The sequence below is a fragment of the Haliotis cracherodii genome, unplaced genomic scaffold, assembly GCF_022045235.1.
Source record: "Haliotis cracherodii isolate W230 unplaced genomic scaffold, xgHalCrac1.p SCAF_4, whole genome shotgun sequence".
NCBI lineage: Eukaryota > Metazoa > Mollusca > Gastropoda > Lepetellida > Haliotidae > Haliotis > Haliotis cracherodii.
Genome location: NW_027266297.1, coordinates 56,768,524 through 56,829,471, shown reverse-complemented (window position 1 = coordinate 56,829,471; position 60,948 = coordinate 56,768,524). Strand labels below are relative to the sequence as shown.

The window sequence follows — 60,948 nt, the reverse complement described above, 5'->3', positions numbered from 1 at the left end:
TTAAGAACAGAAGACACACCACCATATATTGGCGTTGCTGCAGGAAGGACTGTCCGACGAGTCAACACTGCACACAACATCTTCACCACCTATCGTGACGTCCACAACCACCCAGGAGACAACCAAGATGTTGTCGTTCAAGAGTTCCTGGCAAATCTGAAAGACAGAGTTCGGACAGAGAGCAGACCTGTTCCTACCATCTACCAAGAAGAGCTGAGTGGTAAGTGTCAACTATTAGTGTAGTCCAGTTATTCTTATCACTCCATATAACAATTGTGAAAGTATTGACTGTTAGGCATAGTATGCTAATTTGATAATATGTTGTTTTTTTCAGGACTGTGTTCGATTGAAGATGACGAAGTTATTCGCACAGTCCCAACGTACTACAGTGTCCAAGTGGGATGAGTTCCTTCTACACCAAGTCACCAAGCTGCTGATTTTCACCACCACTACGAGAACCTACGACGCCTGTCCACTGCAGACACCTACTTCAGTGACGGCACCTTCAACATTGGTCCCGAAATATTCTATCAGCTCTACACAATCCATGCCAAGGTCGACAACAAGATGCTGCCTCTCGTCTACGATCTTCTCTCTGATTGTGAAGCAGATGGCCACTGATCACAACATTCCACTGACACCCGTAACCGTGTTCACAGACTTTGAATTGGCCGCCCAGAATGCTGCTCGAGATGTGTTCAACTGTGAAATGAAGGGGTGCATGTTCCACTTCCGCCAGGCTATCTGGAGAAACGCCCATAAATGTGGACTACAGATACTATTCAAGAGAGACCCGAGAACCAAGCTCTTCGTTCTACGAGCCTCTACTCTACCATTCCGATATTGTGACATAGATGACGTTTGGCTGAATGCATTAGAAGATGCTGATCTTGAAGATGCAAGAATCCTTAAGTTTGCGGATTATGTGACAGAACAGTGGGTGGAGGCTGACAGGAGAGATGTGTGGAACCGTTATGGGGCCCTGGGTTCCGGGACAACCAATCACTTAGAAGGCTGGCACTCCAAGCTGAAGAAATCGGGCCCAAGTCATCCAAACATCTTCAACTTTATTGACATTATCAAGAATGAATAATCATGTTCAGAGACATTATTGATGCAAATTCATGGCGGATGAAGACTGACACCAAAGAGAAGGAAATATCTCCAAATTGAGGACAACATCCTGATAGAGAATGACAACTTGTTGACGGCAGACTGACACCAATTGAATATGCTGACGCCGTGGCTGAATATGTTGGATTGTGAAATGAATATTTCTGCTGTAAAGTGAATTTGAATGTATATTTATTTATGCAATACGTAATCTATCAATATGAAATTTTATGAAATATATGCTTCTGTAAAGTGAATGTACAGTTGCATGTATATGAAATTTTATGAATCTGACAGACAGTAATTTTCTCTTTTTAGACATGCAACAGACTATAGATAATCCCCCTATTGTTACCCACTTAACCACGGCTGACTACACCTGTACCCTACAACAATAGGTGAGGGCACAGTGATCATGAGGTGTTCCCGGAAACGTGTGTGATGAAGTAACCTCCTTTTGTGTTTACAGTCCAAACTTCTTCCAAGCGCTGGACACCTCCGTCCCAGGGAGATTCGCTGTGAGGAGCTGGTTTGTTTACTTACATCAAACTACATTATGTCGTAGGTTAAATTTGCCTCTAATCTGTTTTATATTAATCATGATTTATGTCACTAACAACGTACCATTCTTGCAAGTTATGTGTTTAGATCACATGTGCCCGGTACATCCTAGGCACTGCCACATTTACAGGTTTGAGCGTTGAATGAATGCTGAATTATGATGTATCTGAAAGTTTTTCAGTGGATGTATCTGAACATGCAATAGGTCTATTTTCAAGTGTAAATTAAATTATAGATAATTACAATTAGATATTAATTGTTTGTTTTCTATATTGAAAGAGACATACTATGGGAAACATGCATTAGAATTGCCTGATGTACAATATAGTTGCTGTTTCCAAACCTACATATTGTATTATGATTTACTGTTGATAATTACTGGTTTAAATAACACATGGTTTATGTGAGACATACCAGCCAGGCCACGATTGTTTTGCTACTGCGACAATTATTCTAGACGCTTACGGGTAGCCATTTCTAGAAGGCTGGCTATATAAGGGCGAGCCGAGGGTGATTCGAGGTCTTTCTTCCCCTTTCTTGCGTCTTGGCTAAATGCTACTGTTGGCATACCTGTCCCGAAAACACCGCCTGCTTCCAACACTGTTTTCAAACTATTTCAATCACCTTTTCTTAATATACTTTAGTTCTCATACAAAAAGGGGTATTTATGTGCTCTACAGGAGTGAAGGTAATAACGAAACCGCATCACTGATCACATGTAAGTATTGTCATTCAAATCCATTTTTATTATACAATGTAAAAGATGTTCCTTCTAAGTTATAAGACAGACACTTACCTAATGTTATGTGCAGCCCATAGACACAGAGCAGGGCAACGAGTCTGACCCCTTCCATGGCGGCGAGTCTGTGCACCAGGAAACTTATAACTTTTTCGCGTGACGAGCCATGTAATACAGAGAGTTGAAAGACCCTATCTGAATGACTATTGTGGCTACCATTCACTGTGCATTGGGCGTGTTTGTGTTATTCGCCTGACATGGGCAAGCCACTGTAGGGATGGTGTAAATCCTGCTGGGGTCCATGCAGATAGCAAAGGTACTACAAGATTCAACGGTGATCTACATTCAGTTGCTGGCGATCTATAGCATTTTGTATAGTGTATTGTTACTTATATAGAGGTTATCACGCGAGTTTGTTTGGGGATGGTAAATATCCTGCATCTTGCGTTGTATTTAGCGAGCCTTGGCGAGCTAAATACAAAGTGTTTATTGCTAATACAGGATATCTACCATCCCGAAACACACAAGCATCTCCTCTAATTGTGATTTTTCCTAGAATATTTTTCCTTAATATTGTTTATGTCACAGGTTCAGTGCTGTGTCAGTCGGACAGTGACAGTAGCCAATATAGTCCCATCTGAAATCTGCTTTTTATGTAACAGGATATTGTATATATACTTTTAAGGAATATAGTTTTAGCTTTTTTCATTTCAAGTAGTTGTATATATCTTCATTAGTTGTAGTACAAAATGTATATGCTTGGGTTAAGAGTCCAAGTGGTTGGTCCAATTTTATTGAAGGGTGGTTAGGTTAGTCTATTCCTGGCCCTTTGTCACCAACTCTCTAGCTTGTCAATACAATAGCTTTCAGCTTTCTAGCTGATTAACATTATCTAACTACAGCTTTCCTCCCTAACATTTGCACACTTTTTATTCACTCTGCTTATAACTCTGCACAGACATGACATGGACTACATATAGTTCAGGAATGCCATAATCCTATTGGATGTGGGTTTAAAGACACACCCCGGTGTCACCCACAGGGGGGATTGATTAATTGAAGTGATTGATAATGGAATAAATGTCACCTCAACAAAAACAACCGCAACTTGTCATTTTTCCTAATGAACCACCCTTGCTACAATGGAGCCCCCAGTGAGGAACTGACATTTCCATACAGGACACCCACATCTGTTTGTGATATTTATGGACATTCGTGGATATTGTGAGTTGCGCATTCCTTGACACTACAATTTTCTCCCCAGTTTATATACTTGTGCAGTAAGCAGTGACCTTGAACTTTGAACTTTCACCTTGTTGTGAATTTTATGACTGTATTTACAGTTTCCGATTCGTGATTGACTATTCTTGCTCAAGAAACTGTAACAGACTTTATGGAAGCTTCCTTCATTGACATGTGATACTAACAGTTGCTGCTGATTGTCTTCCATTCTGTGATATTGCTACTCCATTATTTTTGTAATTGTAAATACGCATTCCTATTTTCATCCCTGTATATTGATATTTGTAACTTAGAATATGTAATACTCGAGTTATTCACTAGTTCATTGTGCCGGCCAATAAACCGTCCTATATTGGTGTTACCTAGTAAGTCATTACCATGTAACCGTAGTTAATTACCTGTTGTTACTTAGTTAGTATTACAATAAAGTTGTACTGTGTAAACTTAGTATATTTATATACATTTAATTGTTGTTTACTATACAAGTATTTTGTTGTACCTTTTTTCACTTTGTCTACACATCCACCATATGGTGTTTATCTTAGCCATGGCTTCTTAGTTGTTGTCAATTACTTAGTCTGCTATTTTGTTATTCTCTGTTATCAATTTTCTGGTAAGCTTCTTTGATTGTTTGAATGAAATAAACATGCAGTTGCTAAATTAGTTTCAAAATAACATGAATAAACAGGTAATTACTTAACTAAATTATAATACAGCTTATTTAGTGTAAACCTATACTACTTTCATTATGCTATAGTTTAGTCATTTAGTTTTCATTTCTTGACTGAGTGACGGACAGTATTGTTCACCTTAGTAATTAACACATAGCAAATCACACATGCACTTCCCTCACTTCCGCTTTCTACAGGTTTTATCATGAATGGTTTGTTTTCTTGAAATACAATTGTGGTTGTCAATGCAATTGGGTTGTTTGTCCCGCTCACCTATGTGATCGGCCTTAAATGAATTCTACAGATTACACATAGTTTACTTTCAGGATCTATTGTGTTTCGTTAAGGCGGCTGTTCTGAACTTCGTGATTGCTGTAACAAATAAACGCGCGTGTACTTCAAATATTTACCATCACTTTGGGGTTATTGATTTGTTGGTACCTTGGCACAATAATTTTTTTCCACCACCTTGTGGCTCCCTTGTTTTGATCATATAGTGATTTCAGTTTGATCACATTAACTGATCTACTCGATTAAATCACGTATTGATCCACGTCCGTCGGTATCACTTGTTGTGGTACATACATGTTTCAATCACTTGATAGTCTGATTATTTTGATCAGGTTTTGATCAAGTTCTGACCTCATTACTTCGACCACGTGTCGTGACCCTGGTCACATGGATATATCAAATTGATGATATTACACATACCTCACTGACTGTCAGTCATTCATATTTGCCACGTGCAATCAAATATTGCTTTGACTTTTATTAGCAATACGCCCTACTTTTCAAATGCTTATATTCCATTTGTATTTTTTTCTCCTTAGTTTATTTCAAGTTACTGGTTTTTCATATATTTCAGGTATCTCTTTTCTTTATTCTCTTCCAGGACTTTCGTTTACAGTTACCCGACCTAACACTATGGAGTTAAGCCAAGAGGAAATGGAAAGTATGCTAGTAGCATTTAAGAAGATGGGTTTCCAGCCTAAAGTGGACTCGCCTAAAGACCTTAAAGCGTGGATACAAGGTATCTCACAGAAGAAGCATCCTATCAAACAGGAAGAGGAACGTGAAGGTCAAGCATCAGCATCACGCCGAGATGTTACATACCAACATTTTCCTAAACTTTCCTTTTTCAGTGGCGAACCAGGAAAGGACACAGACTATGATCACTGGATCTATGAAGTGGAATGCCTTATTGGAACCAAGACCCATAGCCATGACGTCATCCTTCAAGCTATTAGGAAGTCGCTTAAAGGAGAAGCAGCCATCATATATATGAAGCTAGGGCCCCATGCGGGTTTTGGAATTCTACTACATAAGTTGAAAAGTGCTTGTGGAACTCTGCGTCGAAGTTCTACTCTAATGTCAGGATTTTACAGTGCCTGTCAAGGAGAAGATGAGGATGTTGCTACCTGGAGCTGCCGTTTGGATCACCTTATGTTTCAGTTAGCTAAACAGAAATCCCCTTCACAGGCTAAACAGGACGACATGCTGCGTACTCGCCTATGGGATGGACTCAATCCATCATTGAAGACTCTGGCTGGCTACAAGTACGACTCCATCTATAGTTTTGATGATCTGCGCTTGTGCCTCAGGGAAATGGAATTTGATCTGAAGCGAGGCAAGGCTGACACCTCCAAGACCAAAGGCAAAGACAGCTTCTGTTAACATGGCAACACCATCTGAGCAAAAGGAATCCAAGAGTGAACTAACAGAGTTGAAGGCTATGGTTAAGGAGCTACACACAGGAATGACTGAGTTACAGCAACAGCAGCAGCAACTCTCAGCTCATGTTTTTCAGGAGCAAGCTCAATTTTCAGGATTTTTATGGCCTAAGCGTGGACACAGAGGAAGAGGTCAGTATGATAGAGGAAGAGGATCCACAGGTAACTGGACTCCAGTTGCTACAAGAAGCGGTAACAGCCAGAATCAGTCTGATCAGTTTGGTCCTCCACCTCCAACCTATCAACAGAATTCCCCCATTCCACCAGCATCAACAGCTCCTACAGCCTCCAGATTTCAGCCAAGTTCAGAATCAGAGATGCCTACCTGCTGGAGATGTGGCTACCAAGGACATCTTTCTTATGGATGCAGAGTTCGTATGGATCATATGCGACGTCCTTTAAACTGGCCCAGGCCTATGGGGAGGGGCCACCCTTAGGTTCCTATCTGCGCCCCAGAAATGAGATTCCAGATGGTTTAGATGGAAGCTCCACTGAAGTAACTATCTGGATTGAAGACACACCTGTACAGACTTTGTTAGACACAGGAGCTACCGCTTCTGTGATGTTACAATCATTCTACGAAGGTTATTTAAGCCACATTCCACTCAGTCCACTTGATAATATACTCAGCATAGAATGTGCAGGAGGAGAGCAATTACTATACATGGGATATGTACAGGTTGGAATTACGACTACAGGCAGCGGCAATGACAGCAAAGGAGCCTTATCATGTATAGTACTTGTTGTCCCGGACGAGTGCCGGTTCCTTTTGGGAACCAACGTACTTTCAAGACTCCTTGACAACTGCCGAGATACTGTTGGTGTTCAGTTACTTCAGCGAGGAAGATTGAAAAATCTTCAACAACGCCTTACCATCCAATGGGCAACGGGGTGTGTGAACGCTTTAACCGAACGTTGTGCAACATGCTAGGAACCTTGGATCCAGACAGTAAGCGAGATTGGAAGACACATGTTGGTCCACTTGTGCATGCTTATAATTGCACTCAGCATGAATCTATGGGCCAGTCTCCTTTCTTCTTGATGTTTGGTCGGCACCCAAGGCTTCCTGTTGCCATAGCATTCGGGCTTGACATTGAGCCAAGCAAGCCCAAATCTGTTTTAAAGTATACAAAATCTTTACAGGATAGGTAAAAGCAGGCGTATGACCTTGCAGCAGAGATGGCAACCAAAGCTCAGGAAAGGCAGAAGACCAAAAACGACCAGAAGGCAAGAGCGGCAGTACTGGAGACTGGTGACAGAGTCCTTGTGAAGATTGTTGCCTATGATGGTCGTCACAAGCTTGCTGACAGGTAGGAGAATGATGTCTATGCAGTGTTGGACAAGCCAAATCCATCTGTCCCAGTCTACATTGTCGGAAAAGAATCCGGAGAAGGGAAGAGAAGGACTCTACATAGAAATCTTCTTCTTCCAATTGGGACCATATCCAACCAGGCACCATCATTACCGACACCAGCCCTTCCAGCCAGGCCAATTCCAGCTCCAAGAAGAAAGCCAGCCACTCGAGCACAGACCATAAAGACACCTGAGCCAGAAGAAACTGATGACAGTGAAGACGAATCAGTTATGATCCCGATCCACACATCCAGGTCCTCAGCATCAACTGTCAGAGCAGTTGATCGGCCAGCTGAGGGAGAAGAGAGAGCAGAGGAGATAGAAGAAGTGGATATTACGGATGCAGAGGATACTGATGAGACTGCTCAGGATCATGAGCAGGAAGATACCCCTACACCAGACCCCGGCTCAGGAGAAGAAACATCCCCAGAAAGAGACATTCCTGATGTTCCGGAACCTACCCCGAGACAAGACCTAGAAGATGACTCATCTGAAAATATTCCATCTGCACCATCGCCCCGAAGATCGACCCGGGAGAGACATAAACCCAAATGGATGAGAAGTGAAGAGTATGTTTTGTCCGCACAGGCAAAGCCAGAATGAATGGCAAGAGCAAGCTATCTCAGTTCCCTAATAGCTGAGGGTATTCTCGACAATGCTCAGGACAAGGCCCAGGACGCACTTCTCAATATCATTGCCGGAAAATGATGAGGACATCATTTCTCTGGGGGAGGAAATATGTAACAGGATATTGTATATATACTTTTAAGGAATATAGTTTTAGCTTTTTTCATTTCAAGTAGTTGTAAATATCTTCATTAGTTGTAGTACAAAGTGTATATGCTTGGGTTAAGAGTCCAAGCGGTTGGTCCAATTTTATTGAAGGGTGGACAGGTTAGTCTATTCCTGGCCCTTTGTCACCAACTCTCTAGCTTGTCAATACAATAGCTTTCAGCTTCCTAACATTATCTAACTACAGCTTTCCTCCCTACAATTTGCACACTTTTTATTCACTCTGCTTATAACTCTGCACAGACATGACATGGACTACATATAGTTCAGGAATGCCATAATCCTATATGATGTGGGTTTATAGACACACCCCGGTGTCACCCACAGGGGGGATTGATTAATTGAAGTGATTGACAATGGAATAAATGTCACCTCAACAAAAGCAACCGCAGCTTGTCATTTTTCCTAATGAACCACCCTTGCTACACTTATACCGTGGCGAAGCAACATATACGCAAAACAACAATTGTTTTTACTTCACTTTCACGGCAATCAGGGGGAAAGGGAAGCTACTCTAACCCTAGTCTATGAGACGTCACGGCCACGTTCAGACGTTGTTGACAGTCGGCCTGTCCTGTCATAACGTTAAGAAGTGCAGTCAGATTTACACACAGCGACAAATCGAAACAAGGTGATAAATCAATCATATTTCGGCCAATTCCAACTATTTTAATTTGTGGAAAAGGTGTCAAGCCGCAGAGGTCTTTAAGCACAAATGGCTACTGGTCCCGCTTGGCTAGGCCTAGTGCCCTCGCTAAATTGTTTAGAAATATATGTCTCCAAAATTGCCAATACTTATAAAACGCCTCAGCTACGTCACAGTTAGACACTGATTTTCAGTATATTAAACTGTAAATTATAATGATAGCAGTTACATGTATCTCTGTCATTTATCCAGATTCTGACTCGATCGCCGAATGACAAGGATTGACGCTATGTTTGTTTATAAAAACTGAAAGTAGCCCCTACTTGACCTTTGATATTTGCATCTCTATTGGCATATGACCCCAACGGATACTGTTTTTATCCGTTGGCTTTATCCTGCCGAGAAACCTACCCATTACTTGATAACGAGATATCCTTGTTGTGGTTGTATGCTAGTTTTATATATTGATATGTGATCTTATAGTTATTTAACTGTCCATCGATGCCATGTTTATATTTACTCTGAATATATGTATTATAAATGTATATATTCTCGTCACGATATGGCTGAAACATTGCCGACGTGAGGATAAATATTAATTCACTCGCTCACCTGTCATGACAAGGCGTTTCAATGTTTTTAAAGTCCGAATACGATCCAACATACAAGTGCTCGTATTTAGATAAAGACACAGTCGGTATATCTGACCATAAACATTTGATGGTGTTCTGCGCCTTTTGTTCCCCCGATTTAGCAACCCAATCTATTTCCTTGACATGAAACAATATGGACCTACTAGTAATCATAAGACAACGCCGTTTACCTCTAAACCTCAGTCAGGTTGGTTTGTATATTACACTGCAAACAATTATTAGCCCAACCGCCAGCATATCTGTATGTAGCGTGCAGCCCAGGCTCACGGTCCTCCATCAAGAATGTGCGCTGTGCTTGAGCCTAACGTTACTCTGTACTAATGAGAACAAGTGAGGCCGACTTCCAAAATATATCAAATGGTTTATGGATATAATTAGTATTCAGACTATTAACTATTCATGTACTCATTTGAGATTAATGTGATGCAAATAGCTATAGTATTCAGACTGTTAACTGTTGCATCATCTATTGGACAACATGCTGGTAAACGGCCTGCAAAGATACATAAAAGTGAGAAAATAATTAAAATCTATAATCGAATAATGTAAATGTAGCGTACTAGTACATTTGCTATATGTCCCCTTTGAGCTTTAGGCATGCACGTGTAAATGGTCGGATTTACCAAAACGTGTAACGTTAGATTAAATTTTGTGCGACCAAACTGTCTCCACAGAGAAATCGACGGTTAAAACTTGTGACATACTGTACCAAGTAATTGGCACAAGTTAAGACAACTTAGAAATCGGGTAATATCCATGGTAAGAAAAACGAAATGTGAAAATGCAAGTAAAAAACGCAACAATAAATAGTTGATGGGGAAGTTAAACATGGCATCTTGTGATTTGACTTCTTCCTTCCCGCCAATAATTAGTAATTTTAATCAGCAGGAAAATATAGTTGCCGTTTCCAAACCTACATATTGTATTATGATATACTGTTGATATTTACTGGTTTAAATAAAACATTGTTCATGTGAGACATACCAGCCAGAGCACGACTGTTTTTGTCACTGCGACAATTATTCTAGACGCTTGCGGGTAGCCATTTCTAGAAGGCTGGCTATATATTTTCCGCCTACAAGACATTCGGATGTGACAAAGACAAGACATTCGAGATTGTACTGATTTTTGTAATAGGGCTCCTGCCACATGTTTTGAACCATTGTATTCCCTTTTATGATTGTAAACCTGATCCTGTGTTTCAAGACCATGTGTCCACTGTTCTTTGATCTATTGAGCTTAGTTACTACTTTCACAGCAAAAGCAGCAGTTTAATAAAACTTTCTTTACAACGCCACGTGTAGCAAAAGCAAAATGACAGAAAACGAGTCAACTTGAAATGTGTGCACATACAATTGCTTGGTGAATTTTTCAAGTACTAAGATTGTGGATGTGGACATACATAGGATAACTTTTGATTTAAACTTACAAAAACAAACGAAACGTTACCAAACCAAACGTTGGACACTTTGAGACCTAACGCCGAATAGTGGTTGACAATCAATCGCCCAAACATTACCAAAAACAATTTCTGAGTAGTGCACGTGCTATCGTAAGAAGATCAGTGAAACCTATCTGCACTAGCAGTATGTCAACGTACAAAGACACGGGTATAACAGGAACGATGTACTGTTCACTCACACCCAAACGATTGGACAGTGACAAGTAACATAAGATATATGCCGTTGCCGTTGGTAAGTGAATCAGCCGTTGCTATGATACATCAAGGAGCAACGCGTTACCATGCTGCAAGGAGTTTTGGCTGTAGCCGAATGACAGTCACCAGGTTGATGGTCAAGTCATCATGTCAGTCACAGGTTTGGGGTGGCATAATTTCCAAAGTAAAGGCGGCGTCATTAGCCATGTCAATGTGGCACCATTAGCCATGTCAAGGCGGCGTCATTAGCCATGTCAATGTGGCATCATTAGTCATGACAAGGTGACATCATTAACCAGGTCAAAACAGATCTGAAGGGTTTGGGAGGAGACTGGACAGTGCTACTTTGATTAATCTCTCTACCCTGCTGTGCTACCGTTCTTGCAACAGAATCCCCAGAATCACTGTTATTGCAATATAACACAAGGCCCCATCAGACTTATCACCTAGGTGTGGGGTCACCTTGACCGACATAATAGAGCAAGACCAGACCCCCCTTCTAACAATGATCTGTTAGTTGACAGTCCTCCAAGATTAATGCTGTCGAATCCCATCGAATCGTCGAATCGAGGGCGAGCATTGACATTCCATGTGGTAATGTTCAAGTCTTGAGTTGATCAATTATTGAGCAACTCACACCCCTCCTCCAAACATGACGCAATACCTTCGTGTTTGTTGTGATTCGTGGCATAACTTGTAAAGGTGATGATAATTCATGAATTTTGACAATACAATTGCAAGTATCTTCTTCGACACTGTCTCTGGTTATAACATGTTTAATATTGCAAGTCACTGCGTACATCTATTTCAGTGGGCTCAGCATATTTTCTGCGTTGAGTTTACATTGTCTATTCACTCAATAGACAAGGGGGCGGTCGGGTAGCCTAGTGGTTAAAGCGTTCGCTCGTCACGCCGAAGACCCGGGTTCGATTCCCGACATGGTTACATTGTGTGAAGCCCATTGCAGTGGTCCCTGCCGTGATATTGCCGGAATACTGATTAAAACGGCGTAAAACCATACTCGTTCACTCACTCATAACAGACCGAGATGTCGTTTCTTGTTAATATTAGCTAAAACATACCAAGGAGAGACACACCTCTTACACTATAGTTATCGGTCATGCTTTTGTATGTAATATTGTGGATAATGAAAGACACCTAAACACATTACATTGTGTATGTACTTATTCGGTATGTTTAAAATTCCGCAAATAACAACAAAACTCGCTTTCTACGTTTATTGTTTATTACGAAATTCTTTATTTGAAACATTATTGCATTCTCCTATGTAAATATACCAGAATATGGCAATGCTACAAGCCATTTCAAAGAATGGGAAATGTGAGTGATGATATGAGAAAAGACAATGAGAAAGTGATAGAAAAGCATGGTCAGTCGACGGTAAAACATATTTACAAGAACAAATGTTCTTCTTTTAAAAAAATACTGGTATGTATGGTCCAAATAGCTTATAAATGTCTTAATTTATTAAATACACAATTTTTGATTTCTTCAATAAATTTATTTTCGCGTGCACGGTTCTTGCAAAAACTGTCAAAGCGAGAGCACCGTGCCGAGGAGTGTTTGTTTTAACATATTTTATAACAAATGTGAATGGTTACTTGTTTATCTTAACGGGTTTAACCTAAAATTACATAAATATGAGTGAACTCAAAAATTGTTCCTGTTTTATTTTTAGAAAGTTAAAACTTTAACCATTTCTTTTCAATACTGATGTTGATTTTAAAATTAACGTATATTTAGACCACAAATAAGTTTACTTAAACACATTACATATTACACAGCTCGTTTGTTTGTTGCACTCAGCAATATTCCAGCTATATGAAGGTGGAGGCCTGTATATAATCGAGTCTGGCCTAGATATCAGTGATTGATATTATGAGCAACAATCGACGCCGTCGGGATGTGATGACACGCCACCCAGCCTGACCACCGATCCATTAAGTCGGACCTTAAGACAAAGAAACGTTTGAGGGGACTTCTTCAAATCCAGAATCCCAACAGGCATATATTACGAACTACAAGACATACACGTATACATTTGCAATAAAATATATGTTTAGTTTGTAATTTTAAGAAACCTAACGTTCTTTATTATTTTCGAAAGAGCACAAAACAAGGTAGTTCAATCTATCTGAATGATCAAACAAATATTGTTAAGGAATGTCGCGAGAGTGGTGACTAACAAGGATTTCAAGGTACATATTTACAGTTAAATTACAGATACTAATCATTACAATGACACACCTGAGGGAAAATAGATAAAAAAAAACCAACATAATCTAGCGCGAGTCTCAAGGTAAATGACAAAAGGAACACGTATCATTGCAAAAAGTACATAATCAGACAATTTCATACTTCATATACTAAGGATCACTGCTGCCAAAAAACATTACTTCGACACAGTTAAGGTCTCTTCCCATAACATCTCAGAATATAATCTTACTGTTTACGTTATAAGTGTTACTTTTTACGTCATTGTCACATAACATTACAGCGTTGGATAAAAACGACAAAAAGGACACGTATAAACAACAAACAATACATATTCATCAAATCAAAAGACAATGCATGACCAGTATGACCATTAGTATGACGAGTATGGCCATTAGACATATAACATAATATGGTAACAAAATGTAACTTCATGTATAGCAATCAGTGGGGCAAGGTTAAATAACGACTGTGACATTATGTGAACAAGAATTGCTTTCCTTCAAACATTTTGCATCGCACGTCAGGCATTTGTGGCCCATGTTGAACACTAGTACCATACAATCAAATACCATACCATTCTGCGTACTCTGATCCTTGCTTTACTTTACTCACGATAACTGCCAAACCACTTATTAAAAGCACAAGAGTGAAGACACAATCAGAATACATTACGCTTTGCTACTCTGACATGTGATAATGCAATCAATAAAAGGAAGTTATTATTGTTATTTTTCAGGATTCGTTGGCATGGAACGTCCGTTTATCACATTGATCTTGGAATGGACATACAATGCGAAATATGTAATCTGACACTGATAATTTTACATTTTGACATCTTTACAAGCAAAATACCAAGCAACAACAATAAGGTACATAATTGTGAATCTTTTTTTCCTGGTTTCAAGAAAAGTTGTTGGGAAATTATTTAGCAAATATCTATTGCCTCATTTCGGTGTTCTTTGCACGTCCAATCAATACGACGTGGTGTAACAATAATGTTCAAAGCACTGTTAAAACCACCTTACTCACTTCTAAGAAAACCATGCTTGAAACCGGATCAATATATTTTGTGGAAGAGGTAGTGACGGAACCATATCATTTCATTTCATGATGCATTTTACATTTTGTTTTTTAAGTGAAAATTACCCAGACTCATATTTGTCATAAAGGCATTGACAATTCTGCTGACTTATTTATGTATATCTGAAGTGAGTCAACATTACAACCATATGCTTGTACTCTCGACTGCGGTCCAATGGAAATTTAGCTTGAGAGATGTGCCAAACTTTGATTTCTAGTTTTTTCTACAAGAGAATAGCGTATTCATTTATGCAGTTATAGAACGATACGTGTCATATTTTGTGATTGCACAGACAAGTGATTCTTAGATTAGATTATTTGCATATTCTTAGTTTTGAATGACATCATAAGTTGACATCTTATCTCCCTCTCTTGTGAGGTCATTCAGTTCAACATAGTCTTGACCATCAACATCCGACACATGCGCGTGTGCAGGAATCTCCCCAGTGTCTCCTGTAACAGTCTTATTTCTCCCGTCTTTAGGATCTGCGCAAGCTGATGATCGCCACGTCAGTCTGAAACAGGAAAGTATAGTGGACAATCCCATAATAACTCAAATGCTTGAATTATTCAGAAATGAATGATTTTAATACCAGCACTCGTATCGAACATATAACGTTTATAAAATGCGTGTAGTTACCTTCCAGTTCCAAGCAGTCCAGCAATAAGTAACAACATCACAGCCACTCCTACTGCTCCCCCGATGACACCACTTGTTACAGGTGACACTGGATTAAATGCCATGACACACATTAATCGAAACATTATGTCGTGCTGCACATAAGATATTTTGCGTCATCCATACGTCAGCTTTACGTATATATATTGCGCCATGAAAACTGTGTTAGTGCGTATATGTTTAACATCAAACTTTGATTAACTTAATAAGGGGCCGCATAAGCACAAAAAAGGTTTAATGGTATTCGAACCTCTGACATCCACATCACATCGGTCACCGGTAAAGCCGTCCAGACATTTTCCTGGACAGTGCCCATCGCCAACATTACACGTGACGTCACAGTAGCCGCAACGAGAACAGTCAGGCCCAAAGGTTCCGGGTTTGCATTCTGAAGGTTAGCCATTCAGGTCTTAAGTGTGAACTAAAGAATGATCTAGTTACGACAAGGTGACTATTTGATACAGAGTGATTTGTTATCCACAGAAACCTGAACGCCCTTTCCCAAAGTGTTGTGCATTCATAATCCTGCACTTGCACTGCTACAGCTTTAAACCTTGTTATACAACTATTATCAAACACTCAGTTAGTGCAATATGCCGCTAGTATCCTCTGGTACAGGTTCCGAACATGTGATCACAGGCAACAGATGAATTGTCACCCTGAGGAGAATCACATGCCTTAGGACAAAACTTCCCGCTCGTACAAGTTAGACAAAAAACCGGCGAAAATTGATTAAATCTTACTAACCATGCAGTCAGTATCAAGCCATGTTCCTACTTTTTATGCAGGAACCAGATGATGATGTTTTACAGTGACTCAGCCTACTGAACAATGAGCATTTATTTCTCCTCTTTTTCCCCATTGGTAATTTGTAGCCATTCCCTAGTTCAATAATACTTATATGTTTTGGATGTGGAAAATTACTATGATGTGAGGTGAAGAACAATGCATGGCATCATCATCATCAATTATTACATCACATCGTGTAAAGACTCTTTCCAAAGGCTTGACTCAATGGATTTCTCTATGTAAACAAAAGTGACAACAAACTTTCCATATCCATGATAAATAGTTGCCCAAAGCAGAGTCGATTGTACAATTCCGACCATATCATGAGCATGTGTTTATATATCACTATCAAATAGTGATGATACGAGGTGTTCACCGAAAGGGTGAGCGTATCCAGCCCATCGGTGGCACCCGTCACCAACACATCCAAAGGCAAGTCAATTGTTCGCCTGAAAAACACGGGAACATATTACAAGGACATCCCTTTTTGACATTGTAAAAAAACATGGTCTCATACAAGCACAATAATCGCTTGTCGTCACAATCCAGGGAGTTGCATCTGACATTACTTTTGTTACCTGTGCATCAAATTTGGAAATGTCCTCCACATGTCTACCACAAAGCTGCAAGGTCCACTAAGGCCTTAAATGGTGTAGCATTGATCAAACAACTTCTGAACAAGAGACCGTCGTATGACACTCTTGGAAGTCTTGGTAGAAAGAGCATGCTCTATTGCAGCTCCAAAGTTAAAATGTCAAACTGTAAACACTAAAGGCTGGAGCTGCGGGGATATCACTCGATACAAAAGTTATCCAATTATCGTGACACTAATTGACAATAACACCGATAAAGTGCCTGCGTTCAAAATAAAAACAAATAATGCCTATTTAAAATAACTCAATGTTTTATTTACCTTTAAAAGATAAACCTTCTGTGTTTTGAGTATTAACTAGATGTTTTCAAAAGTACATTCAAGACTTATCGTGTGGTAGTCATGTTCAAGCTTATACCAGCATAGCTAACAAAACACCCAATGACATATATTGTCCTTCCGTGTGCAGCCATAGTGTGTCCAAATTGTCTTCACCCCTAACTTCCTTGCTCACTGACATAATATCATTCCATGCACAAACCCTGATTCACACTAACTGTCAACTCCACTACACTTACACTCATCTCTAGTGAAAAAAAACATCATTCCATGTACAATTATAAGTTTGGCATACAGTTATTATCACAATATTATTACGTTTACAGTATCACAGTCACTAGAAAATATCCGTATGGAGTTATTCAAAGAGTCACCTTTAAAAACAATGTAACATATAAATATATTCACACTTTTGTACACGCTAATGATACTTCACAGATTTAACACTGTTCATTACCAGTACAGCCAGATTCACAACACGAGTCACATGATCCGGCCTCAAAATCACAAAGCACGTTTCCTGCACACGGAACGTCTGTATCGTATTTCCGTTGCAACATTTGCAACATTGGACCTCACACGGACCTGCACCGCTACGAGGCTTCGGGGATGATGGCGAGAGAGTTCCTGAAGGTAACCGCCATACAGCAAAGCTACCAGAAGAAGGCTACCATGTGAACTTTGCTACCGTTTTTAAACTCTATGGCCAGAGGGGCACACAAGAAGGTGTTGAACCAAAATATAAAATATGTGTGTCACCTGTTGTACAGTCAGTGTCTTTCCATCCGGGATTGCAGCCGTTTTCACACTTGCCGGTTACGTGATCACATGTTGATGTCTCACTGCAGTGTCTGGCAGAGCACAAGTAAGCACAGCCGTCTCCGTAGGTATGCAAGCATTCTAAAGCAAGTTTATGAATACATAAGTACCAGGCATCCCATTGAACAACTATAAACTAATAGAAGACATGTATAACCCCTCTGGTTTGATGCATGATTTTGTGGTTGATCCATGTATACCTGGAGGTTTTTCAAGCATGCTTGGCCAGGCATTATTTTTTTTGTAAGTACATAATATATATATTATCTTACATTATATATATATATGGTCTTACTCTGTGTACAGTCTGTTCCATTCCACCCTGTCATACAACCCCCAACACATTCCCCTGTCACGTGGTCACAGCTAGAGTTGTCGTCCTCACAGTTCCTATTGTAGCATTTCTGATTACAGTTTGGTCCATACTTGCCAAGGGTACACTCTGCAAACATGAAGTTAAACATAGTTAAACGAATGAACTATATGATTAATTACCATACCCTTGTTCCTCTTATTGTTATTTGGAGGTGTTCAAAACACAGATTACATTTTGAAGTAAAAACATAGGTTCCTTGGGGATAATTAAACTATAGACACACACGCACGCACGCACACACACGCACGCACACACACACACACACTCATTCGTTGAATTAATTCAAAACGTATAGCACGTGTGACAATAACAGTTGCTGTATCTTACTCTGTGCACAGTCTTCTCCCTGCCACCCTGATAGACAGACTGAACCACATTGGCCTGTTTTCCTGGGACAGGAGCCTGTCCCTCCATCACACATCCGGGCACTGCAGTTACCAACACAGCTAGATCCGTACTCTTTGTCCTGGATGCATTCTGCAAGTAAAATGAACCTTAATCTGCCTGGATTTACATACGACTGCATTCACACAATGTCATTCCTTGACTGGAAAAGTGTGAACCCAAACCTATTGTTCGTTCAGCACACTTTCGGCAGTGTATTGCAAATGATTGGCATGGATTGATACTGGAATATAATGTATTAACGCTATGTCTGTTCAATGCCTGGACATGCCAAGAAGTAAAAACTAACTCAGTCTGTTAAACACTATGGACTTGGTTTTCCCAAACTAAAATTGGTATCTTACCTATTGAACAGTCAGTTTCCTTCCATCCGGGTTTGCAGCCGCTTTCACACTTCCCGGTCACGTGATCGCATGTCGATGTCTCTCTGCATTGTCTGTCCGAGCACAGGTTGGCACAGTCGTCTCCGTAGGTAAGTAGGCATTCTGGAACGTGTTTATGAATACATTAGTACCAGGCATGAAATACGTAGGAACTATGAGCTTGTCAAAGATAGTTATACCCTTATTAGTGCATTGAGAAAGTCAACCTTCACCTACGGTTAGGTGCATCAATTTGTGTCAGAAATACCTAGAGACATCCAGCATGCGAGGCCAAGTATTAATTTGTTGTAAGTACATAATGCTCTTACTCTGTGTACAGTCTTTTCCATTCCACCCTGTCATACAACCTTCAGCACACTCCCCTGTCACGTGGTCACAGCTAGAGTTGTCGTTCTTGCAATTCCTTTCAGAGCATTTCTGACTACACTTTGGTCCAAAATCGCCTGGGATACACTCTGAAAACATGAAGGCTTTTAACATAGTCGCAAATAAGCTATAGGCCCTCGATTGTTATTTTTTGTTAGGTTGGGGTATCTATTACACAGATTAATATACGATGCTGAAGGTTGATTCTTGATGAAATATATCAGCACAAAATAAATAGGAACCTGTGTCACACTTGTCTTGCTGCCAGCCCGGGAGACAGTCTCCACTCGGACAGATGCCGCTCACGTAGTCGCACACATCACCGTCACAGTGGCAGTAGTTGGCACAGTCAGAGCCGAAAGTACCAGGACCACAAACTATTGATGAGGGAACAGGAATGTTATATGAATTTAACCTGCTATGAAAACATTCACGTTACACATGTAATCGCATCTACTCAGATTAAAGTATACAACACAAAGAGAATGTAATTCAACTGTAGAGATGGGAATGTGGTGTGTATAATTTGGAGAAAGAGCTTTAGTCATGAGCACTGTCGCTTCATAAAATAACATAGCTGAGCCTTGCAAAACTTGTTTCATGAGGTTTTTCTTTTGGGATGGCCATTTTATGCTCAAACACTTTTACAGAAGCATAAAGAAGTAAATATTATTTACGTAAAAACAATGCTTGAGAATGCACAGCGACATACTTTGTTCACATTCAACCCTTGCCACCTCATCCATTATATTCCTGATATTTTAATCCTTTTAACATATTCAGGCTCACGCTGCGCGCTCGGTTCCACAAATTGATTTAACACCGTGTATCGTACTTGCTGTTCAATCAAAACACGAGACCTCAATATACATGATAAATATAATTCTTACAGTTACCCGAACTTCACACAAATCTAGTATGGGTATTGTTAACATGGAAAATTTTGTTGATTTCAGTAATGGTGTACAGGGCCAGGTAGACCCCTTCCCCTCAACACATGTAAAACAGCAGACAATATAGAGCATTTTGATATTTATTTGAACATGTGAAAAATTATAACTTGGAGATGGATGAGTTATATATGATATCAAACATGATTCCTACCATAAACCTGCACTTCGCAGAAATCCATAATAGGTACTTTGTCTTTGTTGTTTTTTACAGTTCTGTACAGCACTAGATAGCGCCCTTCACCAGAACACGTGACGTTCAAAATATCAAGTATGTCTGTCCCGTCCTCCTTCCCTGTCACGTTGTAGCAGAGGTCTCCGGCAGGTGGGGAGGCGTCAGTTTCAGCTATGTAGATCTGGATACCATTCCGACGAATTGTATCTGTTAAATGTAAAAACTAATAAAAGTGTCCTTATTCGTACATAAGGCTGAGGGTGGGATGGGATTCTGGAACTTGGCCATGCGGCATTCAGCTGGTTTGTAACATAATTAGATGCTTTTATTCAGGTAATGAGGCCACCGGCCCATTATACACGTGCAGAGCATGATGGCATACAAATATGACAAAGCGCTGAATTATAAGATTTACAATGCAGTATTCAAACCGTTAATATTGGAGTTAATTACATGACACAGGTATTCCCTTGAGAATAGAATTACGTTTCCTACCAGCAAGAAATACATATTTTGCTAAATTGTTGCAAATACTTTGATTAGTCGAGCTGAATAATAAGAACATTTTCTCACAACTTGGAAACATTTGATAATAATTGGGTATGAGATTAGACCGCAGATCAAGATCGAACGGACACACCATACAAAAGTGGAACTCATCTTCGATAGCACTTACAACACAGAGGGGACAGAAACGTTCATGTCTTTGTATATTATGATATCTGCCTGTTTCAACCATAAGACGATGATTGGATCCGATAAAATTCAAGATATTAATTCGAAATAATGTTACATCAATTAATCGAATCCAGTTATTATATGAAAATTTATCCCTTACTGCAGAGAATAATTCAAGCTTAGAACAAGATTCACAATTATTGTGCAACACTTGATTTTCAATGTCTACGCTCCTTTGCCTAAACTGATGTAAGAATAAGTCAGATCTACCAACACCCTGTTGTAGCCATACCTCTGCAAATCCATAAGAAAACAGCAATGATTTAACCTTGAGTGCCCAGCAAGCGTTGCCATTCTCTGCCCTTTTATATTGAAAACTATATGTTTTTTTCAAAATCAAATTATTATCTTGTATCAGTAGTCGAAGCCAAAATTTTATAATTTTTAAATAATGTGACACTTTGACGGAGTTTCTCATCAAGACAGATTTTACAAAGCTATTTGGTGTGTTTCTACTCAAACCCAAAGTCAATTTACAGAATTTACTGTGCACATTTTCAACGTCAGGTGATGCATGGAATCCCCAAACTTCCGATGCATATGTCAAAATTGGTAACACTTTTACATCAAAAATTTTGAAACAGACATCTGGTGGCAGATATGAGAATTTACCTAGTCTAGACTGGAGGATTTGAATCATCTTCCAAGCTTGCTGGGCTAATGTCTTCTGAGTTAAACTCCACGAGCCAGAAGAGGATAACTGGACACCGAGATACTTATAATTCGATACTGTGGTGACATCATCATTTCCTATCCTAAATTTTTCCTGATTTCTAAGTTTTCCGCCATTTCTAAAAATGACAACTTTACTTTTATCAGTATTAATAGTAAGTTTCCATTTATCACAATATAAAGATAGTTTATCAAGTCGCTTTTGAAGACCAACAACTGACACGTCCATTAAAATAATGTCATCGGCGAACAACAAGATGAACAGTTCTAGAGTATGTAAGGTAACACCATGAGCATCACACTCCAACTCCTCGACAATGTCATTAATAAAAAATGAGAATAAAAATGGAGACAGCTGACATCCCTGTCTAACACCTGACATACAATCAAAGAAATCTGTAAGACCACAGTCCAATGAAACACAAGATTTGACAGAATTATACATATTTTTAAGAACTCTAAATACTCGTCCCTTGATACCACCCTTCCATAGTTTGAAAAATAAACCATTTCTATACACAGAATCAAATGCCCCTTTTAGATCGATGAAAGCACAGTATAGTCGACCTTTTTTGTAGGAAAGATATTTACTGATCAATGTCTCAACAACAAAGATGTTATCCGTGGTCTGAAAGCCCTTTCTGAAGCCAGATTGTTCTCCAACGATACAACTTTCCTGAAACGCCCAGTTATTCAACCTGTTACAGAGAATTTTTGCAAAAATCTTACCAGCTACGTCAAGGAGTGTTATAGGCCTATAGTTTTGGGGGTCACGTGAACTACCTTTCTTAAAGATTGGAAGAATAATACCAAAGGACCACTGATCGGGGAATATACAAGTAGACATAACTAGATTAAATAGATCCAAAAGCATGTTCAGACAAACCGGTGGAGCGTTCTGAAAGAACTCGACTGATATACCTGAGAGACCTGGTGCTTTACCTGGTTTCATACTGCCTAGTGCTGATAACAACTCGTTTATACTGATAACTTCATCTAGCTCACTTTCTATATCAACAGTTCCATCAATCACTTCAGCTGAAATATAGTTCACAAAATCATCAACAGATTTATAAAATTCAATAAAATCTTTACATTCACGGTTTCCATGAAATACAAATTCAAAATAACTCATCCATTCATAGGAAGTAATGTCTTTTGAAATCACAAACGATTTATTTTGCAAAGTACGCCAAAATCTCTTATTGTCATTATTATTCAAATAATTTACCAAATTGTTGGCAAAATTATTCTGGTAACAACGAGCTTTGTATGAGCACAAGTCTTTATACTCTCGCCAAGCCGATGTATATTGCAGTCTGTCAGCTTGGCTACCGGAGACATGAAATGCACGAAGCCATCGCCGCGCACTAGCACGTGCACTTTCACAGTCAAGATCAAACCAGTTACGTCTCTCGTTTGATTGACAGTTGATTGATGTGGACGGATTAGTTTCACAATGGCTGGCACATTTTGATAACATGTTTGTAAACAAATCAGTTGCACTGTTTACCTTGTTACAGGCTACTGCATCGTCGAATGCTGAATGTATCTCTGTCGATTGGTTATTCCAGTTCTCAACATACGTCGATTGATTTTCATCTCTCCATTTGTATATGGTCCTTGTTGATAAAAGACAACGGGAATTGGCACTTGATGAAGTTTTTACTTTGAGAGAAAATGCAATTGGTAGGTGAGTGGAATCAACTTGATCTCCGGTTTGAAAAGATGATATCATCGGGAACGAGGTTTCAAATGTCAGTACATAGTCAATAACACTTTGACCATTGTTAGCAAAGCAAGTATGATTGCCCACCCCAGCATCCCCACCAACACGACCATTACAGATTCTGAGACCTGTAGTTTTACAGAGATCAAGTAGGTGTTGTCCTCTTTTATTTAAGACGTTATCTTGAGAGTGTCGTGGTATGAAATTACTATCCTCCACATAGTGTACATCTTCATCTATGGGCAAATGGGTAGTGTCATCGTTTTCAATATAATCATGTGCACAACCTGTCCGGGCATTGAAGTCTCCCATAATATAGATATGACAATTTGGGGAATCAGTTTTTAAATTGCTGATATCATTATCAAGGGTGTCAAAGATATTTTCAAGAGAGTAAACACTAGAGTTGGGTGGAGAGTAATATATGAGTGCAAGGAATAAAGTTTCACAACATGTTTCGAATTTAAGCTATAGGATATTTTCGGAATCAGTTTGGAATACAGAGCAAAATTCACTTATGTCATCACTCACCAGATACAGAAGCCCTCCAGAATTCCTGATAGCATTACGATGTTTACGTCTCAATTTCCGGAATTGAGAGAAGGCATTAAACACAAATACATCTGTCTCATCAGCCCAAGTTTCCACGAGGCCAACAATATGAAATTTGGCAATGTATTGTTTGAATGATGGCACATTTAGTTTTGATTTCAGACCCTCTATATTCCAGCACATGAATCTAATGTCCGTCTCTTTGTCGGAAAGGCCTTGGCCAGTCTGCTATTGTTCAGAAAGTGAGTCTTCATCTCCACAATAAGCAGAGCTGGGCAGAGGAGGGCGACGTTTGATGTGTTTCACGAGTTGAAGTTTAGACGAGTCTGTATCGTCCAGCTTGAAGAGGTCGTCGTCAATTTGGAGTTTGGTGTATCTCAGCATAGAGAATTTATTGTTCTGTCGAGCCTCATTCATAAAAGGTTTCAGTTTATTTCTGACCTTGCGTTCTTCCTCCGTAAAGTCATGGGAGATATGTATCTTACTACCTTTCAAATTTCGGGAAGAACCCATCACCTGAGATTTGTGTTTTGGGTGTGTGAACGTCACGAGGACTGGTCTGGGTCCCGGGGTTTTAGTCGTCAGTCTTCTTGCTGAAAGCACTCCTACATTTTCATCAGAAGGTTTCAATTTGTTTATAATAATTTCATTTATTTTTTCTTCAGTTTGGTCATAAGTTTCTCTCGTAGTTTCTTCCACATTATAAAACATAATGTTATTTCTTTTACTTTGGCTCTCCATGTTATTTATTTTACGTGTCAAGTATGAAACTTGTTCTTTTAGGGCAGAATTCTCATTACCCATCGCTTGGAAATCCTGTTCAATGCAATTTATCCGGTTAGACAGTGTTAAGAAATTGTCACTCATATCCTTTCTCATACCTCGAATTTCTTTCAGAAGTTCACTGTTACTGGGTTCGGAGTTTGGAGGTTTGGTGGTTTGTCTCGTCACTCTACTTGCACCTGTATCTTCTGGGCCGGGGCCTGGGTTTAGGTTGACATCATTACCCAGCTGGATTATAAGCATAACACTCACGACGACGGCTGCTCTCACAAGCCTACCTGTACCTGCCGGCACGTGCATCATGGCGACACGCATGGCTTGAGCCAATTTCGCTCGGCGACCCATAAATGCGATAAAAGTTGAAGCAAAACTGCCAACACTTCCTCTATACGTTGCTAGATCACACCCCATACTTGTTTGTCATTAGGTTTCAATACATAAAGGGGTTATTGAAGTAGTATTGACGACTTCTACTGCATTTTCATCAGAGCTGCTTTTCGTGCGTGCTCTCACCTCGCCGCCAGGTAAGTCGATTACGTTTTTCTCCATGAATTGCTGTAGTACACCTGACACAGTGGACAGTTATGAATAGGCTATCGGTAGGAGGAGCTTACGTGTGTACCCTTACAAAAAATGCAGCTTGCAAACGTGGCACAATTACTCCGACCTACATTTTTTGTAAAATGACAAATGAGACAAATGTTCACAATTTCTAAGCTTAGGAAATTATGCTTGTGTACAATGCTGAATCCGTCAACAATGTAGACGGTGTTTAGTAAGATAACCAAAGATCATTGGTTAATTGTCTCAGAATTGAGCAAACGCCACCTTTCTAGATTTGACTACACTGAGGCAAGGTCTACGTTTTAAGTCGTTTGAACCAGGTTGACGTAGTTTTGCCATGAACCATGCACGGTGGTGGTCATTGGCTTTATGTGACTTCATAAGAAGACATGAACTAGTCTTTACAGTAGGATGTAAACGACTCACAGTCTGCCCTGAAGTATATGGTAACATCATGGATTTGTGTCATCTCCCTCAGATCCACTCTCCACCAAGCAGATTTTACACCAGAGGCGGCTGAATGAAAGCATTTCCTATAGTTCCTCGCACTGGTTTCTCCGTCTACAGCGTTACGTGATGGCATCAAGACCGTACTGGCGTTTGTTGGTTTATCGAGTGCTTTGTTATCTGTTATGATATATAATGGAAAGAACAACCATTTGTCCATGTGCAACTCAATTTCACAAGAGAAAATATGTAAAACTGTTCATGTACGGAAACAGAGGATCACACCTACAGATGACAGTCAAAGGTGCTGTGACACATGTTAAATGCTGATCTACACTTTGCTTGTTTTTTTCCAGGAAATTGTGCGCAGGTAGCGCAGATTTGTAAAGCGCTGTAAGGACGATTCACTGTGAAGGAGGATGTCTCCGAGGCCTGCAAGTATCCGGTGATCGTGGGTTTGACTCCCAGATTCTCTTTGACGATTTATGGCTCAACCATACCATACCGGTGCACCAAAGCATCACTTGGGGCATTCTTTTCACATGAAACTGATAAACCGTGATATCACGGACTTTGTGTTGAAAGCGGCGTACAGTTCAGTCACTCTCTTTATGAAAGCCCTTGTACTGACTTTTATCCGATATGAACGGTAAACTCGTTACCGTTAAAGCCTCAAAGCGAGATAGCTTCAAATAATAAAGGCATGGATTTTGATACGATCAGAACACTATTTAGGGATTAAAAAATATTTCTCAGGAGAGAATATATTTAAATGACGATATGAACATCCGAAGAACGTAACGATTCTTTATTTTGTTATCGAGTTCATGTATATGTAAGACTTTTGACAATTTGCAGATAAGAACTAGCTTTACCACTCTAGATCTGATAGTCTTACGCTGATTTAAAGACATTCGTTCACTGAAATACAAAATTTATTACTTTACATTTCTGGCATGTCGGTCCTGACCATCCTTTGTTGCAGGTCTGACTTCTGCACCCATCTCTAGAATCACACGTGGCGTTGGGACAGTTGCAGTGGTAACTACACTGGTAGCCGTATGTACCACCAGGGCACTTGCCTGTAATATATGCATTATATAATATAGTTAGACAGTGACACTGACAGAAGGATGTATCATCAAGACAGCCGCTTGTAATATATAGACATTATTCCATAGGAAAACAATGACGTGGGTGTCCATATGTACCATCAGGACAGTTGTAACAACATTAGAATATCAAAGATAGACAGTGACACTGACAGAAGCATGTGTCATCAAGGTAGCTGCTTGTAATATATGCAAAAATTTTCAAAAAAATTGTTTTATGGGAAAAAACCCAGTTGCGCTTCATGCGCGCTGCCCGGTTACACCTCATGGCGAGAATCAATACGTCACTTAAAAGATATGACGTAAACGGTGACGTCATCCACGTTAGCGTCATCCACGTTAGCTTTCTGATTAACGCGCATCTCCGTTTGGATAGCCGCCCGCTCCAGACGTGTTTTGCCCTGTCTCATTTTAGCAACCTAGGGAATTCTTCGCAGATGACAAGCTTGATGATGTTATATTTTGATTTTATCTCTTGAAAAAAATCCTCAAACTCCCTAGCGAGTCTTAGAGGGTCAACGTCCGAACGACACAAATCATTGCCACCAAGTTGAATTACAAGAATTTCTGGGTTGTAGTGATACAATCTCTCCTCGAAATCACGCAAATAAATGGTTTTCAGACAATTCAGTGTCAATCCCCCGATCCCAAACCAATACACACTACTTAGGGTATGGAATTGTTTTTAGAAGCAAATGGGCGTATAGAGTTTGGCCAGGCTGTTGGAAGTTGTTTAACATAGCTGTCTTAGAGTTTTTTCCCATTGTGTTGGCAGTTAGATTATGGGCTGAAGAGCTAAGAGGAAAATGTATTCTGTTTCATACAGACAACATAGCTTTAGTGTCCGTTATCAACAAGCAAATGTCTAAAGAAGTCAAGTTGATGTCCTTGGTGAGGGACCTTGTTCTTTCGTGTTTGAAACGGGATATAATTTTCAGAGCAGAACACATACCGGGAAGACATAATAAGTCGGCAGACCTACTTTCTCGTTTACAGATATCAAAATTTCTCAGTCAGGCACCATGGGCAGACAAGCAGGAAACGCGGATTCCTCCGCCCCTACAACCCGAGAATTATCTATTCACTTAGATACTTTATTAGGGGCAGCTCTATGTAAGAATAGTCAGGCTACTTATACCAGAGCGTGGGAATTGTACAATGAATTCTCCCGGGATTGTCTAGGTATTTCGCCGGCGCTACCGATAGCAACACCTAACTGGGCACTATTTTTGGCGTATATGTTCCATTTAAAGTTAGCACCTTCAACAATGAGGACCTACATTTCAGCGTTAGGTTACATTCATAAAATTCGCGGTTTAGAGGACAAATCAAATTCTTTTCAAGTTCAGAAATTGGTACATGGGGCTAAGTGTCTAAACTCTTCAGTAGACCAGCGTCTACCAATCACAGAGGACATACTGGGCAGGATGATTGACTTATTACCTGTGGTGTTTTCCAACCCTTCAATCAGACTACTTTATGAGACAATGTTTTTAGTTGCCTTTCACGGATTTTTTCGGATTGGTGAACTGACAGTGGGTAGTTCGGATGAGGAAGCGGCCTTGCAGGTGCAGGACGTTTCACTTTCCAGCTCCGCGGCCTATCTTAACATATCGATGTATAAACACAACAGCGGTAATGCTAGCAAGATCGTCACACTAGACAAGTTAGACAGTACCCTATGTCCAGTTGCTGCGCTCAAACGTTACCTACGACAAAGGTCTCTCTTCCCAGGTCTTCTGTTTTGTGACAGATGCTTTAAACCGGTAGCAAGATCCTCCTTTAACGAGGCACTCAGAGTTGTATTTAACTTCTTAAGGTTAGATTCTACTAGATACAAAGGACACAGTTTCCGTATAGGTGCAGCATGCTCGGCAGCAAAGAAAGGCTGGTCTGACGCAAAAATTCGGCAAAGGGGCCGGTGGAATTCAGATGCATTTAAAGCATACATTCGTGTTCAGCTGTAGAGAATAAGGGTTGTTGTCGGTAGCGTAGCTCAGCGGAAAAAGTGCCTATCCGCTGAATAGGACCAATTAGCAAGTTTGACAATCTAGAGTTTTATTTATCACTTAAATGTAGGGAAAATGCGATTGTTATTGATCTACTCATACAGAGTAGAGTCTGTTGCTCAATGTATCACTTACTATGTTATAATGTGTGTTAACTTGTTATGGTTCATTATGCCAAGACAGGGAGTGTGGTGTTTCGCATGGGCAGACACTATGTTTCATGGTCAGGCGAGTTTGTTCAATTAAAGTCTGTCATTAACTATTACATTTTATTTTTTTTCTTAAATTTTTTTTTAGTAGCTACATGTTAATATTTACACGTCCCAACTAGGGGCCTTTATGAATTACATAGTAGAGTTGAGTGTTGTATGGTTGCATTTTATACCTTACCCTTATAATAATGAGCATGAGCAGACACTATGCCTCAGGGTCAGGCAATTTGCTCAATGAGTTTCATTATTTAATTCTAATAATTATCAATGTTAATAATGTCATGTTCCATCAAGGAATCTTTTACGATTTCCATTTCGTGCGGGCTATCTCAAGTATTGGTCCGCACCAATAATTAACTACAGCTGTTTTAGATTACATTGTTTACGAAATGTAGGCCTATATAGTACGTCATGATACAAAATATTTTATGATAAGCTAGATAAGAAATTCTGCCACCAGGATTTACGTTCGCAGGCAACAGACGTTACCGAAGACGAAGGTGGAAGTGAAGAGACTCGGGCGAACTGGTCAATACATAACACTTCCTATGGACCTGGAACGCTTTGCTATGTTTGTGTGTTTGTATCAAAGATACTCAATCAATGCAGATTGCATATATCATATTTCGTGCATAGAATTAGGGAGGAGGAAGCTGCTTTAAATTTTTTTTGATACGTTTCTAAAACTCGTCCCGAGACCGTCGTCGGGTGGGGGCATAGTGTTCCACTACTGTGGCGTTGATTCCCCCACCTTTGTGGCTTATTTCATACAATTTCGGATTGGCGAATTGTACGCTTAGGCGTATATACCTTGTAATAAATTTGTCCGCCTTTTGTGCGGGCCTAAACAACAATTTTCAGTGTCTGTTATTTTTGCCACAAATGAACTGGACGTTCTCGGGTCTAAGGGTTTTTGAGTATAAATAGACATTATACCATAGGTTGACAGTGACGTGGGTATCCAAATGTACCACTAGGACAGTTGTAACAACAGTAGAGTAGCATAGACAGAGAGACTGTCAGGACAGTTGTAACAGAATCAGTTTATAAGGAATAGACAGTGACTCTTGAGAAATAAACAGTGGCAGCCAAATTTACTGTCGAGACAGCCGCCTGTTGCAGAAGCATCCTGTCAGGAAAAGACAGTGATACTGGTAACTATATGTAACATCAGGGCAGTTTAGCAAAAGTATTATATCGCAAAAAGACACTGATACTGGTTTCTGCATATACCACCGGGAAAACTGCCTGTCACAGAAGTATTATATCAGAGATAGACACTGTGTTGCCGTATGTAATATAATGGCAATTGAAACAGAAGTATATATCACATTTCGCCAGTGCCACTGGTAGCTTTAATGTAAAATCAGGGTACTTGTAACAGAAGTATTATATCCTAAAATGACACTGACACGGGTATCTGCATGTAACACGGTGACATGTACAACTACCTGTCAGACTATTATAACAGAGACAGTCAGTGTAGTCGTGTGTACCTCTACGAAAGTTGACTTAAACAGTACATTGTATTATACAAGACATAGACAGCGACATGGGGAGACACGTGTAATATCAGGACAGACGCCTGTCTCAGACGTATATATCGGCTAACAACAGTAACACTAGCAGAAGTACATGCATGTACCATGAGGACAGCATCTTGTAACTTAACAGAGGCATTATATCAGAGATAGATTTCTTGATTTGTATCAAGGATACACCAAATAGTCCATGCCATCAAAATAATATACATGTCGTGTAAAACGATTACCGTCAGTAATTTTGCGGATTTAACCATGACGCTTTCAGCGATCGCTATGTTGTGATAGACGTGGTCGGGTGTTCGTTATCAAATGTGTACACTTCAACACTGCTTACAATATGCATAGTGAATACTAAACCTGTCTCACTTATCACTGCCGCTTTCTCACAGTAACTGTTGTTTATTTATTGCCCGTTCGTTTCCTCACTGTTGTCACACAGGAAGTGAATTATATAGAAGACACAGGCATCACTCGCAATGTTGGCAGGCCGCACACTGACTTTTAAACACAATCAGTGCATGAGATCAGATATCCCCGTCACCACAATTTTGCTGCTTCAGAGTTCAGTCTCCTAGTTCATGCCAGGAACCAATATCGATCGTTGTGGGTGTTACTCCCAGATTCGCCCATCTTATGAGAATTAGAACAACAGTTAAATGAAACAAAATGTTTGCCTAATTCAGATAACCGAACATATTACCTGTAATCAAAGTCATAATTTGGATAGTTTAATGACGTAATAAAAATGTTACAGCCAATTTTGTCAAATTATGCATTTTTCCTTCAATTTATGCAATTTTGACCCCCCGAACATTCCTGCACACACTTGCAAGCTTACTACCCAATGAAAATTGTGTACAGATACCTCCTTTTATGCAATAGAAAAGGTTTAAGGTATACAGGAAAATGTGGGAACGAAAATCTTGTTTTTCATCCCTGGCCAACTGACTTTATGTCCGTACACGTGGGTTTAAATAAGGTGGAATACGTGAACGATCTGCATCCCTCGGGTTTCACTGCCATATTATATTTCGTTGATTCGTTGGTTTATACATAAATGAATCTGACAATTTCTGTATTGTAAATCATGCTTTTGTTTTCCAATGTAACATAGAGACAGCGTAGGAAATGCAAATAAATCCTGTTGCCGTTATGTGCGAGTTTGGGTTTGCATTGTAGAGTATTTATTTGTAATTCACGATTGAAGAGTTGGGTTAAAGGTGAGGTCACATATGTTCCTGTGGCAATTAGGGCGCTAACACTCAAAAACCATAACGGTCAACAAAGACGTAGGTGAACATTTGACTCAAGCACCAGTAACTTATCAATGATTTACGCTCAGGAAAGTAGACCGTCATAATCTTACCTTAGGTCATCACCATGGAGCAGTCAATCACGGTCCTGAAATTCGATCGTACTTATACACTCTTTAGAAAAAGAAACGCTCAGGTAGATTTTTCGTAAATTTATTGTACCTAATAAAGTCGATGTATTTAATTTAGTATCATATATGCAAAAATAAAATTTTGGAGCTCGATAGTCACATGTTGTCGTTGTACATATGCATTGAAAACTGTTCATTGTCATGTCACATGGTTAAGCTGAACTCAGTATCGTGTGTGACCGCCCCGGGAAGCAATCAAGGCTCTGCATCTCCCCTCCACTGACTGGATAAGTGTACTAATTCTGTCCTGCGGAATTTTGCGCCATTCTGCTTTTAACGCTTGGCCAGTTGTGGGAGTGACTGCAGCGTGTTCTGACGTTGACGTACACGTCGATCGAGTTCATCCCAGAGGTCTTCGATTGGGTTGAGATTTGGAGATCTGGACAGCCAGGGCAAGGCGCTGATGTTTGCTATATGTAGGTAGTCTACCGTGACACGAGCCGTGTGCGGCGGAGCGTTGTCCTGTTGAAACAGCTCCCTCTGTCGGTCAATGATTGGAAGAAGGTGACGTTGAAGAACTTGATTCATGTAGTGGTTGCTGTCAGATTTCCCTGAACCACAACCAAGTCAGTTCTCGTGGTGTAGGATATGGCTCACCACACCATGACACTACCGCCACCAAAATTGTCGAATTCACGTACACAATGTTGGGCAAAACGCTCATTTCGATGACGATAGACACGTTTTCTTCCATCTCGCCGGTGAAATAGAAATCGTGATTCATCGCTAAACCAAAATCGTCTCCAGTTTCTTAAATTCCAAGGCTGTAAGGTATGGCACCAACGCAAGCGTCTCTGTCGATGGATCAGGTGCAAAACAGGAACGATAACTGGTCTTCGGGGTCGGATTCCAGCCTCGCGAAGATGGTTCCTGACAGTCTGGTAGGAAATCCTCCTTAAACCAGTGATGCGTCCTGCAGTCTCCGTAGCTGTTGCATTGTGATGACGTAGGTGGGGCAGTCGAATGTAGTGATCCTGTGCAGGGGTGGTAACTACTGGTCGTCCGGTTCTCGGACGGTCTGCAGTGGAATTGAACTGTGTGTATCGGTCCCAAAGGCGGATACGTCCTATGGCGATGTTCCGATCGACAGTGCTGAGTGTCGGCATTTTCGAACTTGAACAACTTTGACATTTGAATGGCAAATTATTGGTTTATACTTGCTTTTTTATAGCCATTACCACAAGTTACGAATGCCATAATTTGCACGTGCATTTTGCTTGGCTGTTTTCCTCCATGACATTTTTGAACATGTGTCAAAACAATGCCGTTTAAGACATTGCAAATCGAAAATGGCTGCATTTTGACGCACTGTTTGTCGAATATCAGGCCACTAACATTTTCCAAAAGGTATATCCAATTTATATTCCGAATGTTTGTGTAGTCAGGTTCAATGAACTATATACTATCTGTGCGTTTCATTTTGTGAAGAGTGAACATGTATGTTTGATACCAGTTATCTCAAACGGGTGTCTCTCCCACAGGTGTGTAAGAAAATATATATATATATATATATATATCTACATAGTAAACACAAAATAGACCGTCTAAGAGGTATACACTCAAAAACAAATAGGAGACATGTTGGTGACACTATATGTTTGTATTATTTTGTTCTCGAGGAACCAAGCTGTCCTCACACAAACATCAACATTGAGACCACGCGTTTAGAATGAATCACAATTCATAATTAATGATGAAATGATAGCCCTTATAATAACGGGGGAAGTATATGCCCTTCCGTAATCCAGGGATTTATCCGACTTAGTCATTGACATTCACCAAGTCAGGCACATATAACGCACATGATGAATTTTATCCTTGTTACTGATGGACTGTATGACCTTCATATTGAGCTGGTTACAAAAGCCCAATGTTATCAATGTTACATATTGCTCCAGGCTTTCAAGTCGAGATAATAATAATACACCAAACAGTCATCAAAGGACATACATATTATGTGTGTTTCAATGTTTCCCGCTAGATGATGGCACGGTTTACCCGAGAGTTCAGAACATGTGCCCAGTGTTATTCACCAGCTAACTGGAGATGAGTTTAATCATCTTTATGATATTTACGCAATGGTATAAAATAAGATAAATCTAAATATATCCATGGATATTATTTAACATTGCGCTTTTTAATTAAATTTAATTAAATATAAACGATTGTTATGGGTTTACTGATGTTCAATAGTGCCATGTTACCACACATATATTTTTTATGCCAGTATACCACTAGTAAAATTCACTTTGAACAATTCCGCGGGTGGTTAATACAGACTGACAATAGACCACATGATCTGCGCGAGTCGATATACATTTCCACACAACTTACGGCGTCTTGACGTGGAGAACACTCTATTGGTAACACCCATATCCGGGGACAACTGTGTTTGGTGACAATGCAATGTATACTGCAGAATATATGTACTATCACTTCTTTTCAACCAGTTCAAATGTATTCATGTCTCGTTTGAAAAGTGAGCGGACTGTTGCAATCTTTCTCGCTGCTGCTACGAGTGTATATACACCATGTACTAGTTTGTGCACGGACTAGAGAGGACTGCCTTGTGTATTGATAAGAGGGGACGAATTTGTGTACTGACTAGAGAGGACGAGTTTGTAACTTTTCTTGGTTAACAATAATTAGACTTAAATCACATGGACTTCAACCGCACAATGAGCAGTGGCATGGCAATAAAATCGTAAACAACATAGCCTGTGATCACCATGTGTTCGAGTAATGTAATCAAGTAGTGATCACAGATTTATTTTGATAACTATATCCCATTTATATTATATATACAATCATGGGTCACCAATGAGGCTGAGTGTTTATCAGCTTCATATCTGGTTAGTATACAATGTACAAATGACCCTTGCCCCGAGTCTACTCGTTCAACCGTAACACATCCTCTTTCCCATAGCTGATCATTTTGTGGTTACATTCCCGCTCAATATATAGAGCTCAATATATGTATTACATTCGCAATGTTGGACAATGGCAGCACATTGCCTATTTAAAGAATCAAAATACCACACCGGAATTTGGTATCAACGTATTTCTAACCACATGACCCGTTATCGATGCTCGTGCGTTGTCATCCAAAATTCTCCGATTCTTGGTTTGGGCTCATCAGACCCATGGTATATGATAATATGATAATAGTCTATAATCTGCGTGGTGCAGGTTAATCGGTCACATTAAACTTATGCGAGCAACGTTCACCTTTCAGCACCAAAACAATATGCAGACTGTTTCCAGAATAAAATCCCCCAACAAAGTTAGCCACTTAGTACCGTGCAGTGTTAACTGTACTGTTTGATGAAACATGTATATTTTACAGCTTTATGTCAACTTTGAACGACAAAAGAGTAATGTGCAGTATCATATATGATCTACATAGTAAAACATTTGAATTATTGCATACATTTGAAAAACTGTTGTCGTTTCTTAAAAGCAAGAAATAATATATTTAGCTAATTTATTAATAACATATCCATTTTGGCAAGACATATGAGTGCAAAATTTATAAAATGAAGGTTATGAATGGTAATACTAAGGTAGAAGACTACTTCTTAGATCTGAGTAAAACTGACATTAAATGCAGAAATGATACTCAGTTTCAGTTACACGGACTACACAAAATGGTCATAAGCGCCCATCTCTAGAAAGACCAACTTTTCTAACTTCTTCAAGCATTAGGTTATGGCTAGAACAACCGAAAGAACTAAGAGCAAATTGATGTACTCTGACAGGTATTGATGTCAAATATATTTCAAATACAATGCATGGTTTAATTTGTGAATACGTTGTAAGTTTGGATAATGTTTTTAATTTACTTAATCAAGTTTGCTGATCTATCTATACACATCTTTGCTCAAAACAAACAATGAACATATTTACATTTGGAACATCTTGATTACACCAGACAGAACCAAAATTATATGATGATAATAACTGTTTTACATGAGAAGCCCAAAATTCAATACCTTCAACAGCCAAAGACACTTGATAGTCATAAGCATGTTTTAAAAAAAAGGATTATCAGTATGAAATATCAGTCTAGACCAATATTTAATAATCTATTGGTTTACTTTGAGTGAATAACGGCCTATCTTCCCTTGCAACAATATTAGGAATAAATGTAAAAGCTGTTTACAGTAATTATCATGGAATGTATTAATATCAGGTGAGGGATGAAACCCCAAGACTTCACTGCCATACAACAATCGGTAAAAGCTTGACATTAAATAAATGAGTCCAATCTTGTAAAGGCAACGTATGAAAATCAATTATGTTTGTTTTTAGTGACTGCAAAACTTTATTGGCCTGACGTGTTAATGTTTTCTGTGTATTAAACCATGAACCAGTGCTTGAAAAATGTACCCCTAAGTATTTAGACACTGAAACAATTTTAAGTGGACATGTATTTAGAGAGTTCTTTTTCAATATCTTTAATTGACCACCTTTTTATTTATTTGCAGTTGTCATTTATCACAATATTTGGAAAACTAATCTCTTTTGAAGACCAATAACTGTACTATCTATTACTACAATGTCATCTGCAAAAAGCAGCATAAATAACTGTAGAGTACCTATACTAATACACCATTGCTTATCTTGTTGCAAACAATCTACAATGTCATCAATAAGGAATGACAAAATACAGAATACAGACACACGCATGATTTCACATTTTCATACACATTTCAAAGTAATTTAAAAACAAAACCTTTAACATTACCAGTCCAAAGTTTGTACATCAGAGCATTATGTGACACAGAGTCAAAAGCTCAATAAAATCAATAAAGGCACAGTATAGTCTACCTTTATATAATCTTAGATATTTATCAATAATAGTTTGAAGTATGAATATATTATCCACAGTTTGAAACTCCTTTCTAAAACCTGCTTGTTCAGGGATATCATTTCCATCAGTTACCCAATCGGTGAGTCTAGTGCATATAATTTTAGAAAAGATTTTACCAGATATTTCTAAAAGAGTAATACATGTAGGTCTGTCATTGCTAGGGTCATTTACATTACCCCTCTTTTGCAAAGAAAGGATGACGTCCACTCCTCCTAATGTTTTTCTACTATCTAACCCATTGTCATCTACAGTAGAGTTAATCAAATCTTCACTGATAGATTCTACAAAATGTTGAACATCTGTATAAAACTCTTTCTCACATTCAGCAAAATTAGTGCCTTGGACAAATGATTGAAATGCAATGACCAAGAATCCGGTGAAATTGAATTACTTTTAAATGACCTACTTTTGACAAAAGACCAGATGTCGCGAGGATCAATTTCTGTTCACATAGGCTTCTGTACGACCTCCGCGAGTACTGTTGTCGGTTGTTGTCACTGCAAGAATCATGATATGCACGGAGAAGACGGCGAACGGTTGCACGTGTGTCCCAACATTCTTGATCAAACTAGTTATGTCCCAACCTTATGCGTTTTCGAATTTCTCTTGGTGATTTTTTACAAAAGTCTGCACACCATTCAAATAAATTTTGAAATGTTGAAAAGGCATTTTGATTGTCATCGTTTGATATACACGAATTGAAAGTACATACAGGGTTTTCTGGTAAACAATCTCAGTTTTGACGGTAACGGTTAACTTGTGATTCATTCCAAACGTGTTTGGGTTGAGGTGATATTTCTGCCTGTGAAATGTCATCGTGACCCCGTGTCAATTTCAAGGAGTAGGCCAATGGCATGGCATTCAACTTGACTGTAAAGTACTTGAAAATTAGCGATGAGGGTAAAGGTGTTTTCAAGGCACAAAACGTAGTCCACAACACTATTGCCATTATTTACAAAACATGTGAAACGACCGATACTAGACCTGTTTTTTTACACATGTCTTGAGAAACTCGTGGAAGTTTGATTTACTCAATATATATATCCCTCATCGTCCTTCTTAGTTATAAGATAGACACCTACCTACCTGATGTAATGTTCAGCACATAGACACAGAACAGGACAGCGAGTTTGACCCCCTCCATGCATATGGCGAGCAGGAATCTTACTGCGTTTTCCGCTGTCGGCTGACTAGCCATGTCATACAAAGAGTTGAAAGGCGCTATCTGAATGTGACTATTGTGACTGTTTCATTGTGTATTGAGCGTGTCTGTGTTATTGGCCTGGCATGACAAAGCGTTTTAATGTTTTCAAAGTCCGAATACTTTCCCACATCCAAGTACACGTATTGATAGGCAGACATAATCGGTATTTCTGACCGTAAACATTTGAGTGGGTTTTGCACTTTTTCTTTCCTCGTTTTAGCCACTCAATCCATATCCTTGACATGAGACATAATGGACCTACTAATAATCATAAGACAACGCAGTTAACCTCTTGACCTCAGTCAGGTTGGTTTGTATATTACACTGCAAGCTGTTATTAGCCCAACCGCCAGCATATCTGTATATAGCGTGCAGCCCGTGCTCATCGTCCTACATCAAAAGAGCGTATGCTGTGCTTGAGTTTAACGTAACTCTGCAATAATGAGAACAAAGTGAGGCGCTTTAAGCATGCACGTTGAATGATCAGATTTACCAAAACTTTTCACGCAAGATATTATGTTGTGCGACCAAGTTTGTCTACATACGTGTACCAAGTCATTGGAAATTAGGTTTATCGATGATGATAATCCCATAGCTGATTATTTTGTGGTTACATTCCCGCTCAATATATAGAGCTCCGGCAAGTACTTTATATGTATTACATTCGCAATGTGGACAATGGCAGCACATTGCCTATTTAAAGAATCAAAATACCACACCGGAATTTGGTATCAACGTATTTCTAACCACATGGCCCGTTTTCGATGCTCGTGCGTTGTCATCCAAAATTTTCCGATTCTTGGTTTGGGCTCATCAGACCCATGGTATATGATAATATGATAATAGTCTATAATCTGCGTGGTGCAGATTAATCGGTCACATTAAACTTATGCGAGCAACGTTCACCTTTCAGCACCAAAACAATATGCAGACTGTTTCCAGAATAAAATCCCCCAACAAAGTTAGCCACTTAGTACCGTGCAGTGTTAACTGTACTGTTTGACGAAACATGTATATTTTAAAGCTTAACATCAACTTTGAACGACAAAAGAGTAATGTCCAGTATCGTATATGAACTACATAGTGAAACATTTGAATTATTGCATACATTTGAAAAAAACTGTTGTCGTTTCTTAAAAGCAAGAAATAATATATTTAGCTAATTTATTAATAACATGTCCATTTTGGCAAGACATATTAGTGCAGAATTTATAAAATGAAGGTTATGAATGGTAATACTAAGGTAGAAGACTACTTCTTAGATCTGAGTAAAACTGACATTAAATGCAGAAATGATACTCAGTTTCAGTTACACGGACTACACAAAATGGACATAAGCGCCCATCTCTAGAAAGACCAACTTTTCTAACTTCTTCAAGCATTAGGTTATGGCTAGAACAACCGAAAGAACTAAGAGCAAATTGATGTACTCTGACAGGTATTGATGTCAAATATATTTCAAATACAATGCATTGTTTAATTTGTGAATACATTGTAAGTTTGGATAATGTTTTTAATTTACTTAATCAAGTTTGCTGATCTAAATCTACACATCTTTGCTCAAAACAAACAATGAACATATTACATTTGGAACATCTTGATTACACCAGACAGAACCAAAATCATATGATGATAATAACTGTTTTACATGAGAAGCCCAAAATTCAATACCTTCAACAGCCAAAGACACTTGATAGTCATAAGCATGTTTTAAAAAAAGGATTATCAGTTTGAAATATCAATCTAGACCAATATTTAATAATCTATTGGTTTACTTTGAGTGAATAACGGCCTATCTTCCCTTGCAACAATATTAGGAATAAATGTAAAAGCTGTTTACAGTAATTATCATGGAATGTATTAATATCAGGTGAGGGATGAAACCCCAAGACTTCACTGCCATACAACAAGATCGGTAAAAGCTTGACATTAAATAAATGAGTCAAATCTTGTAAAGGCAACTTATGAAAATCAATTATGTTTGTTTTTAGTGACTGCAAAACTTTATTGGCCTGACGTGTTAATGTTTTCTGTGCATTAAACCATGAACCAGTGCTTGAAAAATGTACCCCTAAGTATTTATACACTGAAACAATTTCAAGTGGACATGTATTTAGAGAATTCTTTTTCAATATCTTTAATTGGCCACCTTTGCGTAAGACATTATTTATTTTCAGTTGTCATTTATCACAATATTTGGAAAACTAATCTCTTTTGAAGACCAATAACTGTACTATCTATTACTACAATGTCATCTGCAAAAAGCAGCATAAATAACTGTAGAGTACCTATACTAATACACCATTGCTTATCTTGTTGCAAACAATCTACAATGTCATCAATAAGGAATGACAAAATACAGAATACAGAGATACGCATGATTTCACATTTTCATACATATTTCAAAGTAATCTAAAAACAAAACCTTTAATATTACCAGTCCAAAGTTTGTACATCAGAGCATTATGTGACACAGAGTCAAAAGCTCAATAAAATCAATAAAGGCACAGTATAGTCTACCTTTATATAATCTTAGATATTTATCAATAATAGTTTGAAGTATAAATATATTATCCACAGTTTGAAACTCCTTTCTAAGATTTGATTAAACAAGAATAACAGCATTTCAAAAATCATGGGAGGGTCATATTTTAAAAATTAATTGAGAACACCACTAAAGCCTGATGCTTTTCTATTTGGCATATCATTAACAACCTTAAATATTTGATCTAATGTTTTTCTACTATCTAACCCATTGTCATCTACAGTAGAGTTAATCAAATCTTCACTGATAGATTCTACAAAATGTTGAACATCTGTATAAAACTCTTTCTCACATTCAGCAAAATTAGTGCCTTGGACAAATGATTGAAATGCAATGACCAAGAATCCGGTGAAATTGAATTACTTTTAAATGACTTTCTTTTGACAAAAGACCAGATGTCGCGAGGATCAATTTCTGTTCACATAGGCTTCTGTACGACCTCCGCGAGTACTGTTGTCGGTTGTTGTCACTGCAAGAATCATGATATGCACGGAGAAGACGGCGAGCGGTTGCACGTGTGTCCCAACATTCTTGATCAAACTAGTTATGTCCCAACCTTATGCGTTTTCGAATTTCTCTTGGTGTTTTTTTACAAAAGTCTGCACACCATTCAATCAAATTTTGAAATGTTGAAAAGGCATTTTGATTGTCATCGTTTGATATACACGAATTGAAAGTACATACAGGGTTATCTGGTAAACAATCCCAGTTTTGACGGTAACGGTTAACTTGTGATTCATTCCAAACGTATCTGGGTTGAGGTGATATTTCTGCCTGTGAAATGTCATCGTGACCCCGTGTCAATTTCAAGGAGTAGGCCAATGGCATGTGCAAACTTTCAACTTGACTGTAAAGTACTTGAAAATTAGCGATGAGGGTAAAGGTGTTTTCAAGGCACAAAACGTAGTCCACAACACTATTGCCATTATTTACAAAACATGTGAAACGACCGATACTAGACCTGTTTTTTTACACATGTCTTGAGAAACTCGTGGAAGTTTGATTTACTCAATATATCCCTCATCGTCCTTCTTAGTTATAAGATAGACACCTACCTACCTGATGTAATGTTCAGCACATAGACACAGAACAGGACAGCGAGTTTGACCCCCTCCATGCATATGGCGAGCAGGAATCTTACTGCGTTTTCCGCTGTCGGCTGACTAGCCATGTCATACAAAGAGTTGAAAGGCGCTATCTGAATGTGACTATTGTGACTGTTTCATTGTGTATTGAGCGTGTCTGTGTTATTGGCCTGGCATGACAAAGCGTTTTAATGTTTTCAAAGTCCGAATACTTTCCCACATCCAAGTACACGTATTGATAGGCAGACATAATCGGTATTTCTGACCGTAAACATTTGAGTGGGTTTTGCACTTTTTCTTTCCTCGTTTTAGCCACACAATCCATATCCTTGACATGAGACATAATGGACCTACTAATAATCATAAGACAACGCAGTTAACCTCTTGACCTCAGTCAGGTTGGTTTGTATATTACACTGCAAGCTGTTATTAGGCATGCACGTTGAATGATCAGATTTACCAAAACTTTTCACGCAAGATATTATGTTGTGCGACCAAGTGTGTCTACATACGTGTACCAAGTCATTGGAAATTAGGTTTATCGATGATAAGAAAGGCAAAAGGTGATTGTGAAGGTGGAAAAGGCAACAATAAATAGTTTACGGGGAATTTAAACATGGCATCTTGTAAGTCTTCTTTTCCGCCAATAGGTTTTGCTACTGTTCATTATATATATGTTGAAATAGCCAGTACTTTTGTGCATTATTGTGAACAGGCACAGGTTGACAAACCAGATAGTCCCTCCTCTTTAACAGAATATGCTTAGCGACATGCGCAGTGTGATTATCGTTTTCTCTCAGGAAAATGTGTGTGACGTCTTGTTGTTGGGAGCTTTTACTACCTTATGGTATTGGAAACAGATTTATGAAAATGATCGCTGCCATCTTATCTCCGAATGCTACTGATTTATTTAATTTGACTTTTCGAAATGCTGCATTTCCTGACATGTGGAACTGACACCTTTTCAGAAAAAGTGAAATAAATATTTGTATACTGTACAGACGTGTTTTCAATTCAATATTCGGAGACATTCGAAGAGTTTGTCGTAACTTAACTGAACTCACGAACCTATACAACGAGACAGTTACAGCTTTAGATAATGATAAGGAAGTAAGTGCGGTATTGTGTGATGTAGGTATGGCACAAGCGATTATAGTATACAATTTGGATACAGCACTATAGCTAGTGGGCATCAATGGAAATTTAGTAGAAATTAATTTGTTAACACAAATCACTTATCAGCTGGTGTACCTCAGTGATATGTTCTGCACCCTCTGTTTTATGTTCCTAATGTAAACGACATTGTCGATAATATGCAGTCTAATATTGCCGATGGTACTTTACTGTATGTAACAGTTGAAGATCCCCTTACTGCAAACAGAATGCTAAATGGTAATCTCCAAAGCAATGATGATAAGTGACAAGTTTTTTCACACAACCTTTGTCCGTGAAAGGAAAGTTTGGAGAATTTTAAATACACTTACGATAGAACTATTGTATTTAATATTTTGTCTGTACTCTATTACAACCCCGAAAAAGAGAAGAACTTCCTTCTTCTCGGTGCGTTGTGATCAATATATGGTGCAATGCTTATGAGCAATATCGAATTGCAGAAGGAAATATGTCTACTGCAGAGCAAATAGAGTGTAGATTTTCGTTTTTCCAAAAAAACACGCTGGTAAATGTTTCATTTCAATTTCACCGTCATAATATAGATCACTGTTTGAAAAAATTATAGAACACTGTTTGAAAACAAACGATACGAAAATGAAACTAAGTATATGTGAAACTCCATTTATTGTTATAGTACTGTATACTTTCTTTCTGACCTTTCACACACCAACGATGATACAAATATTTTCACTTCTACAAAAAGCAAGTGCAGCTTAAAGATAAAACAGTATGTAGACAGTATCATCACCGTCCATGGGAAACATACCCAATGATCCAGCCAGCACCACCATCCGGAGTAACCTGACACCTGCTATGTTGAACTGATAAGTACCACGAAGTAACAACGGACAGAAGGCAAAACTAGTGTTAACATTTTCCTGTTGTACACAAAAGTACCTTTGTATGTTTTTGTGGTATCAATCCGTGTGTATGTTTGCTATCTTGCAATCATTTTCCAGGTCAAACCCCAATAAGTACATATTATTTGTAAATAATCAGCCTTATTTGTAGGTGTCCAAATGAAGAAAATATCCGTTGCATGTTTGGCTTATTGAATTTCTCTTACATATATACGAGCGTTTTTATTGCTGACCTTAGTGCTGAGGTCGTAAGTTCTATCTATCTCATAGCATACACACCTAAGTACACAAACGAACAGGCCCGTGAAGATCCGGGGTAGAATAGGTCTTCAGCAACCCAAGGCGATCATGCTTGTCTTAAGAGGCGACTAGCACGATCGGGTGGTCGGGCTCGCTGACTTGGTTTATACGTGTCACCGTATCCCAATTGCGTAGATCGATGCTCATGATTTCAACCACTTGATGGTCTGGTTCAGAGTCGATTATTTGCGGATGATGTTTGTGTAATGAGACAATACTGTTGTTCAACTTCATTACATATACGCCACGGTTACATTAGGGTACATATGGTAACTGTTGTGGTCGTACAAACGGAGGTATATAAGTGTCTTCCAACAGGAGAGCAATTTCAACTGCATTGTCTTCTTCTTTATGCACATCCTTATTATGACTCGTACACCATGGCTATGTCTGACTCCCATTGCATTTCTATAACCGCGTTCACATATATTGCAGTAGCAGTTTACCGAAACTTGGATATCACTAACACAAGGGTCAACAAAATCCAACATATTTAGAATTGACCTAAACTCTTTTGTAAACGGTGAAACGACCATTCTCCTTCACCTACACTTAATCAAGTACCAAGGGGCGCTTGGGTAGCCTAGTGGTTAAAGCGTTCGCTCGTCACGCCGAAAAGGCCCGGGTTCGATTCCCCACATGGGTACAATGTGTGAAGCCCATTTCCGATGTCCCCCGTCGTGATATTGCTGGAATATTGCTTAAAATGGCGTAAAACCATACTCACTCACTCACTGTGTGATTGTTTTAATTGTGTGTGAACACTCATATTCAACTTGAACTTTATTTAACTTGCAAGTGTGGCTGAGTTGAGTTGGACGCGACTTTTGAGGCTCGCATAATTGTAAAAGACTTACATATTGCAATTTATATTACAAATGTATATGGGCACTGCCGTAAAAAAAGTATGCAAATGAGCATTAATATCTGAATGTTAACTTACAAATGTCCCCGGATGCAAGTGAAGTGTACACTTTTAGCACTCTCAGTATAAAATATAAAACAACTAACTTTTCTTTTGTCCTTTACTGGCCAGAATTACAGTCTCGACAGTCGACATATAGCCTGTATCCAATCATAAACTTGTATGGCATTATTCAACACTTCATGTTCAATGACGTTTGGTAAGCTAACGACGAACAGAGGTCCGCTGTATCCTCAGAACAGAGATTGCATTACAATATAATCTTAATACTTCCTCATAATTTGTATAGAAATGATCCCACCCAAGCGTACATTCTGGATACTATTATATAAATTTCTAACAAACGGTAATATAGATATGAAACTCTGTATATTTGAAACAACATTTGTTATCTTTACTGTTTCCAAAATATTATGTATCATGTAATATTAAGTCTTGTACATATTCTCTACTTAACATTGATTTCAGGTATTTTAATGCAGATATATTTAATTAGCCAACATGCTATCATGTGACACGTCCTCAGTGATAACATCTTTGTGTTTGTTTGCTTTTTGTTTAACGCCGCACTTGGCAATATTCCATCTATATCACGGCGGTATGTAAATAATCGAGTAATTGACATCATGAGCATCGATCCACGCAATTGGGGTACGATGACATGCATCAACCAATTAAGTCGGCGAGTTTGACTTGCCGATCCCGTTAGTCGCCTCTTACAACAAGCATAGTCGCCTTTTACGGCAGGCATGGGTTGCTGAAGATCGATTTTAATTTTGATCTTCACGGGTAAAATGACACCACTGTGAATGTTGGAATAAGACTTATACATGTAGGCAGTAAATAGGCATACCCATTGGGACCGAATGGGTGCATTGTTGTTATGGTCAGTTGACAAGGTAGACACAACTTATACTTAATACTGTAAAAAGCGACGTTTCGGTATAGATCCATATACTGTTGCCAAGCAAGACCGAATGAGGGACATAGTACAGATTATATTCCTGCGTAATGAGTTCATAGTAGGCAATCTCGGACCACATCAGCAACTGTCCTAATCACAACATCAACTGGGACAACGTCCAAATCCTCTACAACTACCTCCATGATTTCACCATAAGAAAACTAACAGAAGCAGTCCACATTCGCCGCCACAAGCCATCAATCAACAGAGATCAAGGCTATTTTATCCCATCCGCCTACAGGGGGAATAGTGAAAATTCCCCACGAAAAAACCCGACGACTTGTGCGTGTAATCTGTGCCGAGGAGTTGTCGAGCAGTGACGGCTGCAAGAGGTGGTGTGACCAGGTACTGACCATGACGCCCCCTTGTGGCTACACATGTGCAATGACTGAACTGAATTAATGCTGACATTGACAACAATGCTTTTGTCGATCACTGTGTCTAATTTCATTTGATTAAGTTCACGCATATTCTGTCTAGATTCTTTTACATCCGCTTAATAGATATCCATTTTTGTAACTGTGCGTTTCCTTTTTTTTTTGGAAGAGTGTATATGAGTGATTGATGTCAATCTTGGAAGTGTATAAAATGGCATTTGCATGTCATACTGCCATAACAAAATGGCTTATGCTCAAGTTAATGTTCGATTTGTTGCTAATTCCCAAGGTGGACAAAACTTAGTTTTCGATGGACACAGATTCCGAATTAAGAGCAGAAGACACACCAACATATATTGGCGTTGCTGCAGGAAGGACTGTCCGACGATAGTCAACACTGCACACAACATCCACACCACCTATCGTGACGTCCACAACTACCCAGGAGACAACAAAGATGTTGTCTTTCAAGAGTTCCTGGCAAATCTGAAAGACAGAGTTCGTACAGAGAGCAGGCGTGTTCCTACCATCTACCAAGAAGAGCTGAGTGGTAAGTGTCAACTATTAGTGTAGTCCAGTTATTCTTATCACTCCATATAATAATTGTGAAAGTATTGACTGTTTTTTTCAGGACTGCGTTCCATTGAAGATGACGAAGTTATTCGGAAAGTCCCAACGCACTACAGTGTCCAAGCGAGATGAGTTCCTTGTGCACCAAGACACCGAGATGCTGATTTTCACCACCACGGAGAACCTATGACGCCTGTCCACTGCAGACACCTACTTCAGTGACGGCACCTTCAACATTTGTCCCGAAATATTCTATGAGCTCTACACAATTCATGCCAAGGTCGACAACAAGATGCTGCCTCTCGTCTACGGTCTTTTCTCTGACAAGCGCCAGACAACCTACCGCCGTTTTTTTTCTGATTGTGAAGCAGCAGGCCACTGATCACAACATTCCACTGATACCCATAACCATGTTCACAGACTTTGAATTGGCCGCCCAGAATGCTGCTCGAGATGTGTTCAACTGTGAAATGAAGGGGTGCATGTTCCACTTCCGCCAGGCTATCTGGAGAAACGCCCAAAAATGTGGACTGCAGACACTATTCAAGTGAGACCCGAGAACCAAGCTCTTCGTTCAGCGAGCCTCTACTCTACCACAAGTCCGACCTTGTGACATAGACGACGTTTGGCTGAATGCATTAGAACATGCTGATCTTGAGGATGCAAGAATCCTTAAGTTTGCGGATTATGTGACGGAACAGTGGGTGGAAGCTTACAGGAGAAACGCGTGGAACCATTATGGGGCCCTGGGTTCCGGGACAACCAATCACTTAGAAGGCTGACACTCCAAGCTGAAGAAATCGGGCCCAAGTCATACAAACATCTTTAAATTTATTGACATTATCAAGAATGAATATTCACGTTCAGAGACATTATTGATGCAAATTCATGCCGAAAGGAAGACTGCCACCAAAGAGAGGGAAATATCTCAAAATTGACGACAACATCCTGGTAGAGAAGGACAACTTGTTGACTGGCAGACTGACACCAATTGAATATGCTGAATATGTTGGATTGTGAACTGAATATTTCTGCTGTAATGTAAATTTGAAATGTATATTTATTTATGCAATACGTAATCTATTAATATGAAATTTTTGAAATATATGCTTCTGTAAAGTGAATGTACTGTTGTATGTATATGAAATTTTAAGAATCTGACAGATAGTAATTTACTCTTTTTAGACATGCAACAGACTATAGATAATCCCCCTATTATTACCCTTTTAACCACGGCTGACTACACCTGTACCCTACAACAATAGGTGAGGGCACAGTGAGGTGTTCCCGGAAACATGTGTGATGGAGTGTCCTCCCTTTGTGTTTACAGTCCAAACTTCGTCCCTGCGCTTGACACCTACGTCCTAGAGAGATTCGCTGTGAGGAGCTGGCTTGTTTACTGACATCAACCTCTGGCAAACTACATCATGTCGTAAGCTAAATTTGCCTCTAATTTGTTTTATATTAATCATGATTTATGTCACTAAAAACGTACCATTCTTGCAAGTAATTTGTTTAGACCACATGTTTTCTGCCCGGTACATCACAGGTTTGAGCGTTGAGTGAATGCTGAATTGTGATATAACTGAAAGTGTTTCAGTTGATGTATCTGAACATGCAATGGGTCTATTTTCAAGTGTGAATTAAATTATAGATAATTACAATTAGATATTAATTGTTATGTGTTTTCTATATTGAAAGAGACATACTATGGGAAACATGCATTAGAATTGTCTGATGTACAATACAGTTGCTTGTTTATGTGAGACATACCAGCCAGGCCACGTTGTTTTGCGACTGCGACAATTATTCTAGACGCTTGCGGGTAGCCATTTCTAGAAGGCTGGCTATGTAAGAGTGTGCCGAAGGTGATTCGAGGTCTTTTTTCCCCTTCCTTGCGTCTTGGCTAGGTGCTACTGTTGGCATTCCTGTCCGAAAACACCGACTTTTCCGCCTTGTTTCAACACTGTTTTCAAACTATTTCCATCAATTCCTCTTAATATATTTGACCGCCTCCGTGGTCTAGTGGTAGAGCGTCCACCCGGAGAGCGGAAGGTCCGGGGTTCGATCCCCGGCCGCGTCAAAAGACGTTAAAAGATGGTACCCTGATTGTTACCCTGTCTGGCGCTCGGCTTTAAGGGGCTAAAACAAGGACTCGTCGGCTCGGAGTCAGTATACTGTGTCTGAGTGGGGTATCCATGTTAAACTGCGGCATGGTATCTCAGTGAGCTAGCACTATAAATCGGCATCAGTCCGGACTAGTACAAGCAGCCACACAAACACATACACGTACATGCACGTCGCTATATAAGTGCAATAATCTTCGACGCGACGTTAAACCCCATTTCACCTCACCTCACCTCTTAATATACTTGAGTTCTCTTACAAAAAGGGGTATTTATCTCAGTATAGTCGTTCAAATCCATTTTTTGTATACAAGATGTCATTCAAATCCATTTTATACACAATGTAATAGATGTTCCTTCTAAGTTATAAGATAGACACTTACCGGATGTTATGTGCAGCCCATAGACACAGAGCAGGACGACGAGTCTGATCCCTTCCATGGCGGCGAGTCTGTGCACCAGGAAACTTATTACTTTTTCCGTTTTCGCGTGACGTGCCATGTTATACAGAGAGTTGAAAGACCCTATCTGAATGACTATTGTGGCTACCATTCACTGTGCATTGGGCGTGTTTGTGTTATTCGCCGGACATAGGCCAGCCACTGAAGGGATGGTGTAAATCCTACTGGGGTCAATGCAGGTAGCAGAGGTACTATAAGATCCCACGGTGATCTACGTTCAGTTGCTTGCGATCTGTAGCACTTTGTGTAGTGTATTATTACCTATATAGAGATTATCACGCGAGTTCGTTTGGGGATGGTAAATATCCTGCATTGGGAATAAACGTTGTATTTAGCGAGCCTTGAGCGAGCTAAATACATAGTGTTTATTGCTAATACAGGATATTTACCGCCCCCAAACACACAAGCGTGATACGCTCTTTATCATATAATGTCATTTTTTAATTCTGTGCTTGAAAATCGCTTTCCCTCTTATTGCGAGTTTTCCTAGAATTCGCGCATTAATATTGTTTACGTCATAGGTTCAGTGCTGTGTCAGTCGGACAGTGACAGTAGCCAATATAGCTCCATCTGTCTCTTATACGGTGGCGAAGCAACATATACGCAAAACAACAACTGTTTTTACTTCCCTTTCGCGGCAATCCATCGGTCCGTACGACAGAGTAACTTCCCTTCATGAAAGGGAAGCTACTCTAACCATAGTCTATGAGACGTCACGGCCACGTTCAGACGTTGTTGACAGTTGGCCTGTCCTGTCATAACGTTAAGAAGTGCAGTCAGATTTACACACAGCGACGAATCGAAACAAGGTGATAATTCAAACATATTTCGGCCAATTCCAACTATTTTAATTTGTGGAAAAGGTGTCAAGCCGCAGAGGTCTTCAAGCAGATATGGCTACTGGTCCCGCTTGGCTAGGCCTAGTGCCCTCGCTAAATTGTTTAGAAATATATGTCTCCAAAATTGCCAATACTTATAAAACGTCTTAGCTACGTCACAGTTAGACACTGATTTTCAGTATATTAGACTGTTAATTATAACGATAGCAGTTGTTTCTGTCGTTTATCCAGATTCCCGATAGTTAATTCTGACTCGATCACAGAATGACAAGGATCGACGCCATGTTTGTTTATAAAAACTGAAAGTAGCCCCTACATGACTTTTGATATTTGCATCTGTATCAGCATATGACCCCAACGGATACTGTTTTTATCCGTTGGCTTTATCCTGCCGATAAACCTACCCATTACATGATAAAGTGATAATCGTGTTGTGGTTGTATGCTAGTTTTATATATTGATATGTGATCTTCTAGTCCATCGATGCCGTGTTATATTTATTCTAAATATATGTATTATTAATGTTTATCTTCTCATTATGATATGGCTGAAACATTGCCGACGTGAGGATAAATATTAACTCACTCACTCACCTGTCATGACAATGCGTTTGAATGTTTTTAAAGTCCGAATACGATCCAACATCCAAGTACTCGTATTTAGATAAAGACACAGTCGGTATATCTGACCGTAAACATTGAAGTTGGTTCTGCACCTTTTCTTTCCTCGATTTAGCCACCCAATCTATTTCCTTGACATCAAACATTATGGACCTACTAGTAATCATAAGACAACGCCGTTAACCCCTTAACCTCAGTCAGGTTGGTTTGTATATTGCACTGCAAACTATTATTAGCCCAAACGCCAGCATATCTGTATGTAGCGTGCAGCCCATGCTCACGGGCCTCCATCAAGAGTGTGCTCTGTGCTTGAGCTTAACGTAACTCTGTGCTAATGAGAACAAGTGAGGCCGACTTCCAAAATATATCAAATGGTTTATGGATATAATTAGTATTCAGACTATTAACTGTTCATGTGCTCATTTGAGATTAATGTGATGCTAATAGCTATAGTATTCAGACTGTTGACTGTTGCATCATCTATAGGACAATATGATGCTATACGGCCTGCAAATATACATAAAAGTGAGGAAGTAAATAGTCATGAAAATCTATTATCGAATATTGTAAATGTAGCGTTATGTACTAGTACATTTGCTATATGTCTCCTTTGCGCTTTAGGCATGCACGTGTAAATGGTCGGATTTACCAAAACGTTTAACGTTAGATTAAATTTTGTGAGACCAAACTGTCTCTACAGAGAAATCGACGGTTAAAACTTGTGACATACTGTACCAACTTTAATAAATCAGGTTATACCAATGGTAAGAAAAACGAAGCGTGAAAATGCAAGTGAAAAACGCAACAATAAATAGTTTATGGGGAAGTTAAACATGGCATCTTGTGATTTGGCTTCTTCCTTTCCGCCAATTATTAGTAATTTTAATCAGCAGCAAAAAAAAAAAGTTGCTGTTTGCAAACCTACGTATTGTATTATGATATACTGTTGGTAATCACTGGTTTAAATAAAATATGGTTCATGTGAGACATACCAGCCAGAGCACGACTGTTTTTGTCACTGCGAGAATTATTCTAGACGCTTGCGGGTAGCCATTTCTAGAAGGCTGGCTATATATACTACTCAAAATTTGATAAGGATCACTAGGTGATATGTGTGTAAGTTACCACAAACATAACAAAAGACATGACTCTGACTCAGAAACGTGTTTAATCATGTTATAAATGAAAATTCATGAACGGCATGAACTTGTATCAATATGGAATGTTTGAACACCAAAAGGCATTTCATTAAAAAATGTTAACAGCAAACAAGAGAAAGAATTACACAGTTATGAGGGATAGTCCATCATTACACTTAGTCGATGAAGTGTCAATATCGAGTATGACCTTCCCTTGCATCAATGACGGCCTGACAACGTCGATATATGCTGTCAATAAGCACCCGGATGTTCCCAATGAGAAGGTTGTTCCACTCTTCCACAAGGGCATGTCCGAGCTCTGCCAAAGTTGTGGGTTGTGCTCTACGGCGTGAAAGGGCAACCTGCAGCATGTTCCAGACATGCTCAATCGGGTTCAAGTCCGGCGAGCGCGCTGGCCAATCCATGCGGACAATTGTCTCCTGCTCAAGGTACTGCTCAACCACCCTGGCGCGATGAGGACGGGCGTTATCATCCATCAGGATGAACTCAGGGCCAACAGCACCAGCGTAGGGTCTGACGTACACATCGAGGATCTCATCCCGGTACCTCACCCCCGTCATTGTTCCTCTCTCCAGGACATGAAGATCTGTCCTTCCATCTCTGTTGATTCCACCCCAGACCATGACGGAACCACCACCATAACGGTCATGTTCACTGATGTTGGCATCATGGAAACGTTCACGTTGTCGTCGCCACACCCGCTGCCTCCTGTCTGTAAAGTCCAAACAATACCTGCACTCATCGGTGAACAGAACTGGAACCCAATCGTTCCGTGTCCAAGTGACATGATCTTCAGGCCATTCCAATCGCTCACGCCGGTGTCGAACAGTCAGGGGGATTCGGACACATGCCCTTCTCGAGTAGAGACCTGCATTGTGAAGACGATTCCGTATCGTCTGAGTGGACACATTCACCCCCGAGGCGTTCAGGAGGTCGTTACGTAGGCTGGTTGCTGTCCAGAAGGGATGACGTCGTGCCTGAAGAGCCACAAAATGATCTTGGCGTTGGGTTGTCGACCTCTGACGACCACCCCCATGTCGGTGTGCTGCTGTACCAAAATTTTGCTGTCGGGACCAGGCCCTGCTTACAACGCTCTGGCTGACGTTTAGTGCATTGGCAACGTCACGTTGTGAATAGCCAGCATCAAGCATTCCAATACATCTGCCCAGTTGTTCTGTCGTCAGGCGACGCCTTACACGTTGAGGGGGCATTGCGTAGATAAACGTAGTGTAAACACTCAATTGAGTTTACAGTTTCAGAATGAATCAGACACCGTTGCCTGATTGGAAATCGTGCAATGGTAGCAAAAGCATGAACTGTGATGTGAAACGCATTTCCCATGGCATGAAATGCACGTGCACGTGTGTTGGAGACGTTTTTGATTTCACTTGAACACAATATTGCCAGTTTATGCAGTTATTTTGTTTTTTTATTAAGAAAAATATCTACGATCCTTATCAAATTTTGAGTAGTATATTTTCCGCCTGCTTCCAACACTGTTTTCAAGGATACAAGACATTCGGATGTGACAAAGACAAGACATTCGAGATTGTACTGATTTTTGTAATAGGGCTCCTTGTCACATGTTTTGAACCATGTATTGCTTTTTATGATTGTAAACCTGATCCTGTGTGGTTCGAGACCATGCATTCAATGTTCTTTGATCTCTTGAGCTTAGTTACTACTTTCAGAGCAAAAACAGCAGTTTAATAAAACATTTTTTTACAACGCCATGTGTAGCAAAAGCAAAATGACAGAAAACGTGTCAACTTGACATGTGTGTACACACAATTGCTTGATGATTTTTTCAAGTACTAAGATTGTGGATGAGGACATAAATAGGATAACTTTTGATTTAAACTGACAAAAACAAACAAAACGTTACCAAACCAAAAGTTGGACACTTTGAGACCTAACGCCGAATAGTGGTTGACAATCAGTCGCCCAAACATTACCAAAAACAATTTTCTGAGTAGTGCACGTGCTATCGTAACAAGATCAGTGAAACCTATCTGCACTAGCAGTATGTCAACGTATAAAAACGTGGGTATGACAGGAACGATGCACTGTTCACTCACACCCAAACGATTGGACAGTGACAAAATAACATAAGATAAGATAAGTGCCGTTGCCGTTGGTAAGTGAATAAGCCATTAGTATGATACAGCAAGGAGCAACGCGTTACCATACTGCAAGGAGTTTTGGCTGTAGCGGAAGGACAGTCACTATGGTCAAGTCATCCTGTCAGTCACTGGACAGTGTCCATGGTTTGGGGTGGCATCTGTAGCCAAGTCAATATGGCATCATTTCCTAAGTGAAGGCGGCGTCATTAGCCATGTCAGTGTGGCACCATTAGCCATGTCAAGGCGGCACCATTAGCCATGTCAAGGCGGCGTCATTAGCCATGTCAATGTGGCACCATTAGCCATGTCAAGGCGGCACCATTAGCCATGTCAGTGTGGCACCATTAGCCATGTCAAGGCGGCGTCATTAGCCATGTCAAGGCGGCGTCAGTAGCCATGTCAATGTGGCTTCATTAGCCATGTTAAGGTGACATCATTAACCAGGTCAAAACAGATCTGAAGGGTTTGGAAAGAAACTGAACAGTGCTACTTTGATTAATCTCTCTACTCTGCTGTGCTACCGTTCTTGCAACAGAATCCGCGGAATCGCTGTTATTGCAAGATAACACAAGGCCCCATCAGACTTATCACCTACGTGTGGGATCACCTTGACCAACAATATAGAGCACCACCAGGTCCCCCTTCTAACAATGATCTGTTAGTTGACAGTCCTCCAAAATTAATGCTGTCGAGTCCCATTTCTTGTGATCAGATGTCTCACATCTTCTGCCTGTCGTCGAATCGAGGGCTAGCATTGACGCCCGTGGTGGGTAACGCGTTATTGACTGAAAAGTGTGACATTCTGAAGGATTACACGGAGTTCCATGCGGTAATATTTAAGTCTTGAGTTGATCAATTACTGAGCAACTCACACCCCTCCTCCAAACATAACGCAATACCTTCGTGTTTGTTGTGATTCGGGGCATAACTTGTAATGATGTTGATAATTCATGAATTACTTACAATTGCAAGTATCTTTCTTGACACTGTCCCTGGTTATAACATGTTTAACATTGCAAGTCACTGTGTACATCTATTCCCATGGGCTCAGTATTTTTCATGCGTTGAGTTTACATTGTCTATTCACTCAAAAGAGACCGGGTCGGTCGGGTAGCCTAGTGGTTAAAGCGTTCGCTCGTCACGCCGAAGACTCGGGTTTTGATTACTGATATGGGTACACTGTATGAAGCCCATTTCTGGTGTTCCCCGCCGTGATATTGCTGGAATATTGCTAAAAACGGCCTAAAACCATACACTCTCACTCACTCAAAATGGACCGAGTTGTCGTTTCTTGTTAATATTAGCTAACACATACCAAGGAGAGTCAAACCTCTTTCACTATAGCTATCGGTCATGCTTTTGTATGTAATATTGTGGATGATAGACACCTAGACACATCACATTGAGTATGTACTTATTCGGTATGTTTTAAATTCCGCAAATAACAACAAAACTCGCTTTCTACATTTACTGTTTGTTAAGAAATTCTTTATTTGAAATATTATTGCATTCTTCTATGTAAATATACCAGAATATAGCAATGCTACAAGCCATTCGAAAGACTGGGAAAAATGAGTGAAAGTATGAGAAAAGACAACGAGGAAGGGATAGAAAAGCATGTTAACTTCATTACCTACGGAACAAGGTGATAAGTGACACACTGATACAGTAAACTCGAGAAACAATGGTCAGTAGACGGTAAAACATATTGACAAGAACAAGTGTTGTTTCTTCTTTTAAACAAAATACTTGTACGTCTGATCCCGAAAGCTTATACATGTCTTAATGTATTCAATACACAATTTTTGATTTCTTCAATGATTTTATTTTCGCGTGCACGGTTCTTGCAAAAACTGTCAAAGCGAAAGCACCGTGCCGAGGAGTGCGGGTTTTAACATATTTTATACCAAATGTGAATGGTTACTTGTTTACCTTTGCGAGCTTAACCTAAAATTATATGAATATGAGTAAACTCCACAACTGTTTGGTTTTTTTTTTACAAAGTTTTAACTATAACTATTTTTTTTCAATACTGCTCGTTTGTTTGTTGCACTCAGCAATATTCCAGCTATATGAAGGTGGAGGCCTGTATATAATCGAGTCTGGCCCAGATATCAGTGATTGATATTAACAATCGACGCCGTCGGGATGTGATGACACGCCACCCAGCCTGACTACCGATTCAAAAAGAAACGTTTGAGGGGACCACTTCAAATCCAGAATCCCACAATCCCAAAAGGGCATATATTTCGAACTACAAGAAATACACGTATACATTTGCAAAAAAATATATGTTTAGTTTGTAATTTTAAGAACGCAAAACAAGGTAATTCAATCTATCCTAATGATCAAACAAATATTGTTAAGGAATATCGCGATAGTGGTGACTGACAAGGATTTCAAGGTACATATTTACAGTTAAATTACAGATACTAATCATTACAATGACTCACCTGAAGGAGACTACTGAAAAACGCATAATCTAGCGAGAGTCTCAAGGTAAATGACAAAAGGAACACGTATCATTGCAAAAAGTACATAATCGGACAATTTCATACTTCATATACTAAGGATCATTACTGCCAAAAAACATAACTTCGATCCAGTTAAGGTCTCTTTCCATAACGTCTCAGAATATAATCTTACTGTTTACATTATAAGTATTATACTTTACGTCATTGTCACATAGCATTACAGCGTTAGATAAAAACGACAAAAAAGGACATGTATAAACAACGAACAATACAAATTCATCAAATCAAAATACAAAGTACAGAAGAATATGACCATACACATATAACATGAAATGGCAAACAAAATAATATGCATTACTTCATGTATAGCAATCAGTGGAGCAAGGTTAACTGGGACATTATGTGAACAAGAATTGCTTCCCTTCAAACATTTTGCACCGCATGTCAGGCATTTGTGGCCCATGTTGAACACTAGTACCATACAATCAAATACCATACCATTCTGCGTACTCTTATCCTTGCTTTACTTTACTCACGATAACTGCCAAACACTTGTTAAAAACACAACAGTGAAGACGCAAATGAGAATACATTACGCTTTACTACTCTGACACGTGATAATGCAATCAATAAAAGGAGGTTATTATTGTTATTTTTCAGGATTCGTTGGCATGGAACACATGGAAGCTAAAACACGTTCTGAACGTTTTGATAAACGTCCGTTTATCACGCTGATCTCGGCATAGACATACAATGCATGTATTTCGCAAAAATATGTAATCTGATACTGATAATTTTCCATTTTGACATCTTTACAAGCAACATACAAAGCAACATCAATAAGGTACATGATTGTGAATCTTTTTTCCTGGTTTCAAGAAAAGTTGTTGGGAAATTATTCAGCAAACACAATTATACAACAAGGTATCTATTGCCTCATTTTGGGGTTCTTTGCACGTCCAACCAATACGACGTGGTGTAACAATGATGTTCAAAGCACTGTTAAAACCTCCTTACTCACTTCTAAGAAAACCATGCTTGAAACCGGATCAATATATTTTGTGGAAGAAATAGTGACGGAACCATATCATTTCATTTCATGATGCATTTTACATTTTGTTTTTTAAGTGAAAATTACCCAGACTCAATTTGTCATTTGTCATTGACAATTCTGCTGACTTATTTATGTATATCTGCAGTGAGTCAACACTACAACCATATGCTTGTGCCCTCGACTGCGGTCCCATGGAAATTTAGCTTGAGATATTTGTCAAACTTTGATTTCTAGTTTATACTTTAGTTTTCTACAAGAGAATAGCGTGTTTATTTATACAATTATAGAACGATACGTGGCATAACATTATCGTGATTGCACAGACAAGTGATTCTTAGATTAGATTAATTGCATATTCTTAGTTTTTAATGACATCATACGTTGACACCTTATCTCCCTCTCTTGTAAGGTCATTCAGTTCAGCATAGTCTTGACCATCAACACAGGACACATGCGCGTGTGCAGGAATCTCCCCAGTGTCTCCTGTAACGGCCTTATTTCTCCCGTCTGTAGGACCTGTGCAAGCTGATGATCGCCACGTCAGTCTGAAACAGGAAAGTATAGTGGACAATCCCATAAAAACTCAAATGCTTGAATTATTCGGAAAAAAATTATTTTAATACCGAACGCATAACGTTTATAAAATGCGTGCTGTTACCTTCCAGTTCGAAGCAGACATGTGGTCAGTCCAGCAATAAGCAACAACATCACAGCCATTCCTACTGCTCCCCCGATGACACCACTTGTTACAGGTGACACTGGATTAAATGCCATGAGACACATTAATAGAAACATTATGTTATGCTGCACATAAGATATTTTGCGTCATCCATATGCCAGCTTTACGTATATATATTGCGCCATGAAAACTGTGTTAGTGCGATAAATGTTTAACATCAAACTACATTTAATATGCGGTTCTTATGTTGATTTATTTTATAAGGGACTGCATAAGCACAAAAAAAAGGTTTAACGGTATTCGAACCTCTGACATCCACATCACATCGGTCACCGGTAAAGCCGTCCAGACACTCTCCTGGACAGTGCCCATCGCCAACATTACATGTGACGTCACAGTGGCCGCAACGAGAACAGTCAGGCCCAAATGTTCCAGGCTTGCATTCTGAAGGTTAGCAATTCAGGTCTTAAGTAATGAAGTGATATCATTCAAACAGCATGTGTCCTTACTCTGATTCACACTAACTGACAACTCCACCACAATTACACCCATCCCGAGTGACAAAACATTATTCCATGTACAAATATACGTTTGGCATATCACGATATTATTACTTTTACAGTATCTCACCTTTGAAAACAATGAAACACAGGCATATTACATAAAGGTCTTCCATAATATTTTCGCACTTTTGTACACACTGATGATACTTCACAGATTTGACACTGTTCACCAGTAAAGATTTAGAACGTGAATTACCTGATCCGGCCACAAGACCACAAACCACGTTTCCTGCACACCGAAAGTTTGTATCATAAGTTCCGTTGCAACATTTACATAACATCGGACCTCACACGGAGCTAAATAGAGTAAGGGCTACGAGGCTTCGGCGATGATGGCAAGAGAGTTCCTGAAGGTAACTGCCATACAGCAAAGCAGAAGGTTACCATGTGAACAACGCTACCGTTGCTACCGTGTTGTTAAACTATATGGCCAGAGGGGCACACAAGAAGTTGTTGACTCAAAATATAAAATAAGTGTGTCACCTGTTGTACAGTCAGTGTCTATCCATCCGGCATTGCAGCCGCGTTCACACTTCCCGGTCACGTGATCACATGGTGATGACTCACTGCAGTGTCTGTCAGAGCACAGGTAAGCACAGTCGTCTCCGTAGGTAAGTAAGCATTCTAGAACGTGTTTATGGATACATTTGTACCATGCATCAAATACATAGGAACTATGACTTATTTAAATATATTTATACCCTTATTAGTGTCAAGCTTGAACCTATGGTTAGGTGCATCAAATTGTGTTTGAGATACCTGGAGGCATTTCCAGCAGGTAAGGCCAGGTATTGATTTGTTGTTAGTACATTATGGTCTTACTCTGTGTACAGTCTGTTCCTTTCCACCCTGTCAAACAACCCCCAACACACTCCCCTGTCACGTGGTCACAGGTGGAGTTGTCGGTCTTGCAGTGCCTGTCAGCGCATTTCGTATTACAGTTTCGTCCATAATCGCCGGGGATACACTCTGAAAATATGATGGTTTTTAATATAGTTACAAATGAGCTGTATGCCCTCGATTGTTTTTATTGTTAGTTTGGGGTATTAATTATACAGACATATATAATATCCTGAAGGTTGATTCTTGATGAAATATATCAGCACAAAATCAAATAGGAACCTGTGTCACACTTGTCTTGCTGCCAGCCTGGTAGACAATCTCCACTCGGACAGATGCCACTCACGTAGTCGCATACCTCACCGTCACAGTGGCAGTAGTTGTCACAGTCAGAGCCGAAAGTACCAGGACCGCAGACTATTGATGAGGGATCAGGAATGTCATATGCACTTTACCTACTATGAAAACATTCACGTTAAACATGTACTCGCATTTACACGGATTAAAGTATACAACACAAATGTGTAAATTGAAATTTGTGTAATGATGGTTTGTAATTAGTTCCTTTTTAATCTTCTTTGTTCCCCTTTCTCGCTCTCCTGTATTATAGAATGCATAACAATGTAATAAACTTCATATAATCGCTTATGTAAACTCATTTAAGAAATATGTTGTTAAAATTAGTAAAACCAGTATCAATGAAGTAATAGTAGTGTGCAGCGAGAACTGTGCTAAACGTACGTAACTATACGAATATTGAATACAACTACACACAAATTTACTCTGAAGCGTTTGTTGCCATTCTTTTCCCTGGTTGTTATTACCCGTCTCATTAATAACATGCATTTCTTTGGCTGAGGGCAAATATGTTGGGTGAAATGCAGCGCTTTAGACTACTTGTCGACCGATGCCCCTGTGTTTAAAGTGGAATTTAGGATTCACAATAGTATCTATTGTTTCATTTGTTTTTGTTGAAGCT

General features: G+C 39.4%; 3 protein-coding genes and 1 pseudogene across 3 annotated transcripts in view; 2 read left to right on the top strand and 2 right to left on the bottom strand.

Annotated features, from left to right (window-relative positions):
- The first annotated feature begins 5,250 nt into the window (after positions 1-5,250).
- Positions 5,251-8,012, top strand: LOC139479512 (uncharacterized; annotated as a pseudogene).
- A 6,442-nt stretch (positions 8,013-14,454) lies between these two features.
- On the bottom strand, positions 14,455-26,862 carry LOC139478688 (multiple epidermal growth factor-like domains protein 10). Its single transcript, XM_071261266.1, has 12 exons — positions 26,781-26,862; positions 25,813-26,013; positions 20,328-20,555; positions 19,466-19,600; positions 19,166-19,312; positions 18,819-18,959; positions 18,397-18,546; positions 17,989-18,135; positions 17,634-17,774; positions 15,405-15,542; positions 15,116-15,203; positions 14,455-14,990 (listed from the first exon to the last, which is right to left on the bottom strand). The coding sequence occupies exons 2-12, from the start codon at positions 25,967-25,969 to the stop codon at positions 14,804-14,806; spliced, it is 1,659 nt and encodes a 552-aa protein (XP_071117367.1). The 5' UTR covers positions 25,970-26,013; positions 26,781-26,862; the 3' UTR covers positions 14,455-14,803.
- A 1,105-nt stretch (positions 26,863-27,967) lies between these two features.
- On the top strand, positions 27,968-28,912 carry LOC139478690 (uncharacterized). The gene has a single exon (XM_071261268.1). It carries the CDS (start codon positions 27,968-27,970, stop codon positions 28,910-28,912), a length of 945 nt encoding a protein of 314 aa, XP_071117369.1.
- A 28,643-nt stretch (positions 28,913-57,555) lies between these two features.
- LOC139478689 (multiple epidermal growth factor-like domains protein 10) overlaps positions 57,556-60,948 on the bottom strand; it is a 9,464-nt gene continuing 6,071 nt past the window's right edge. The window contains exons 5-10 of the mRNA XM_071261267.1: positions 60,252-60,386; positions 59,952-60,098; positions 59,613-59,753; positions 58,873-59,010; positions 58,546-58,645; positions 57,556-58,432 (exon numbers count right to left, since the gene is read on the bottom strand). Coding sequence (XP_071117368.1) covers positions 58,246-58,432; positions 58,546-58,645; positions 58,873-59,010; positions 59,613-59,753; positions 59,952-60,098; positions 60,252-60,386 — 848 coding nt within the window. The 3' untranslated portion in view covers positions 57,556-58,245. The remainder of the gene's footprint in view (positions 58,433-58,545; positions 58,646-58,872; positions 59,011-59,612; positions 59,754-59,951; positions 60,099-60,251; positions 60,387-60,948) is intronic.

Excerpts from the sequence above, each read along its gene's own strand:
- LOC139478688 (XM_071261266.1), bottom strand. The coding sequence starts at position 25,969 with ATGCCATCACGTAACGCTGTAGACGGAGAAACCAGTGCGAGGAACTAT. Across the intron at positions 18,547-18,818 it reads GGAAACTGACTGTTCAATAG|AATGCATCCAGGACAAAGAG; the intron begins GTAAGATACCAA and ends TTTTACTTGCAG. Across the intron at positions 15,543-17,633 it reads AGACACTGACTGTACAACAG|AATGCAAACCCGGAACCTTT; the intron begins GTGACACACATA and ends GCTAACCTTCAG.
- LOC139478690 (XM_071261268.1), top strand. The coding sequence starts at position 27,968 with ATGGGCAGACAAGCAGGAAACGCGGATTCCTCCGCCCCTACAACCCGA.